Consider the following 72,089-nt stretch of genomic DNA (forward strand, 5'->3'; position numbering starts at 1 on the left):
TGGGTATATATATGTGAAGAAGGAGTGTTGAGAAAGAAGGAGATGTTGATATGGGTAAGGAAGAGAGGTGAAAGGAAAAGAAGAGGAAGTAGGGAGATTTCTTACGGGGGAAGCAGGGAAGAAAAAAATACCCGGTGGTCACACTGCCATTTTTAACGTCAACCTGGTTTTCCAAGCTTTTAAAAAAAATAATAAACAGAATGGCACATTTTTATCGATAAATTTTCATTTGTAAAAAGACCAAAACACCCTCCATCTCAACAGTCTTTAACGAAAATATTTAACGGTTGGGCACAGACTGACCCGCCGGAGAAACACAGTGGCAGAACATTCGTAAAATCTTTTTCAGTGGTTAACCCATACAGCGACGATATAAACCAGGGAGGCAAATTACAGATTTCTCTTAATAAAATATAGCAATAATATACTCACATTAAAGAGAATATATAAATTTTTTGTTTTTATGGTGTAATCTTAAAAATATATATATTGGCGTTTGAAAAAGTTAAGGTCGTCAAAAAGTCGTGGAGTACTTGGTTTTGAATAAGGGGGCAAATATATAACAATTCTATAAATTAGCAAAAGTTAATTCATGTTGAAATAACAAACTTGTAACTATTTTTTTAAGGAATTAAAGTTAACGTACATGATAGTGCATTAAAGGCGGTATCTTTCATCGTACTGTGCTCACCAAAGAGCAGCTCTTCTCAAAATCTCATTCAAAAGGTTCAAAAGGTGTTGGGTTGAAATCTGATTTTAATTCTAGCTCAGGAGAATCAATATCGAAGAGCTTTCCTCCCGTTTCCGTCTACTCTTTGGCCTTATGAACACTGGTTTAAAGAAACAGAGATTGTCATTCTCCCACCTTTACTATCCAACCTGAGAGCGAATAGCCAATGCGTTCCACTTATTGAACAAGATTCTATGGTCAGTTTGTGACCCCTGGATGCCGAAGGCATCCTTGGGGTAATCTCGTAGTTCCTACGGGATAGACATGATAGGGTTGATGTTGATGGATCGTTTTGTCGTCTCAGTCTTTGTTAACTTAATTGGGAATAGTTTAATGTATAGAGGGTATTTTGGTAATTTATGTAATGACTCATTCGTTAGTGTTATGATAACAAATGAGTCCATATTTTTTGTATCACATTCGTTGGGGATGCTAATGAATGGTGAATAACGTATGAAGGTCATTAATTATAGTATGTATAACGAATGACACACGAATAGCCCATCGTCTATATATACCTTGTAAACTATTCTAATTCTCTAACCGAGTTCTTGTTTTATCACGATTTGTCTTGTTACTCTACCGAAATTCTCCCTCAACACAAACACTACACACAGTTAATGTATTCAATCATAAACGTAATCATATCATAGACTAGATTTTCCTTCATTTTCCCGTATTTCGCTCAAAGGGATGAACGGAGATGGTGGAGAGTCGCCGACTCCAAATACCGTACATGTACAATCCATACTATATATGACCTAACTGACCATCCATTTTTGACAATCCATCTTTGTCTCAGTAAGGTCTTTCAGTGGCATGTTTCGGTCCTCTTCCCCACTACTTAGAAAAAATGAGCCACCAGTTCATGTACAAAATACTATTATTATCGTCTGGACAATTAGCCATCCAACCCGTAATCGCAATGACCCAATTGCAAGAACGGAGCTCTACTAACTGAGCTATATCCTCATGAGCCAACTGTAACATGCATTAATGAGTCAGATGCGTTTTCATAACTTTGTGCATTATCTTTTGCATGGTATCTTGTACCTCTTAAATTTTAAGTGTCACTTGAATTTGTATATATATAGTATAGATAAGTTATGTGATATATATAAAATCATAACTATAATCATATATAAATCCGTATTTACGTATATCAATAAATAAGTTATATAATTAATACAATAAATAATAAAAATCGAACTGAAGATTACAACTAGCTGAGTTTAAGCTTTGTTAAGCGAAAAAAGGTATGAACTCACAACTGCATTCGCAACTCTATTATTTGCATGGTTCTATAAATCCCAATTAAGCGTCGATTAATCATTATTAATTTTGATTAATCCCGTTTAATCGCTAGCTCACACCCCACCCACGACTAGCGACTAGCGATTGCTAAAAATAATTGGATAGACATTTAGGATAAGGAAAATTAGTAATCAATATATTAGATATATAAAATCACAATTGTAAGCATATAAGAAAAGTAACTATATATGAATATAAACAAAATATTTATGTGGTTTGAGGCCTTTTAACTTTATACATAAGAGCATTCCCAACTCATTCCCTACCATATATCCATATATATCATAGAACTACACTAAAAATCATTGTATTTTCTCTCTTCTGTTTAATTAAATAATATTTTTTTATACCTTTATCATTATCCTTTCTCTCCCTTACACTCACAACCACTTTTAGAAAATATTAAAATATTATACGGTATAAACAGTGAAACCCCAAATTTAACTTTCCCATATAACATTTTCTCTCTCCTCTACTCACAACCACTCATAACCATACCATATAATTTACAAAACTCCCTCACACAAATATAGGGAATGGGCTGAGAATGCTCTAAAGCTTGGTACTAGCCGAGATTGAGCTAGGTTTGTTAGCAACTGTAATACTCGACACATTCTGGATGATATCGAGGGACGCACGGGTCAATGCGTACTCCTCATAAATTAACCATCTTTCCAACAGTTTTCCTACTAGGTCCGAACCGGGTTTTTTCTTATGTTTCCATTTTGTGTTGCCCGGTCCAGTTTTTTAGATTGGAACGGGTGTCACTTGTGTTCCTGGGAACATCTGTTGCGTAAATTGTGTTTCGGCAACTACATCAGGTGGTGGATTCCCATGGCGTCATATTGATTTTGTTAAATAATTTAGGGTCAGAGGTAGAAAGATGACAATCGATATATGAGACTTGAAAGTGATGATGGATAGTAAACTCAAAAAATATCACACAGAACTAAGGATGTGTAAATTGTACCAGGTATCAAAACCGTTTTGATAGTAGGTACCGCCGGTATCCATTCGAGGACCAATTATTTAAGGTTGCAGAATCGGTATCTGTATTTACCAACGAACCAAACATTTTCGGTACAAGTACCGAGCTCCTCCATACATGGAACCATGCATTAAAAACCATAGCAATTGCCATTAAGTTTGGAATATGGATTTGAAATCATATATGTATGTTCATAACTTCATATCCTTACAAAATAAATCAATCAATCAATCAATCATGCCCAGTGAAATCCCACCGACAGCAAAGCTATAAGTAGGGTCTGGGGAGGGTGGGATGTAGGCACACCGTACCTCTATCCAAAGGAATAAAGAGGTGGCTTCCAGAGAGACCCTCGGCTCTAAGTACATGTGTATGAATCAAAATAAAGGAAATCAAAGTTTAACAGTTATATAAAAACTATTACTAATTATAATAATATTAATAATAAGTTCACAGTTTAACAGCTATATAAAAGCTAATAATAATTATAATAATAATAATAATATATGTAAGGGAAATACCATTATGGTATGTGACCTAAATAAGTAAAGTCAAAGCCCTAAGGTATTCAATTCTCTCTAAAAATCCTTAACTTTAATTCTATTTCTCCACGAATTCCTATCCTCAACCATGTCCTCGGAGAGGTTTAGGTCTATCAAATCATGCCTAATCCTCTCATCCCAAGTCAATTTCGGTCGTCCTCTACCCCTCCTCCCCTCTATAGTAATGTTTTCTACGGATCTAACAGGATTCGTCGTCTGTCTTCTCTTTACATGTCCAAACCATCTCAGTCTCCACTCTCTTATCTTGTCTGCTATGTTCGCCACCCCTAATCTCTCGCGAAACACAACGTTTCTTATTCGGTCTAGCCTTGTGTGCCCACACATCCAACGTAGCATTCTCATTTCTGCTACCTCCATCTTCCGCACTTGTGCCTTCTTGATGGCCCAACAATCTGTTCCATATAGCATTGCAGGTCTAACTGCCACCCTATAGAATTTTCCCTTTAGTTTAGTCGGGAAACTCTTGTCGCACAATATACCTGTGGCTGCTTTCCATCTACACCATCCTATCTGAACTCGGTGGGTCACATCACTAATTCCCCATCGCTCTGTACAAATGATCCTAAATACTTGAACTTCGTTACCTGCGGGACCACCTGCCCTTCAATTGTGATCTGTGCGTCTTCATTGTCGTTTATCCCACCAAAATCACAGTGGAGGTACTCCGTCTTAGATCGGCTAATCTTTAAACCTTTCGTCTCTAAGGCTGTTCGCCACTCCTCAAGCCTCATGTTTAGATCTTGTTTTTTCTCAGCAAGTAACACAATATCGTCTGCGAACATCATGCACCACGGGAGAGTCCCCTAAATCGACTTTGACAACTCATCCAAGACTACTGCAAAAAGAAACGGGCTCAACGCTGACCCCTGGTGAAGACCTACCTCTACAGGAAAGAAATCAGTATCCCCCACCGACGCACGGACACTTGTTTCACTCCTGGTATACATATCCATAATTATCTCTATGTATTTCCTTGGCACTCTTCTACCCTCCAAGCACTCCCAGAGCACCTGTCGTGGCACACTGTCGTAGGCCTTTTCTAGGTCAATAAACACCATATGTAGATCACGCTTCTTCTCCTTATACTTTTCCATTAATCTTCTTATAAGGTGTATTGCCTCTGTGGTGGAACACCCGGGCATGAAGCCAAATTGGTTGACCGTAACCTGAGTTTCTCGTCTAAGTCTAACCTCAATCACTCTTTCCCATAGCTTCATAGTATGACTTAGTAGTTTGATTCCTCGGTAGTTACCACAACATTGGGAGTCTCCTTTGTTCTTATAGATAGGAACTACAACGCTGCTCCTCCACTGGTCTGGCATCTTACCTGATTTGAGAATACTATTGAACAGAGTAGTTAACCACATGACTCCTTCCTCCCCTGACACTTCCACACCTCGATGGGTATGTTGTCTGGGCCAACCGCCTTAGACCTTCCCATCCTCCTAAGTGCATCCTCCACCTCCTCTCGTGTGATCCGTCGGCAGTAGCAGTTATTCGATTGTTGTCGTTGAAAGTAAAATAAAATAAAACACAACACATCACAACTATATTCCCCGACCCAAAATAAATAACAAAATAAAACACAACACATCACAACTATATTCCCCGACCCAAAATAGGGGCAAATTAAAACTCCCAACTCATCTCCTCCCACAGACAAAACTATACAAAATCCATCTAAATCCATCTTCTATGTACACTAGTTCATCATTTCATAAAACAAAAAACCACAACCCCATGTTCCCGCAAAGCCCATGTACCATGACTTCACTCTCCATCACGTTAAACGTCCCGTCCTTCTAAGGCCAGCCCGTTTCGTGTTAGGAGGACAAACACAAAACCCGTTAGGGCACAGACAATAACATTATCATAGTCACCCGACTCACCCCCGTCTAATAGAATTTCTCAATGTTTCATCGGGTAATGTCCATGATATCAAATGGCCATCCGAGTCACCGCTCAAAAGTTGTTTCAAGTCACTTGTGAGATGCAAGGCGGTGACCGGATGTTTATGACCCCGGAGCACCTTTCGTAGGACCAGCGTGTACTCGGGCACCTGCCCACCTAAACCTAACCCAAACGTCTGGGTTTGGGTTGGGGTGGTTTGGACACTTTCACTAGAGTTATGAACCATTTGCCAAACCTTAACCGCACCACTTTGATGACCGGACACATACCAATTGTTTTCCAAATAATCAGAAAACATACACGTGGTCACCGACACAATGAAATCAGACGGTAGTTGGGACGTGTTGACAACCGATAAACAGTCACCGTTTATACTCCAAACTGCGAGCATAATACCTGCAGCCGTCACGATCTCACCGGTTAACTCATTCATATAAATAGCCGAGACCGGGGATGAGAACACAGGAAGCTGTCTAATGAACCCCAACGAGCTAAGGTCCCATAAAACCACGGTGCAGTCATCCGAACCGCTTATTATAACCATGTACGGTTGGCATATATGAAGACACGTGACTTTAGCGGTGTGAGCCGAGAGAGATTTTTCCAAATGTAGGGTTCGTGGTGCACGGGGCCCACTTGAGCCACCGACCCGCCACACACTGACCAGACCATCATCTGCACCGGTCACCAGGACCTGCCCATCATGGCTAGCGCTGGCACACTGGATCTGGTTCCCACCATGAAGATTTTCGTGAGTCAAAACGAGCTTATCTTGATCATAACTCATGTATCTCAGACTACGGTCCGGGAAAGCCCATGCAACGTACGTCGAGTACGTTGGCGGTTTCAAAAGATTGTTGGGGCCAACTATGAGAATCTTGTCGTTTAAGGTAAGGATTTGTGCGATTGAAGATGCGCTTTTGCGAACCTCATGTGGGACGAGGTAATTGGAGTATTTGAGTGGGTTTACTGGCGGTTTTTTATTACTCTTTCGCTTCGGGTGGGCCCGTTGAAACAGTTGTTTTGGTGTTTGACCAAAGTGGTTAATTTGGGCTAAAATTGAAGCTTTCATTGCAGGATCTGTAACTGCATCGATGTCTACACTTCCCTCGTATGTGTAATGGTAGAAAACATTTACAGCTTCCTCAGCCGCCTGTTGAAACAAAAGTTAGTTAAACCAATTACTGCAATTTATTATTAAAAAAAAAATTAGCACGCACCTTGCCACGCTGTTTATAACCGAAAATGAGGTCGATCCAATGATGCAAATTCTCATAAACATAATCGGATTCAAGAGCTTCTCTATGTTTTCTGATGAACTCTCGTGCACTACCTTTGGCCCAAGGAGGCAACCCGACATCTCCAACCTGGAAAAAAAATAAACGAATGGTTCACAAACGTAAACAAAGAAACATAATTGAACATAGATGAACGACCATATCCAAACGAACACCAATTAAAAAGTAAACGTGAGCATCAATATGATACAAATTGAGCCTAAAAATTTATAAAACTGTACTAACTTGTAAAGATGATATTTTACTTTCATAAAACTAAACCAAATTTTAATGCTTCTAAATATATTAATAAAATATATAAACAAACGTAAACAAGCTAACATAAGGGAGCATAAATAAACGAACGCAAACGAATGTTCACAAACATATACGAACGAAAGAGGCGTGTTCATGTTCGTCCGTTTAACAAAAAGAAGAGATCGAGAGTAATATACAAGCGGACCTTTTCGCCTGATTGTTTTTCTCCAAGATCAAGGTCAAATCTGTTTTCCAAAAATTCTGGCATATAAAAGAATTCTGGGATCAATTCTTTTACATCTGATGTGTTGCCTCTTCCAGCAGCACTTGACCATGTGTCACGTGCACTATTGAAAAGACGGTCAGCATGGTCAAACTGACCACCCTGCAGCTTTTGGTTCTCTGTACTAAATGGTGGCAACCTTAAAAGATAGAAAAGAACAATCCCCGCGCTAGAATAGTGAGAACCGTAATGAAATTTGGGTATCTCGGGATCGTCCCAGCTTTCATACCTGCCGTAAAGCAGAAAAGATTAGTTAAAACAACAAACCCGATTTCCAAAGTTTCCAACTTTTCTATAAGAAAAAGGATAAATCATATTTGTTTAACTAAGTTTCTGAATAGTGATTTTGGAGGTTTCATAATTGGCCTGTAAACGAACTAAAGTGAACCATTCTGACAGTAAGTTCATTTAAGTTCGTCTATTAAATAACAAACAGACATAAACACATGCCTCATTTGTTCATTAATGTTCGTGAATATCTATTTGTGTTTGCTCAATTACATTTGTTAATACATAATAATACATCCACTAAATTTTTTAGGCCCATTTTAATGAAGTCTAGTTTATGAAATTAAGATGTCGTCATGTTACCCAATACAGTTTAGTTACGTTTAATTAATCTTTTGGGCTGGATAGATTGATGTTCAATTTACTTAAAGTTTTAATTGGTGTTCGCTCGGTTATGTCCGTTCGTTTACATTCGTGAACCGTGAGTTTATACTTTATAGTATTGATAAACGAGCATTAACAAACACGAACATGTTCTTTTTCTTAACAATCAAAAACAAACAAGAAAACCTCGTTTGTTTAGTTGTTCGTGTTCGAGCGTTGCTCGGTTATAGTTAAACGAACGAACACGAACATGTCGCATTCGTGTCCGTTCAGTACGCTTAAAAGCCTATTTTATAGAATTTTTACCCATTATTTGACCTGTTAGAGATAAGCATAACCCGGCTCATTTGTAAATAAACGGTTCTAGATAAATCAAAACCGACCTTTTCTTGAACTCATCTTCTCCCTCCTCGGTTTGACATCCCATTGGTTTGTCAAGCTTCCGGAAAGATCTTTCATCCGTTAAGTCAAGACTTTCACTTTCATAATCCGCCAAAATCCAAGGGAAAACTGGATATTGTGTAAGATCACTGTACCCACGACCCGCAAGTGTGTTGAGATGCATCAGATATTGGAAATTACTAATTTCACCATTTTGCCATCTCTTGGAGAAGGATTTGGCCATAATCTTAAAAGCGCTTTCTTGTTTCACTGAACCAGAAATTGTTGTATCCAACCTGTTTAAGAGAATATATTAAGATATTAATAGTTAATACATTAATGATTTTTTTTCAAATAAAAGGACAAAATATAGTGTTGGTAGGTCAACCCTAGTTGAACCATTTTGACAGGCCTTTAAACTTTGCATGCTGACATGTTACCAACACGTCCATTTTGCCACATTTTATTAAGATGTTAGGGTACCTAACAAATCCTACAAATAACATTTGCAATTAACTGGTGGTTCCACAAATAAGTAACCAACATGAACCTCAATTAATTATAGTGTAATATGTAAACCCAAAGTTTTAAGAGTGAAATGATGCTGCTTTAACTTCTTAATGAGTCAACTCAGAAAGAGAAAGAAATTGTAACTTTATTTCACAAAAACTCATCATTTTATTCAAAAAAATTAGATTTTTAATGACAAGTTAGTAGTTGTATAAAAATCAAGATTTTAAACAGAAAAGTGATTCAGGTCAACCCAACCCGATAAGGCCCATATCAAAGTCTAAAACATTTTGACCCCTTACCCAAACCGCATGTTTTTCCACCTCTAGACAAAGATATAAACTAACTATACGCGAGATAAACAACATACATGCTATTTCTAGGAAGATTCATGGCCAACAAATTCTTAAAAACTTCCTCACGCTCCTTTTTATGAAAAACCAGTAGATCATTGCATCCATCCATGCTAAATATCTCAACCGCAACAGGACGTAACTGATAATCCCGTTTCAAAATTTCATGAACACTATTAAGCTTCCACATTCGCCATAAATGAGGTATGTTACCACTGTTAGCCACTTTTTCCTTTCCCCATGCACCACCATTGTAGGCCCAAGCCCGCCCTCCACTATGAGATTTTACCGGCATACCCCATGCTGACGTCATCTTTGATTGTGAGTCTGTACTCAGAGAGAAATCTTTTGTTACACCAAGAGCTTGATCAATAACCGAAAGCTCATCTTCACATTCTTTCTCACAAATGCAACCTGATTCATCAATGTAGAAATTCTCTATCACATATAAACAAATCTCACCGATCAGGAATATTCCATCATGCTTATCGAGACCCACGACTCGTTCACAATTGTATTTGAACTTTATTTTTTCAAAAGGTATCAGATAAGGGCGGATTAAATACTCCACGTTGTTACTCGATTCCTTATCTTGTTTATCCTCATTGACCCTAATTTCATCAAATCTTGTTGAAGTTGACTTCTTTGGAGAACTTAAAACCGACTTTTCTTGAATACTTTCTGAGAACGGTGAGGTTGCTGAGCTAGACTTCATACTGAATTCAGCAGCCGAATGAAGACTTTCATCATTGATGCTACCGTCCAAGTCCCTATCGATATTTTTATTGTTATTATTATTCCAAACTTTCACACCATCTGCATCTTTAAATATCGATTCATCATACATTTCATCATCAAACGATTCCTGTTTCACGTCATTCAACAACAGATTAACAAAATCGGGACCAGAATCAGAATTGGCATCGGAACGGGTATCTTCGTTTTCTGTTTTCTCCTTTTCGGCTTCAAATTTCCCACTTAAAATGTGTTGAACCGGGTCGACTTTTAATTTGCAACGCTCTAACTTCTTACGCATTCTAAACGGGCCTTCAATCGGGCAAAGTTGCCATTCAGGCTCGTCGGGTGAACCCGATTTGGGCAGTGAGAATATACCTTGCTCGTGCATAAGTTGTTGAAGATGTGTTTGCCATTCACTCTCGGCGTGAAGAACCCACCCATATTTATCTTGACGAACAACTCGTAGTTCGGTTGACATTGCGTCACGAACCAGTTCTAATGCAATTCTCCTTTCATTAACCTGCTCCCAATGTCTTTGATCCAATCTCATTGAATCCCGAGATTTTCTACAGATCTCTCGTTTACGACGACCGTCCATACCTTTAATTCGAACTCCGGGAAACTTAACGGACCCCGCAACAAACTGGACCCACATGATGGCAGCACATTGTTCCAAAGTTCGATTAACAATTTGTTCAGGTATGCTAAACCAATCAAAAAATGTGGTCAATCGTCCAGTGAGAAGGTCAAACCCACCGTGTAAAACATCCAAAACCGGACCTTGGTTCGGTTTAGAAACAAGCAGGTCCTCAAGTGCAGCCCGCCGGTGCACCAGAAGTTGTTTGAGAATGTCCACAGCTAAGTTCCGCGCATTCGGTCTCGGATCATGTAAAAGCGAGATCATGTTTATACAAAGACAGCAAGTCAGTTCAGTATCGGGATTACTCGGGCAAAATATTATTCTACTATGCGCCACCAATAACTGTAAAACCGTGCATACGTCAATCACCCCATCTTCTTGTGACCCGTTGGTGAATAATCTCTTTTTTGGCTCGATTTGTAACCCTAATCGTGAAAGAAACTCATCTTCACCAACTGCTATCAAAAAGGAAGGAAGGAAACAGTACATTGTAACACGATTCATGTTTTTGAAAACCGAGTGCGCATAAGAATCGAGTTGTTTTGTTCCTCTTCCTATTGACAAAATCCCTTTGCCAGCTGGCAGTGCTTGTTCGATTCTACCGTCTTTATTCGCCAGCTGTAACATAGACAACAAAAACTCGAGTGTTTTCAGTACAGCAGCCGGTTGGGGAAACGCGCCCATATAAACACGATCTACTATCAAATAACACAACGCGTCTAAATTCACAGACCATCGGGTTTTGTCTAGTTTTTTCTCATCTTCTTCATCATCACGCAAGAGCCGTCTTTCTAGAAAGTTCATGAGTCGGGTAAGACACAAACCTTGGAAAACCAGAACAGATTCAGAGTCCACATACAAAGGGACGGTTTCCAAAATGGTTTCAATAATGGGTGTTGACTTCATATGCTCGGTTACAAAGTCAGCAAGAACTTCCACCATGAAGTCAAGAATCGCGTTTGCAGCTACGAAACAGGGACCGCCGCCATAACCAGAATCATCCACATCAAGAAGCAGTTTTGGGTTAACTGTAGAAACTGAATTAGTTGGCATTTGGGATGAAGGGTTCAGGTCGGGAGTTGACTCGAATTCAGTCAAAGATACAGAAGATTCCATGGAAGGAGATGCAGCTGATCCAAGCCAAGATGGAAAACCGAGAACCTGTGATGGAGACGGTACCGACGGAAACCGAGAATACACATTCGAATTTGATCTCTCAGATAAAACTGGTGAATCGTATATACTTAACGATGGAGAATCCAGTGATTGTGAACTCGTTTGGTGAACATTAACTGGAGCGATTTTGAGATCATGGAAATTAAACGGTTTGCTGTCAGATAGCTGGTCAACTTCTTCACTTGACTTTTTAGTCTCGGATTTGTTTGTGTCGATGTTGTCGGTTGCAATAGAGATGTCTTCAGAGCTTGCACTTCCTTGTACAGGAGGGAAGCTTGTGAGGCTTATGGAGGTTTTAACAGACTCTTCTTGCTCGTGTGGCAAGCTAGAAAACGTGTTCTGAGAACTACTAGTATCATCACCATCATTAATGTTTTTGTCTTCTGTCTTTATTGTCAGATCTTTCGCCATCATCACTGCATGTGAAGACCTAAAAACATAGGATGAACAAGCTAAAATTATTAGCAAATTAAAGAACAGCATAATCTATCGAGGATGAACCTATAACCTTTTTGTAGCTTATTAATAACAGATTAAATGGTTTACCTCTTAACAGATTAAAATATTATTATAGGTGAAAAGTTACCAGATTTGGGTTAATTTTAATCTCAAGTGGGTAGAATTAAAATAGCTTAAAAGGAGATGTGTCAAAACGGTTGAAAGTTGCCTAAGGTGTGTTCTTAACACATAGAACCCCTAATAATTTTATTTGAAGATTCAAAATATATTATCGCGGTAATAAAACTGTTTCGGCAATCATATTTAACCCATTAATTATCTGTTATAACTTTTTAAGAAGTAGATAGTTATTCAACTCACCTCTATTTCAAATGATTAGGGCCTCTTTTTAAAAATCAAGAAGATTAGATTAACATTTAAAAGATACAAATTTTGTAATCATATTTCACAAAAACTGACCGGATAAAAGTTGGTCAGTCAACCCAACCCGACCTGTTTTGACCTGCACTATAAAATAACTTGTTTGGACCAGAACGCATATTAACCGATTACCCAACCAGTCCAACCCGTGCATTGTGCACTTATAACCATACCAAGTTAAAATAAAAAAAAAAACAGAGAGAGAAAAAGAAATTGAAACCTGACACACGAGAAATAAAGATCCACACAACTCTCCATAAACTCAGCTCGTCTGCAAACAGCAAGGAAAGGCGGACACATTTTGGCTAGGTCAACCATGAACCTAAGAACCGATGCTGTAGCCGCCGGAGCCGAGGCCTCACCACCCATAAGACGAGCAGCATAAGTTTTGTGCATCAAAGCCTCACCCTGAAGATCCACACTCATTTCTGTATTCCCATCCACAAGCTCCGCCACAAGCCCGCCATCTACTTTAGAGAACCTATCAAATGTCGATTTCGCCATTGCAATTACCGAGTCCAAAAGTTCTAGAAACTTAAATTCCACATTATCTCCATCATTCGGCATTAGAGCATGAAAATCCAACATTCTGACTTCGGGTAATCTTGGATACACAGGCTTCCCGAATATTAAACAAAACAAAACATAATATATATCGGGAGAATCATAGAAACTCGGGAGCACCCTCATTAATCCTAGATACCCGCCACTTGTTTTAAATTTTAGAGCAAATGTTGGAGATGATGTAAGACAAACACCAAGAAGAGTCATGATCCATCTCATACTTGTGGGATGAACACCTTCATCAAGAAAATAAGTAATTAATTTTGATGAAACAATCTTATGCCACTGTTCAAGAAGATCTTCTGATGTAATCGTGACTAAAAGATCGATTAGCATCTCAAGCAGCATGTTTCTAACAATAATATGTTTCCCCATTGGCTCTCTCGTTATTTGACCACGTGAAGTCAGATCCGGAGGGTCAAAAGTCATAATCACAAACCGAACAACGTGTTCGAGTTCTGAAATGACAAAGCCGTCCTCCAAGATAACACCTAAAAGCACAACTAACTTTTCTAAAACAGGTACTTCAACATCACCTCTTTGAAGTGTTACAAGCAGATGTTGTACGAGGTTAATTCTTCTCAAAATTGTGAGATTATGATTCCGGTACCAATGCATTGAAACAAGATTTTCTAGAAACCCAAGAAGAGTGATTTGTATTGGAATTTCAGCTGTTACCCAAACGGTCCAGTCTAATAACACATGCTCAACCATATCAGCATTTGAAAGAACAATGCAATTTGATGTTTCGGTAGGTATGTCGTTATCAAGCTCTGAGATATGGCTAAAACTGTCTTTTTGCATAGAGAAATCATCCATGTCATCACGTGAACCATCTGAAGAAACTTCGTCACGCGATTTGGTTAAGTTAAGCTCATCAAAGGTGGTTTCATTAACAGTCACTGAAGGTGAGATACTGTTATGAACTTCTTCTAATCTTTTGGGTTCAGGAAACGAAGCCTCGCAAGCAGCAATTTGGAAAAATATCTCGAGTGAACGCATGTCAAACATCGACATTCTTGAATGAAGAAAGAGAGCTAATAAGTGATAGCCTCTAAATGCTTGCATGTCTCTAATGTTTTGTGGATTTTGATTAAGTGCACATGCAAGCAGTGTTAATGCCATGTGTAGCATTTCACGAGTTTCTGCTACTTCAATTAGGGCTAAAACAACAGCTATTCCACCAATCGGACGCACGGTTTCCCCAATTGTACAATGCTTACATACATACACATCACCATGAAGACGTCCAAAGCGCGGTATACCTGGAAAAGAAGTATCATTTAAAAACTTTAGAACGTCTACTGGTATTATTATTATTGTTATTGTTATTATTATTATATAATTCATAACAGACCTCCAATGGGGGAAGCAGCAGCTGACAATGGATCAACCAAATTAAGCATTGACAAAGTTCCAGAAGCCGGAAAAGCTTCTGTAGAGGTTCCATCAAATGCAAATATAAGTTTCCTTCCCGACAACTGTAATGAAAGATTCCCTAATCTTTCAAAATCCCAAACCATTCCGCTACGATCTGTCCTAGGGTTTCCTTGCTTATAACCACTCTCACCCCTTTGACTATTAGAAGTCAAAGCCAAATCCGTTTCAAAAGAATCTAAAATGGCCATACTACTCCCACGACAAGCTTGGTTTGGAACAAACTGCAAAAGATTCATGTCTTGGAAAAGACCTCTATACCCTCGGCCAAGAATATACATAAAAAATATAGAACCTGGAGTCAACACTTCTTCAAACAGATAACATGACCGTAGGGTCCACGACATGTCACTGGCCCGTGCATAAGTTACCGGTGTCCCAATGGTTACTTGAAGAGACTTGCCAGCTGGCGAGGGAGGATATCCTAACCGTCCCGTGTGTCTAAGCTTCCCGTTAAGATAAACATATGCGACGCTCGCTTGGAATAATCCTGCTAAAGCATTCGGTTTGCTATGAACCACTGCAAGATGATGCCATTGGTCTTCATTCAAGTCTAACCCTGAAAAAGTCAAAGATGATGAATTGCTGGTTGCGAGTGTCAAAGTTCCATCATCTTGAAGACGAAGCTCTGCATAGAATGTATCACCGCCATCTGTCGAACCAACCGAGAAAATCCGCAAAACTTGTGGGCGCCTGGTTGTTGTATTTCTTCTAGAAAACACGGATTTGGAAGATTCTGTGTCTTTCACGGTGGATTTTAAGAAATTTCGATATTGACACCAGCAAACGAATGAATATCCTGCAGCAGGAGGCCATGATCTCTCTCCTAATGACACGTGTATCGACGCATGACCGATTTTTCTCATATCCATTTCTACAAAGGGTGCTAAAGATAGTTTTTCTAAAGCCGTGTCTTGCATGATAACTATTTTTTCTAACATGTTAACAAGAATATGACCAGTGTTCCTCTGTCTCACTTGTAGAAGACATCTTATAATCATTCTAAGTTCAGCCGGTGATAACCTGAAACCAGAAACATAGTATTATTTCATGGAAAGATGGAACAGTTGAGAATTGAGATATAATTTCACAACATGAAAAGGTTTTAACCTGTAAGCCCCAAGTACTTCAACAATCTTTAACGCATGGGAAAGTAGAGAAGATGAGCCCGAAAGAAAGGGATATATTGTCTCCAAAAGAAGTTCTACACAACCTGAACAAATTAACAAATGTCAGATTCAACCTAATAACTTATGAATGAGTCAACTCAACAGGACAAACAAGTAAAGAAAGTTAGTTACCAGCAGATGTTAGGTTTTCTTGATTAAAAGGGCCCGCACAAGCAAGCTCTTCAATAAATTTCAGCAACTCGAGCTGCAGTTTTGGAGTAAAAAGTAACAATGAACGGATCAAAACCCTAAGTGCACCAGCATTATATATTCTCTCCTTATCAGGAACAAAGGGGCCTGATTGAGTAATTATTGGAAAGCTAGAAGACGAGTTTCCAACATCATTAGCATCAGGGGTCGAAAAGGGCGGAATTACTATCTCTAGTGCAAGTTCAAGGAACAACTGCATTAACTGCCTTTCACACTCCACACAAATCAAACCAGACTCTGATAAAAGATCATAAAATGTGTGTGAAGATAAAATTGTGTTAAGTTTTTCCCTATTGACAGCATTATTGCACACTCCGGCTGTTGTTACACGCAGTAAGTATGTGAAAACTTTCATGCAAATGGGTAGAAAAGACGGCTCAATCTGTGATCTATCGTTCTGGAAACTATGTAGTGTTGTTAACAGAAGAGAAAACCCTGTGGCTTCTCCAAATACTCTTTGAGCAGAAGTATTAGATCCAAGAGCACGCCATATTGCTCCAAAAACATCACATTTGGCATCGTTTTGTAGGTCGTATTGAGAACCTAAAGCACTTGTAACCATTCCACTCTTTGAAATATCAACCAGTATGCTCAGTTCCTCAGAATGAACCTTTAAGGAATATAAAATTGTGGGTCAATTTGGGTACTTGAATTAAATATAAAAACAAAATTACAGAATGCATACATAAGCATGTTTTAAATAATATAAAGCATGTGAAGCGAAGACGTTTGAATTTCATATAAGCTATACTTCATTCATGTTTGTGAACGTTCATTTGTTTTTGTTCACGTTCATTTATGTTCGCTAGCTTATGCTTGTTTAAGCTTGTCCAATGATGTTTTCATTTAAATTGTTCGGCCCGTTACAATTTAATCTAGTTATGTTGGTTTATATGATTATATCCATTCATCTTTGTTCAGTTATATATGTTTGTTTATGTTCGTTTACGTTTATGAACCGTTTGTTTATACTACTAACGAACGAACATAAACGAAAATGAACACGTTCATTTTCTTAACAAACAAACACAAACAAGAAAATCCCCTTCGTTTAACTGTTCGTGTTCGCTCATTTGTCCAAAAAGTTAACTGTAATGATAAGAACTTTGTGATTAAAAGTAGTCAACCGGATAAAAAGGTAAAACAACTTTCACCAAATTTCTTCCATGCAACCAACAATGCTTTTTTAAAGGTTAAGGGTATTAATCAAAAAACGAATAAAAGTTGTAAGGGTTTGTTTCCACACAAAACAAAAAAACGAATATTACACTGAGCCAATTTTGGTTATCTTTTACGTCCTTAATATTAATAGTGTGGACATTGAAGCACAGTACGTTTAGTTATAAACACGATTTCATGAAAGATTAAAATATTATCTTGATCATAGAAGCTTAAAAGTCAAAACATAAAACTTAGCAAACCTGTGAAGAATCTTCGATTATTAAACACGATAGCACGCGAAGAACACCAGGACGATGAAGATCAGACACCAAAAAAGGAAGAGCAGTGTTTACACCATTAGCAGAACGAAACGTTACTTGATTCTGGTCTGCTTTCTTCAACAAATAAAACAAACAATCCCAAGCAACTGATACCGTGCCTTCGGTTTCAAAAAGGGAAAACTTTCCCGAACTCGAATCCAATAACTTTGGAGATGAAATAATAGTATCTTTATTGTCAAGATGTTTCTTAAAGCTGCTGGAGTTTGGCTGTTTGTCTAACTCATCACCATAATTACTATCATCCTGTTCTTGGCCCGATAGAAACTTGTGCTGCTTAAGATCATCTAATAAAACTTCCAGCACACCAACTTCCCGTAACACCTTTTTGTATTGTTGATCGAATGATAACAACTTTATAAAGAACGATAAAATCGTGTGCTTCAATTCAGATGTTATTTGTTGTTGTAATAAGCAGCAAAGTGCAAGTAATTCTTGTTCGGGTATGCAGTTAACAACTGTCACTGCATATTCAAGAATCTTGAGAATGATCTCTTGCAAAGAGGATGGGAAACCACCCATATTCAATATCAATAAGGGCACGGTTCTTAACTGCTGACACAGCATGTAATTCTCTAAATGGCTCGAGAAAATCTTGAACATTCTATTTAACAACTCTGCTTGCAGATCCCGGCTGTCGGCTTTCAAAAAAATGTCTTGTAAAACTTGGATGGCGTCAATATCTTTGACTTTGTAACTATCTTTTCCCCAGTTGTCATCCAGGAAGCGGTCAGAAGATGAAGTTCGGGTTTTGCGATTACCCTTTGACCCGGTCAGCCTGAAATCAGTTGGACCTGTTTGAGATAAGTTGACTAGAATATCAAGCAATCTGGATAACGTGGGTGACAGATCTTGTGATGAGGTGCCATCCATTGCTGACTCAGTAGTTTCAAAGTTGTGACCTTTTGAAAGTACTAATGCAAATTGCACAAGATACTGGTACCCATGAGCATTACGAACGTCCTCCCTCAGCCTGATGTCACCAGCCTCTACAGATCATATTGTTTTCAATAGGAATTGTGAGAAAACTTTACACATTAAAAACAAACAAATCTGATTCCTAAACTAGTTGTGATAATCAAGAACCATAAAACCAATAAATAATATGAAATGCAGTAATCTGAAAGCAAACATTTAAGATCGGCAGGTTGAGTAAGCAGTTATATTTAATAATTTTTTGGTACAGATCAAAACAGGTAGAGTCAGGTATGGGTGTACAGTACATGGGTCGCTTTTGGGCTTAATCTGAACACACGGTTTTTTGAAGTATTTAAAAACCGCTCATTTGTTTCGATTTTTGGTTATCACAATGGGTTTGGTTTCGGTTTTGGCTTTACCATTTGAGTCTGAAATTTTTGGGCCTTGAAGATGAAACTGGGGCTAAAATATTTGGAAACAACATTTTATAAATTTGTATTAATTACTTAACACTCCAAAATAAAATTGTAATCTATAAGTTCAATAAAAAAAAGTCGATATTTCCGGTTCTTACAAGATCGGTTCCATTATAAAGCTGGTTCGGCTTTTATGGCTTGGTTTGGTTTTTAGGTTTTCAGTACATGCAAAACCAAAACTGAACCAGAAATTCAAGTTCTTAAAAAGCATAAAACCAAACCGTTGGTTTTGGGTTGGTTTTGGTTATGTCGGTAATTTCAGCATGGGTTTGTTAAGTCGGTTTCATGCACACCCCTACACTGCATTCTTGAGTTTTTTATTCAAAGGTTTGGAAAAGAAAAGATAAGAAAACTTTTCTTTTTTCATTCTTGAGTGTTTTCATTAAAAGAAAAGAAAGAGAATTGAAAGAAAAGTTAGAGCTTTTTTCCTTCAAAACTTTCCTGCCAAATATGGTCTGATTGTGAAGGAAAGTTTATAGCCCGTTACCATATTACTAATTTACCCCATGTTGCTATGAGGACATAATTGTAAAGTTACAATTTTTTTCTATCTTTTCCTTTCAATTTAACTCAAGAATGTAATTAACACTTTCTTTTCTTTTCTTTTAACTCGAGAATGCATTTTAAGTATATAATTTCTTTTCATTTCTTCCTCTATCTAGTCTTATCATTTCTTTTCCTTATATTTTAAACCCGAGAATGCAGGGCTAGAGTCAAGGTGGGTTTAGCCAAAACACTTCTGTCCAAATTTATTTATATTTAACTCGTGTGCCAAGTAAGACTACATAGTTATACTTTTCCAGTAATAATATGATTTAATTAGCATGTCACGCTTGACCCATTCAACGGATTTGACCCCTTTCCTTTAAGCAATATTTGTTATATTTTATAGAACATAACCCAAATCTGCCCATTAATTTAAGTAGGTTGACAATTTCCACCTCCACAAGTTAAAAAAAAAGGGCTTATCATTGCATAAGTTGAAATGCAGTTTGTTTTAGCAGAAGCCAATAAGTTGAAAATTACAAGAAAAAAGTTATATTCAGCATTGATAGTTCTTAAATAATAATCAGTGTTTTAAACCAGAAGAGAATAAAGGAAGCAGCTGACCAGGTCTATATGACAATTCTATGCATTCAAGCAACAAGTCCACAATGCTTATTGTATATGCAGGGTCTCCAGTTTCTAGTTTAAAGTCCTTCACAGCAGTTAGCAGCACTTTCATCTGCATGTAATAATGATTGTATCACATTAGTCATCTTGGTGTAACAGAAAAGGAGTGTATACTCTCAAAAGGTTCTTTATAAGGAAATGTTGAAAAACAAATATACTTCAGCAGGATAAAATGTGACAATTACCAGCTGATGTTTCCTTATGTACTTGGCCGTGCTTCCATTGTCATTAGCCATCAAAAGACCAAGTATCTACACAATAAGATGGCAAACAAAAATAAAACTAAAAATTAACTTAAAAAGGGTGAAAAAATCACAAAACAACCATGTTTCCTCTTAAATGTCTCAAGATATAATTCAATGATCACCTGCATTGCATGTCTATGAAGCTGAATACTGTGCAAGGGTATTAGACCTTCTTTATATCTTGAAAATAAAATTAAAGATCCATTGGCAACCATTTCAAACAGTAACTGAAGTGATTTGTCTTCAATTAAACTCTGAGCAGCTGCAGGATGATTTGCCAATGCCTTCATAATATGCACAACACTGCCCTCTACCTTCAAACATAAAAACATTTGTAAGACATACTTATTCAATTATATGATAAAATAAAGTGAAATATAAATGAATGGATAACAGTATAAAGACATAAAAACATAGAATACCTCAAGCCGTCGATCCGGACCTGTGCTGTCCATAACTTCCGGCTCGTCTTCAGTGGAAGCAATTTTTTGATTTGTAAATATTCCATCAGAGCCCAAAAGTGCATTCAGAATATGAACGAGACAACATAAGATCCCAGAATCAAGGAGAGATGGTTTATCAATAGGCTGCAAACAACATTGTATAAAATCATATTAATAAGATATTACATTTGACAAGTTAAATATTATTTAGCCTAGAAATAGGGGGAAAACGTACCCCGGATACAAGATATTCAACTGCCTGCAAGAGATTTGAACCAGGCTGAATTCCATCCTGCAAAAATGCAGATAAAATAATCTTATAGATTGAAAAGATTGAAACTTTCAAAAATATAAAGAGAGCTTTGAAGGCAAACCTCTGTTATCTCAGAAAAATAACCTATTAAACTTTGGATCTCCAATGATCGTAATTTGTTGCTTAATCTTAACTTATCTATATCGGTAACAAATGCTCTACCCACGACAAAAGAAAATACGTGCGTCTCTACTAACCTGTAAATCAACAATACTTGTAAGATCAGAATAATAACTATGTTTATACTTCCAGACAAATAGTCTATGGTGTAGTATAATTAAAGGTTTTAATCGAAGCAATAAGAATAGCATTTCAAAAAGTTTAATTCATTAGAAATCAACAAAACAAAAATGTTTTTCAAGAACTAAAGTAACTTTCAAATCTCTGAGATTTTTCATTCATAACTTCATTGAGATATCATATTGACGTTATTAAGCTATATAAACACTAAAAGGTGAAGTAACATGAGCTGAAATGCTGAATAATAATGTTAAAAAAGGTCTACTTCGGGATAACAACAAATGTGTGTGTGAACAAAAAACAGTTTATAAATACTATAGATAAAGTAAGGTGAAGTTGTTTTCATACATGGTAATCAATTGTGATACATTAGAATGTTGCTTTACAAATCTACAAAAGATGTCGACGGTCATATTCAAGGCCTTCTCTTTCTCCTGCATCGTAAAATACCATCATCAAGCATGTCTACATTTGCCAACAATTTTTAACTGACTATAAGGTAAATTGTGTGCACAAACCTCCTCTGAAGATGACGATCGGAACTCTTCCCAATGCCTCTTGAAGTCCAATTCCAATTCATATCTGTCTCTGAGATGTGTAGTGACAAAAGTGAATCATGGCCTTTTTAACATATACATTGAACATCAAATGAAGGTAACAGTAATTGTGAGAACTGGTAAGCTGTTTGATAGAGAAGTTCATCATTTCTGTGTGTGTATGTTTGTTACTCCAGGAAGGTTAAGGGCTTCAATTTAGTATAGTTTCTTCAAATAAATAGTTAAATACTATGATAACCATCGCCAAAAAGAAATGCTTATGATTATGGTAGCTCAACCAAATAATTTTCCATTTAAACGTCGACACAAAGATTCTTTTCAGTTTCTTATTTAAATAGTTAATCTAGTTATCGGAAATCTTGTGCTCTGACTAAAACGCGTTTAGAACTTCTAACACTAAAATTAAGTCATTTAACTGACAAATTAGAACTAAAATTATGACAATTTCAGCTAAACAAAAACCTTACCAAATAATAATTATTTACGATCTAACATTTAGATCTCAAGAACCAAACACATCGAGAGAATAAAAAAAACATTAAAATTCACTTTATACGTTTCATCTTATTATATAAAAGACCACATTTATCGTAAGTAACCACTTATTATACAAAAGAGTAACTAAGACATCTAAAACAAGAAGCATAGTAACTATAATTGAGTCGCGTAAACTATCCAAAAACGGCAAAACTAAATAAACAACGGATCTTATCAACTTATAGTTTATCCCCCTCTGTCCCATATTTTATCCAACAAACATACAATGATAATCAAAATATTGTAGTAACAGAGTAGGACCGGCTGTTCAATTTACTCATAATTTCATATCAATTGAGTTAAATCAGATACTTATAAACTAATTTCTTCTCAGATCTCAATAACTTAAACCCTAAAACCAGTAAAACAGTCCAAATTGAATCGGTAAACTTAATTAAGATGAGGAAGCATGAATAAACCCTAACCTTGGAGTAGAAGAGGAGAAGTAATTATGCGATGACGATCCTGCACTGTTGATATCATTATTATTATTATTATTATTATTATTATTATTTAAGGGTGATGGAGCGGCGGATGACGATGGAGATGCAGCAGTGAATCCAACCTTCTCCTTGATGTCCTTAAGCAATGATACCCATTTCATTGTTTTATGATTATTATTATTAACCTCTCATCCAACCACTGCCGCAAAATCAGATCCGTCAACCGATTTTCAATAGGAAGTCAGCTGCTGATCAGACGGAGTCAATGAGTTAGGGTTTCGATTTGAACAAAGAAGAAGAAGAAGAAGAAGAAGAAGAAGAATGCTGGTGGTGACGTGTGCAGTGAGATTTAAGTATTGTATTCTGAGCCCTAGGTCTTGATTGTGATTGTTGTTGCTAGACGGCAACTCGTGATTTGGTCTGTGAGTTAATTGTTTGTTTGTTTGTTTGTTTGTTTTCTCTCTCTGAAACTTAATAAGTTTGACAAAGGAAGGAACTGTCTGGTAAACTAATAAAACCTTTTTGCTTTTTTTGTTGTTCATCTTCTTGGTTCTTTGCTTTGCTTGATATTTTTCAAAAGGAGGTGGTATGTTTCAGTCCTTGTATTATGTCGCATTCACAATTTTACACCCTTTCTTTGCATTTCATATAAACTTTTAAGTGGTATTTTGACTGAGACCCATGAACTGGTATTCTCCCTCTCTATTGTAAATAACCAGGTTTGATTGGTTAGGATTTCGTTGGATCTTATATGGTTTATGTAAGGAGCAAATGGGTCAGACCAGCGAGACCCGACCCATACCCGTTTATTGGTATTTTTAGGACACGGGAACCGAGCCTATTGTAAATTACTATGTTAGATCTGATTTGGGTTTCATGGATCTTACCCCGTTCATGTTGACCCATGTTAAAAGGTTAATAATGTTTAACAAATGTTTTCGAATCAATCAAAATAAAATGAATATTGATGTAGGTTAGATAATACGGATTTTGTTCGCTTGTAGTTGGTTATGTTCGTCATGATACTATTCTGGAGCAAGCACTCGTGTGGTAATCGATTTTATAGCTATGCGCGTATAGACATGATGAAATTTAAAAAATAAAATAAGCAATAAGGTAATTGTAATAAAATAAAGAAATTATAAACAAATAGATAAATAAAAAATAATAAAAAGAGGGGATGGTACTTTGATTTTCTTCTACCTCACAATTACTTCGATACTAAAGTGCAGTTTTTATTAATCTAAAATTGGGTGTAATAGAAGGCCACGGGTGGCGCCCCAAAACAATGTAGCTTGTTTTTATTGGCTAACACATCTCCTTCCCTCTAACGTTTGCCAATGTGCTAGTGCATTCGCCCGTAGCACCCTAAACCCTTTGGTGACCTGGAAATTGAAGCCTATTATGTTTCATTATACCTGGTCTAATATAATAAAATGAAAAGTATACTCAAGCTGTATATTGTTAAAAAGTTGTACTGTTGTACTATATTGTATTTATATTACAAATAATGAAGAGTATAATATTTCATAAACTTATGTAGTTTCCTTTATATTTTATGAAAATAACTCTCGGATTAATTTGGAATATAAAAGTTTCTGAAACTTGTTTATAGTACTTTTATACGTGAAACTAATTATAAGCGTTAGATATTAGTGCAACATTTAATTTAACATAGTAAAGTGATTTGTTAGTTGACGTGCATGTCATGTAGACTCTTTTGTTAATGTGAAACAATGTCTCCACAATTATATGACAGACCAATTTAATATGTATAAATAACTAGGTTAAATGATTTTTTTCCTAGCAAAACAATGAATTATCTGTGTTTTTCTATGGTATTGAATTACATATCGTTTTGTAAATTAAACTTATATGGCCGCAATATAAACGAGAATGAAGGCAAAATACGAGTCATCCATTCAGTTATTTTAACACGTCGGTGTCTATGGAAGGCGATAAATGAAACAGCCTTCAATAGCACAAGGGCGTCGATCACTAGCATAAAAGAAGGCACGAAAAAGCTAGCGTTCCTTTGGGTTAAAAACATGGACAAAATGGTCAGATTATATTCAAAGGAGTGGTTTACTTTTTCATTTTAAATAAATGTTGTATAATTTTGGTGTTACACAGGTGTTTTGTAGTGACCAGTCACTTGCTGGTCTCTTGTTATTAATAAAATGTTGATGTTTAATTCTATTTGCTAAGCATGAGACAGCGTGTTTGGAGAATCAATACGTGTTCATTCCATTTGCCTTCGACACTTTTGGATCCCTAGCTCCCGAGGCGGTTCGTTTCTTGGAGCGGGTGCAGAAAGTGGTCCACAGTGACTCGCAGAGCCCGAGGAACCAAGGATTTATATTTAGTAGAATAGGCTTTGCGATTCAAAAGGGAATAGCGGCGCAGCTTGTTGCTCGCTTACCTATTATCCAGATGTAGCTTGGTTTGTGTTATATATAAAAGTTTTAATAATGTTCAATAAAAAGAAAAAAAACAGGAAAATAAGGGCCGCATGCACACAACACACCTTTTGGGCGGTGAAGCTTTGAGTTTACTTGTAAGCTAAGACTTATTTGGTTTTAAAAGGAACAAACCAAAAAAAAGTTATGAAACCTTCATAAAAGGTGTTTTAATAAAGGTTATAAGTCTTAAGAGTATGTTTATTTAATATAAGTCAGTAAAAAAATATTCTAGGTATTGTAATTACGTAACTGATTAAAATATATCATTTTTCATTTACTGATTAGTATTAATTTAAAATATATCATTTTTCATTTATCAGTTAGTATTATATATATATGTACTTTTTAGTGTGGTGTAGTGGTAAGAAGTTTGGGTTTCTCAATGAAGACCCAAGTTCAAACCCCACTAAGGGGGGACGGGGCACCGCGTAATGGAGCTCCCATCACGCGTGATGGGTTTTTGAACACCGCCGCCACTCCCTTATCAAGCTTGATGGAGGTGTTTTGCGTGATGGCCATCACGCTTTAAGTGGGTTTGAGTGATGGAACTCTCTCTCTATATGTACTTATATATACATCCCAAATACAATCCTCTCACTCACACAAAAACCTATATGTATATATATGTATGTATATATACCAAAACCTATCACACCACGCCACCCCTACCAAATTCCATCAAAATGTGATGCATTTGGGGTTGGTGACTTGGCATAATTTGATCGGGTGGGGGTGTGTGATGAGTGATGCCATCACCTCCCCCCCCCCCCCCCTAACAACACTTTGGAGGGGACATGAGTGGCTCAATGAAGAAAGATTGAGATCTTTGTGATATCCAGTTCGATCCTGAAGGTGTCTGGGTTTAACCACCAGCGGGTATTCAGACGGGCGGGTTTTCCCTAAAATTGGAGATAACTTGGAGACGCTTAAGGGCTCCGTGTGGTTGGTTTGGGCCTGTTGTTAGTGACTTTTTGTCATTAATTCACCCCGTACGAAGTACCTAGACATTTCCATTTGTCGGCGTTCAAATATATATATATACTTAATTTTGAGTGAGAAAGAAAATCATGATGAAGATGATATTAGTTGTGCTACTTTTATTCAATAAACTAAAGTTTGAAATGTGATAAAATTTATATGAAAATAATATAACCAACAAGATTACAACCCAAATAAATATGTGAATATTAATATGAAGTCAATATAAAAAATGCACATTACTACAAATGTTATAAAAACTATATAGAAAAATATAAAAAACTATAAATATATCTTTAATACAACATACTTGGAATAAATATGCAATTATGCTTGATGTTTTTCATTTATAGTCTTACTTTAAAATTCGAATTTTAAAGCATAGAGTTTGTAACAGATCTCGTTAGTAGTCTTCGATGCAATGGGTTTGTCAATTGTCATCCCGTTAAATAGTTAAGTTAGTATCCCAGTATTTTAAGACAAACTGTGTATACAAATAATAGTTAAGTGTCAAAACTGTAAATTAAAAACTGCAGGGTGTAATATGATAGTATTCGATAGTGTAGTAGCCATAAATAACCTTTTTAAAAAAATTCAAATTGTGTAATGACCAAGTCAGAGAATCCACGCCTCTAGAAGTGCCACGTGTTATGTTGTGATCTACTGCAAAAGACGTGACGCCCACACATGATTATTTTCTTTTCCTTTTTTTATCCTTTTATTAAACAAATAAAGACCAATTACTCGAGATAACCAAAAACAAAAATTGACCATATACATTTGTGGTCGTAGATATTGCTTGGTAATCTAAACTTACGGTACCCATCATCTCTGTTCCGGAAAAAGAAACCCATCGCCGATTCGAACATGAAACCATACAATTTCTAATTCTCTATTATAAATTTTTATTTTTCTTCCAATACCAGTTAAGCTAAAGTTTTTTGGATTTTCTTTTTCCATTTTTAAACAATCAACTAGATAATAAATTAGATGTAGCTCAATGGTAGAGCACTCACTTTACAAGTGAGAGGTACGGGGTTCAAACCTCACTATCACCAATTTATATGGGAGATATGAGGGATGACCCTGGTTTGCCAGGGTTTGAGTCCTGATCTCACCCGGTTTTACCGGCTCCTCGCTGTTGTGCCATTTGGCGGGCGAAGGGATCGGGTTTTTTCCGGTGAATCCCTTAATAGGTGGACCGCTAGGGGCTCCGTCCGTCCGGACTAGTGGCCGGCTTGGGCTACCTTTAGCCAATAGGGGCCGCGTACGGAGTACTCGGCGTTACTTAGTTGGTCGTTTGAAAAAAATAAGATATATTTATTTTTAGTAAGTTATAAACACCATTTAAAATTTTCTTTATACAACATGTCTAATATACAAATTTAAATATTCAACGAGATTAAATAAACTTTGTAACAAGTTTTTTAAATAAACATTTTTACAGTTATTTTCAACCGAAAAAAAACTTGTAACAATTATTCTATAGTATCAAATAAAAAATGTTGATAAAAAATATATACATCATCGGAGAAAATAGAAGATTGGTTATATAAAATAAGAAAATTGGATTTAAATAATCTTAGATCATCGATAAATAACAACTTTAACTAATAGGTTGTTGTTGGAAGTTTCATCTTTTAACATATTTTAATCTAATGAGTGGCAACTAACGGAAGCTTAACTACGTTAGTCTCTGATCGTTGAAAAAACGTTTTTGTCAGATTACTCCACCTTTTCCATCGGAAAAATCAACCTGACCACCACAAACCAATGAACTTTCGTCTGTCCCCGTCGTTGGAGCTCTAGTTTGTCGTTTAAGTGGTTGGATACTTGTCGGATTTGCCTCAAACTATCGCATCACCATCACAGAGTTGTTGTGTTCCTCTTCTTTTACCACCGATGTCCGCTGACTCCGACAATGGTTTTAGGGTACCGACAACCACAATAATTGGGTTTTTACTAGAAAAATGTTCCTAAATGTCCGATTTAAGGTTACAAAGAGGTTTGGGACAAAAATGTGAGTTTTATGACCAAAAATGTTTTTCATGCGACCGAAGATTAAGCTTTGTTAGTCACAGCTCGTGGAAAAACATGTTAAAAGATTGGACCGTCATCAGCCAACTCGTTAGTCGGGACTGTTATTTGCCAGTAGTCCATAATTGGCAACACTTATAGGAGGGATAACATTTTTTTGCGTACACATAAAATTAGATGTTGGATTGTTGTGTCTAACTTGTTTTATAAATTGTTCATATTTGAGCTGACTTGGTTAACTCGTTCAATTAAACAAGTTGAACTGACAATCTGTTTAATTTAACTTATTTAACCACTAATCTGTTATACTGATTTTACAATCCACAAATCTAATTAACATGTTTACAATTTAATTATAACATATCAACCCATCAACCTGTTTGACACTTAAAGTATGAAATTAAAGAATAGAGAAACATGAAGCAAACATCTTTATCATCAAGTAAATAAAAGCGAAAAAATTAAATGAGGATTTACATAATAGTGACAAGTGTACCTCATTTATCATGTGAATACATATGTAAGAAAAGGTTCAAAAACATACCAAATCATGAACATCAACCACAGAAATAGAGATGAGAATAGTAACACGTAGTCGTACTGAAAATAAGTTAAAACAAAAACATAATACTTTTCCAATAATAGCGATAGCATGGTGTTATGAATTTCGTAGCGAAAAATATTGAAACAGACTCATACTTAAACCAAAAACCATAAAAATGAAAATTGATATTGATACGATCTTGTTCGGCTGGTTATCAGCTTAATTGTCACAGACCCCGACCCCTATGCCCTGGGAGGGAAGTCGTGAACATTGATTGGTGGTATCGGTGTTTATTAAATTATTTTGCAGCGGAATATTTCATCAGAATCGTAGTTAGGAAAAATGATCAGAGTTATAAAAACACCATGTTTATTATTATGATAAACCGGGAATTTAATCCCTTTTGATACAAACATAAGTTTTATAGGGTTAAACCCTAATTTACAAACACGTTTATTTTATTCTGGTGACAAACCACTTATTTAAGCTAGAAGCCCGCAGGCATCGTTCCTTTGTCTCTAACAAGTCACCTGAAACATGTTTAAAAATATTTGATCAGCAAGAAATACTGGTGAGTACATTCATTTGTAAATGACACATTTTACAGTTACAGCATTAAGATGTTTTTACACCTGCCTGCTTACAAATTACCGAAAGGTACTTGTCACTCGACCGTATCTATGACTGTGGTCATATTACTTATTGGCTAACACTTGTCCAATAAGTAATGTGTAATAGCCCAGTAGGCAAGCCTTGTATACAAAACCCCACAATACCAGTAGTAACCATCCCGTAAGTCTACATAGACTTAATCATTGTAATGTATTTAAAATACTTTAAAAATATATTTGAAACCATTTAGACCATCTATCATGAGTTTTATAGGTTTTGAAATCATCATGATAGTGTTAGAAAACAGTTGTCTCACACAAATGTGAGTGGTATAAAAACTCGAATGTCTCACATTGCAAGTTTACAATTATTAACGCCTCTTGATATTAAGCACCTAGGATAAACACAATGTAGTATATTTAGATTGGTATAAAACCAATAATCATAACGATAATCACGAGAGTAGAAACTTTACACGATGGCACAATGTCTTACCTTAATAGGCAGAGCTTTCGGATTCGTGTATATCTCTTTCGATCGGATAGGGTATCGTTACGACAACTCGGGTATTATACTAAATACTTAATATGTATGTGTGTATTGAGAATTAGATAGAGATCATAATTTTTGGTGCAAAGAATGAACGTCCCGTTTGCTTCCTATTTATAGTTGATTTTGGACCTCATCGCGATACGTGATGGCCATAAATAGAAAGGCGTTGCGTATCGCGAAGAATCTTATAGCTAAGCCGAGTCAGCCCTAGGCCTGCTACGTGTCCTCCGTGTAACCTCCACGTCGCGGTACGAAATGGGTAGCTATATCAGCTCATCGCGTATCGCTACCCCGCCATATATTTGGATAAGGTATACTTCATCGCGCTATGCGATAAGACTAATCTAAACCCGTCGCGTATCGCGATGGAAGGATTTTTAAAAATCTTAATTCCCAACAAAAACACTTTGCGAGCGTGTGCGAAGTGCAAAGTGTGCCATCAAAGCGCCACATTGCGTCAATCGCACTTCGCCCCAGCCCGTGCGCGTTCTCCGCTAGGACCACTGGGTGTGATATGTCTTATAAGAACATTAACATATGAGTTTTCTTTCTTGTAAAGAGCTCACTAGTTTTGTAATTTAGCGATGTGGGACAAGAACTTACAAACCTATTTATACTATGGTGGTACCTTCTCCATTTCTTTCCTCCACCAATATAGAATGGAATTTCCTTAACTTATCTCTTTACTCTTTATTTGTGTTTTGTTATATTAATACTGTACAATACTGGTTTGAAACTTGTAGTGACAACATCTTGAAAAAAATCAAAACCCACTCATACCAAAACCGAAAATGATAAATAAAATACGGGCACGCTATGGTTACATTATCGGTATGATGTAGATTTTTGATAAAAAATGTTTGTCATCTTTTTGTGAAATTACCCATCACTCACACTCATTTATCAGTTAACCATTTCGTTTAGTTGTTTAAATATAATTAATATTATCAATTTTAAAAGCAATCACCTATTGTCACGGGGTAGTCGAAGTTACCAACCCAAGCACGTGTAAATTCCGTTTACGATGCTAAAAGTTTTTATTTTATGTTGAATACAATAAAATTGATATCGGAATGACGACGAAATAAAATAAAACATAGCTTTGTATTTAAAACTTTTAGCAAACAAAAGTTATTTGAGAAAAATCAAGTAAAATTATAAGTTATATTCTTTAAATATAAAATATTGATAAACTTAACACTTATCAAAGATAGATGATTGGCTAAGTTACCATATATTTTAGACCCAATTACAAATTTTGTCCTTTAAAAAAAGCCAAATTACGGTTCGTGTCCTTTCCTTGCAGGCGGTGTCCTTTAAACTTTTTTTTTCTACACGTTATGTCCTTTACGCTAACTGGGTTAGAAAAACTCAGTTAAATGCCCTCACGTGAGACGCATGTGAGGGCATTTTTGTCTTTTTGCCTACCCTTCTTCTTCTTCTTCTTCTTCTGTATCTATTAACACACAGATCCGGTAACAATTACGGTATTCCCATGACCTCCACTCTTTATCCCCATCTCTTTCTCTCATCTCTCTCTCTCCTAGCCACCATGACCTCCACCTGCCACCGTTACTAACACCACCACCATCAGGGCAGCCACAAAACCGGTGTATACTAACATGGTTTGGGCATCACGAGGTTGCTTGTTTGCGACGGCAGTAGAGGGTACAAGCCTTCTCGTTTCCGGCGACCAAAAGAAGCTCCCTTTGTAGCGATTGGTGGTGATTGAAGCATTAGACGATGATTAGAAGTCCAATCGGACTAGTGACCAAATGAATAAAGGGACGGTAAGTGTACCAAGACCTCGATTAGTGTTCCGCCGGAAACCCTTATTTTAGATCTTAACGGCGATGTGGTTGTTGTCCGTCGGAAACCCTAATTTCATACCTAATAAGCTATTTAGAACACTAATTTTAGATATTAAGTGCGATGGTGTTATTATGGTTGTTTGGTGGTATGGTGTGCAAGTGGCTGCTTCGATTATGTTGAATTGTTGTTGTAGGTTAATTAGGTTTTGTGGTTTTGTGGCTGCCCTGATGTTGGATCTGGAAGAGATGGGGATGAGAGAAAGAGAGATGAGAGAAAGAGATGGGGATAAAGAGTGGAATCTGGGTTTGTGTCTTCTCCGGAGATGGGTTTGTGTCTTCTCCGGCGAGTTTGACCGGAATCTGGGTTTATGGGTTCTCCGGCGGTGGCTGGTGGCGGAGCTATGGTGGCGGTGGTGATCCCTTGGCGAGTTTGACCGGAATCTGGGTTTATTTAGAGGTGTTCATATCTGAAGAAGAAGAAGAAGAAGGGTAGGCAAAAAGACAAAAATGCCCTCACATGCGTCTCACGTGAGGGCATTTAACTGAGTTTTTCTAACCCAGTTAGCGTAAAGGACATAACGTGTAGAAAAAAAAAGTTTAAAGGACACCGCCTGCAAGGAAACTTAGAAAAGGACACGAACCGGTTTTTGGCTTTTTTTAAAGGACAAAATTTGTAATTCTGTCTATATTTATTTTAAGTTCTGAAATGTTAGTTATCAAATGCATTGTAAGTAATTTTTATCACACGCTTTATAGATAACTAGTTTTTATCCCCCGTATTACGGGGGTTGTGCTTATTTTTCATGTCTAATATTCATATTCTTTTGCATTTTAATTTTATTTATTATAAAAAAAGTTAATAATATACTTAGGGTTTGATGATGAAATAATTTCACAAACAACTAACATGTTATATCCCGTTTAAAAACTATGGGTTTGGTGAGACCCATGACTCGCTTATTTTTTTTACTATAAAATTGTTTGTTATTATAAATAATATATTTTTCTTAAAAAATTGAATATTAATATTTATTATATCCCTGTTTTATATGATTTGCATATCAAATACTTGGTGAGATTTATTTTTAGATTAGTGAGATGTTATAACCCGTTTAAGGTTATCTGGGTATGGTGAGACCCATACCTTGAATTCGGATAAAATGCATAGAAGTCTTCATTTACAAATAAAACAATATGGTGGCTTAAGTAAATGTAAGAAACAACCATAGAGCTTTTAAATGTTTTGTTTATTTACAGGGGTTGTTTTATATTATTTGTTCCTAATATTCATTTATTTTTTAAATTTTTATTTTTTTTATTGTATGAAAATTAATAATATATATATGATTTGATGATAAATTGTTTCACAAATAAATGAGATGTTATAACCCAATTTAAAAGCTACATGAGTTTGATGAGACCTAAGACCCGTTTATTTTTTTACTATAAAATTGGTTTTTTAATTATAAATAATATATATCTTTTTTAAATAAATCATATATTAATTTTTGTATATCCCTACTTTTTAGGATTTTTATATTAAATATTTGGTGATATTAGTTTTTAATTTAATGAGATGTTATAACCCGTTTAAGAAATATATGGGTTTGATTAGACCCATATCCATGAATTCGGGTCAAATGCATGAGAAGCTTCCATTTAAAAATCAAGGAAATCTGGTGACTCCAAAAAAAGGGGGAGCGACCACATCACGACACGTAGGATTTTTATGTTTTTGTTTATATATATTATAGATTCAACATTGCTATAGGTGTTGCTAGTTCAAAATTTTTAAAAGTGTAGTATACTTAAAATAGTAAAAGATCAAATTGTACAAACCGGTCCAACCAAATTGTAATTTTGTTGATATGGATATTGAGCCATTAAAGACGTCTGTGGCCAATATTTTCTAAAACTAAAATCCAATCGAATTTCTCAAAGTAGGTTAGGTTAAGCAATTACACCCAAATAAACTCTATTTATACATGACATGTGAAGATTTTGACACATGGTGATGATAAAAATGTTTAGTACACATAATGACATTAATATCAACACACATCTAGTTATTTATTATTATTTAGTTTTGAACGACTAACAATACTAATAACAAAAGAGGTCCCTAAGCATCTACGATCGCAGACTGTGCTGGATAGTCCAAACCCATCAACTTCTATTCTAGAAAAATGCACCACCCGTGAAAAACACACGACTAGTTATACCGATAAAAAACTATAAATATGCATCTACTTGTGTATATTATTATCGATTAAGGTTAATTTTTTATTATTAACCAAGAACTCTTAGGCTAAGGGTAATGGTGCTTGGTTGAGCCCCAATTGATCCAATTAAAACCCGACACGTATGCGATGACATGACACTGGATCAAGCCCCTCAACCAAGCCCCGGAGGGTGTAATGGTCCAGGTGATCCGGGGCTTGATCCAGTTTTTTTATTAAACTTAAATCCTTCTCTTTTATACTTGCATATATACCACACACACAAAACATAACACCGTCACCACTTTCCGCCACCATAGCCTCACCGTAGCCATCACCGCCTTCCGCCACCATCCTCCTCTTACAAGCCCACCACCGTACTCCCCCGTGGTTCCTCCTTCGACGACCAACCACCGATCACACCACTACTACCTATCACCGGACCACCGCCTCCGTGGTTCCTCCGACGACGACCAATCATCTCCCAAACTCACACTTTATTTGGCCTTTCAACGGCTATTTTTTTGATTTTCCCCACACGCCAACGACTATAAGCCCCGTGGTCCCACCCACGGATGCCAACCACGCCCCGGCTCACCTGAGGGGTGTAGCGGTGTTCGTGAGCCACATCAGCGGCCGCGCCCCGGTTCACCCCATTAAACTCAGCCTTATGTTATTACTTTATTAGTAAAAGAAGTATACATATTTTTAATATTTATCAATAATAAAATATTATTTGGATCACGAAGACCAAAAAGGAAAGTTGCTGTTGCTATCCCACTAGCGTGGATTGGGCAGGCGGGAGTTGATGTTAACATTGTCCTTTTTCGTTTGTCAAACGTGATTTACGCTAATGGAACCGTTGATTTTTTAAATTCATATTAATAAAAACAAAATATTTAATTAAGAGTTAAGTGTCATTTTAGTACCTATGGTTTGTTCGATTACGTAACTTTGATACCATTTTTTAATTTATTGCAAATGGCTACCCGACTTTTCTAAAACTTACAAACTTAGTACATTTTTATAACCCCGTTTATATTAATCCGCTAAGTCAAGGGCTCTTTTGTAATTTCGTTTTTTAAATTTATTTTTCCTTTTCTTTTAAACAACTCAATATAGCTTTATAAAACACACCAATCAGCCGGTGTCCCTGATGATTGAGTGCTATGTGCCTTATGTCCAAGGCTTGATGCAAAACTACTATCGAGCCGGGGGTCTCACCGGAAGCAGAGGTAAGACTGTCTACATCTTACCCTCCTCAGACCCTACCATAGCATTGCTATTGGTGGGATATACTGAGTACGATGATGATGAAAACTATTAGTTGCAGCCAATATATCACTAACTTAATCTTAACAATCGGTTTCTGAAACGACACCTGAACAAACCGATACGCTCGTAACTTATCGACCCAGTTACTCCGGTCATCACCGCCTGTTCCACTCTCACCGCCGTAACTTTTACCGTTTTTACCCGATCGGAGAAAAAACCACCACCAGATCGCAAACCCTAACATCAACAACACCGCAGCACCGACAACGCCCGCGGCGATAATAACGGCTAGATTTTTTTTTATTCAGACGATTACATTTTGATGTAACCGGTGGACCGCATAAATTACCGTTTCCGCTAAACAAATCCGCTTCGAATCGCGATAAATCGTCCGGGACCGAACCGGAGAGTTCGTTGTTGACAGATCGAGCTTCTTAAGCCGGTCTAGTTGTCCGATCTGGTACGGAACCACACGACAAACCACCATGATCAACGGATTTAGGGAGAAATGGCTTGATTTGTGGATTAGGGTGTGAATTGGTTTTATGATTTGGGGATATAGGTTTTATGGATATAGGGGGGGTGTCGTTTAAAAGAAAAGGAAAAATATATTAATAAAATGAAATTACAAAAGAGCCCCTGACTTAACAGACTAATATAAACGGGGTTATAAAAAAGTACTAAATTTGCAAGTTTTAGAAAAGTCGGGTAGCCATTTGCAATAAATTAAAAATGGTACTAAAGTTGCGTAATTGAACAAACCACATGTACTAAAATTGCACTTAACTCTTTAATTAATATTTCTTTTAAACTTAAGAGCGTGTTTAGTATTGAGTTTTGAAACACCTTATTGGCTTATTGGCTTTTTTAAAAAGCCAATAAATTAAAAGGTGTTTGACAACCACAAAAATATTTTTTATTTTAGGTTTTTGAAAGGTTTAAAAAACATTTTTTAAAAGCCTAAAATCTTGGTTTTTTAAAATGACTTTTTGAAAAACCAATAACGCAATAAACGTTTTTCAAACTCAATCTCAAACATGCTCTAAGTAAGTTAATTAAAAAGTTTAAAATTGTATAATATTATTTAACACGTTCTCAAAATATTGGTAACTTTTTTTTTCCGGAAATATATAAAGACTGAACATTGGAACATTTTTATTGATTTTATAAATGAATAATAAGAATGTACATTTTTGAAAAATTGCAAACCAAATAAGCTTAACTTCAAAACATTAAAAGATTCGTTTAATGCATAGCCAATTTTTAATATAGAATTATAAGAACAATATAAATATCCGTGTATAATGCTTTAAGTTTGATACATAACTAGTTGACGCAAATTTCATTAGCATCTATTAAGTTCATTAAGTTCATTAAGGGTACAAGAAACAAACCTAAAGAATACTTTTATTAGATTATCATATATGTTTAAGCAAAAAAAAAAAAAAAAAAACTTCCATGAAAAAAACTAATAATAAAACCTATTACAATACATGAGAGAGAACTAAAAAAATTAAGTTGTTACCAAAGAGACTTGATCTTGGGCAAACATGATCAAGAGAGTTAGGTAAGGTAACCAAAGCCATTGAACCAAATTGAGTGATGATTGAAAGTAATTATATAAAATGCCAAAATAATAGCCTTGAAAACTTTTTTGTGACACAAAGCTTTGTTTTTTATCTATATATATATAACCTGTTACAATACACATTGGGGATAACTAAAAAATATGTAAGTTGTTACCGAAAAGACTTGAACTTGAGCAAGCATGATCAAGAGAGTTAGGTAAGTTAACCAAAGCCATTGAACCAAATAGGTAGAATGAGTGATGATTAAAAGTAATTATGGTTGTGTTTGGGGTTCTTTATTTAGCAATCCTTTTGGCTTTATTAACTTTTAGAAGAAGTTAATTGTTTAAAAGATGTTTGGTAATCCAAAAGTTCTTTTGGGTTTTAACTTCTCAGCAAGTGTAAAAATGAAGTTTTTTTAAAGTTAAGGAATCCCAACTTTTTGAACCTTTGGGTTTGATGAGAAGGCGCCTTGCAGCTCTCAATCATCCCTACCACCACCAAGCTCTCAACTACACCTTGCCACCATCACTTTAACACCCACATCTCTCAACTACGTCCCTACCATCATCAATTTAACACCAATTTAAAATCTACGGCTCTCAACTACATCCCTACCATCATCAATTTAACCTTTGCAACTATCCCTATCACCATCAATTAAACCCTACCACCATCAATTTATCACCTATTGACTTATTATTTATAAGTTAATCCAGACACTTTTCTTGAAAACTCCTTCTTAAAAAGTTATATTTGATAAGTCCTTTTACAAGAAGTCCTTTTGGACTTGAATAAGGAATCCCAAACACACCCTATATCCTTATATAAAAGGCCAAAATAATAGCATTGAAAACCTTTTGTGGCACCAAACTTTGCTTTTTTTTATCTCTATACTAGGTTTAATCCCACCGCGTTGCGGCGGTGGCTTGACCCAAATTCGGTCGGTATTGGTTAAGTTCGTCACGACACCTGCACTAAATCAAAAAATTATGTGAACGCCCAAAATAGTGTCAGCACGTGTACAGCATATAATGAAAGCGACACACATACGGTTGGTATCTGATAGAAAAATAAATTAGTAAACGTATAGCTTAGACACACAAAATAATATAAGTAAAACGATGTTTATTCGGTTGGCAAATTATAGGAGTTGTGACGAAAATTCGGTCGACATCTATAGGTTCGCCACAACACTGGAACTAAACCCAAAAAACGGTTTCGAAAAATTGACATATTTAAAAAACAAACACGGGCGTTGCAGCGGCGAGTCAACATACATTGGGTTGGTAACGATTAGGTTCGTTATCGTACTAGAAGTAAACATAAAAAATAATTTCGTTATTGGCTAGGTTTGTTACGGTATCGAAACTAAATAAACAATAACACGGGTGTTGCGGCGACGAAGCGTTGCATTTTTGGTTGGCATCGCTTAAATTCGTTGCGATACCGAAACTAAATCTAAAACTCAATTTTTCTTCGTATTATCATACTTAAAAAAACATTGAAGCTCCTCGTATTATTATACTTAAAAAAAACATTGAAGAAAATCTATATTGAAAGGCCTTTCGAAATTGTGATGTGATAAAATAACAAATAGATAAAAAACAAATGATGCATATAAACAGCCAAGAGGATTCGAACCCTGGCAGGCAACATATCCACCAAGAACTTAGCCAAACACACTTGAGCCAACTCACCATGACCAATAAACTTGTTTAAAGGATGAAACTAAATTCCTAAATACTAAAACAATGGGTTTCTTAAAAGAAGTTGTGGCACCAAAACTTGATCTTTATCTATATACTAGTTTTTGTCCACCGTATTACGGAGGTTGTTTAAAATTTCATTTTTAATATTGTGAATGTATTTTGTTAGATTTTAGTTTATTTATTGTAAGAAAGTAATAATATACTTGAACATATTTTGATTAATTTTGGTGAGTTTGTTCATTTTTTAATGAAACGTTGAATGATTTATCTACTTAATTTTTATATTTATTCGTTTATGTTCATTTGTTATAACTTGGATATTATTTTGTGAAACTTTTCATTTAAGTTAAACTTAAAAGAAAAAATAATCGTGTAACTAAATCCATATTGAGAAATTAAATAGGGTTTGATTACGGGGTTTGTTTTACATTTTACGTGTTTCTAATATTAATATATGTTTATTGGAATTTACTTTTATTTATTGTAAGGAAATTAATAATATACTTAGGTTTTGATGATGAAAGTGTTTTACAAATAAATGAGATGTTATAACCCGTTTAAAAGCTATATGGGTTTGATAAAACCCATGACCCGCTTATTTTTTTTACTATAAAATTGTTTCATAATTATAAATAATACATTTTTTTATATGATTTTTATATCATATATTTGGTGAGATTAATTTTTAATATATTGAGATGTTATAACCCGTTTAATGACTATCTGGGTTTGGTGAGACCCATACCCGTGAATTCGGGTCAAATGAATGAGAAATCACCATTTACAAATAAAGCAATCTGGTGACTTGAGAAAATAGGAAGTTTTCGTTTATATATATTTAAGATTTAAGATATAATGTAGTTATGTTAAATATCTCTCTTTTAGTGCATACAACATTACATGCACATGATAATATGATTTTCGCATTTATTTATCTTAAGAATAAAGCCATCAATCTGCTAAGTTAGTTAAATCTTATAAAAAAAACTATTTTAAATTAGTTAAAACATGCTATCAGTTATAAAATAGTTAGATACGACTAACAGTTTGTCGTCTAATATTAATTTAAAACAATTACATAACAACCTAAAAAAGAACCATTATTTATCGCATAACACTAATACCTTCTAATAAGCTAAACACATCCATAGATGAGTAAATCGAGTAAATAGTTAAATTATATCAGTCGATCAAACACCAAGAAAAACCCTAAACACCAAGAAAAACCCTAAACAAGTGGTGTATTTAAGTAACACTTGATTAGAAACCTAATAATGGATTAATCCAAAGCCCGTCATAAAAGACGTGTAACATTCACTCAAGTTGGAAATATACAACATTGAAACATGAAGCATTTAAGTTCAAATAAATAAGAGTTGAAGGAGCAACATTGAAAATACTTTAAACCTCAAATCGTGCATGTTTGATTCCTTCGACATGTTCATGATCGACCGTATCTGTTCATACATCAAATTAAACTGAACATATAAATAATATTTTTGCATTTATTATTTCAACACTTTGATCCATTCACCATTTTAATATTAGACATTTTAAATTTTTAAACAACCATTATTATAACGAGTCAATATATATATTTTTTTTTCTTATTTGGCTTAAAAAACTCAAGATAGATTTAGTTAAGCCTTTCTCAGTTAGTATCCCTTTTGAAATATTAAAAAATAACTTTTCAGTATAATTTTATACAAACTCACAGATTAATTTGTTTAATTAAACGGGTTCAACATATTAACACGACCACGACATATGTATTAAACATAACTTGTTTAATTAGATGGGTTCAACATATTAAATCAGACACGATCGTATTAGACAAATTAGATGTGACAACTCAAAATTTAATAAATTTTATATCATGTTTCCGCAACTATTTTTGTTATCTCGTCTAAAAGTTGGTTTCTAAAAAAATATACTTTACTAAACATTTACGCACATACTAAAAGCATAACCCTCATATCATATCATTTGTTAGCACCTATACCGGACGACGTTGTTTATATTTATTTAACTTCTATTTATTTATATCAACATTGATCACCTGTTAATCGAGTAACTAAACGTGCACATAAAAAGAATAATAAATGGTATTTAACTATCATAGTTCGATGTTTATTAGTGCATTGACGAATTCATAATTTTTTATCAGGAGCCAAAATGAATTTGAGTTATAAACGGATCGTGTTAATCTTTTGTAATTATGGTACTATTTATGTCAATATGTTTTAGAACTATCTTATGAGCAATGGTGTGCTTGTAAAAAAATAATAAATAAAATTGGAATTCACATGTTTAAAAATCCTACATACAACCTTCTAAATATTTTTACCCACTTATTTTGAATAGTTGATTTCGTTTTTACTCAATACTTAACCCGCTCATAGTTTGTATGTGTATGTGTGTTTAGTTCTCCCGAGTTCAAATTCTACTCCCCTTGCTCTTGGGCATTTTCCGGTTTTCCCTTTCTTTTTTAGTTTTTTGTTTTTGTTTTTTAGTTTAGTTTAGTTTTTTTCCTTTTCCTTTTCCTTTATTTTTATTTTTTTTTATAATTCTGTTGTTTTATATATAAAAAAAAAAACTATTCTTGAAATGTTATAGATCCCAGTTTTTAATTCGTTTGCGTTATTTTACACTCATTTTGCTTAAATTTATTTTAAAGTTACTTCTAAACATATTTGCTGGATCTTATCTTTCGTTTGCTACAACGAGTGCATCAAAACCCACCAAATTCTTGCACGCATCAACAGCTAGTTAGTATATCAAACTTAATATTCCATCAACAATTAATGATTTCAAGGTTATAGTAGAAGCTATAACTTTGTTTTCATTTTAAAAGTTTTATAAGAAATATATATATGTTTGTATATTAATTTTTTTTTTTAATTTTTCAGCCAGATGACAAATCTTCATCCATCCAGTAATCCTTTCATATCCATATATGTTATATTCCATCATATCATCCAGTTTATCCAAATCCACAAAATGATGGATCAGATTGGGTGGATATTCACTGGATCACATGATAATATTCATTCATATTCTTAACACCATTATTCTCCGGCGCTCAAGGCCATATATATCCTTACAATTATTCTCTACGGGTTTTCACTTTTTCAAAACGATCTATTACATTTTCTAGACGTATATTCGTAAGCAACCTCTTTTTTTCCGATGTAATGAATAAACTATAGCTCAAATATTCATCACCAATCCAATTATGCAAACTGGACTTCATGTACTTTGTTACAAGAAAAATCTCTTAGCACTTGTCGTTGTGATCGATAAAACTAACAATAACTTCGATAAACAAATAAACGATACCAACATAAATGCAAGTGTTTATTTATTTCCACAATCAATCTTACAAAAATAGATAAACTTTGTTTTAGTCATTTTCTCTCGAATCGTATTCAATCAATTTATAAATTATAATTGAATTTGTAGGTTTTATAAAAGAAACGAGCTAAAACGTTATAATAATATATATAAGCTTTTGAAGTCTTGGACATGAATAATGTTGGGCTGTTACTTGGGCTTTGACCCATAGCAAATAAAAAGTAGAACAAAGCACACACATGTTAAGAATATTAAGTTATCAACGGCTGAAATGGAGAATTAAAAAGTAGCATAGAGCACACAAATGAATTAATTTTAGCTGCTACATGGCTGTTATTAATATAAGCTAGAATGTTACTAGCTGCATTATTTTCTTATTTTCTATTTAGTTGAATGAATCATAACGTTGATGTTATTAGTTTTGTTAATACTATGATGAGTTAAACCCTTGGACTTACTTAGGTTTAGATGAATCTTCAACGGCTTTGATTATTCGTATGACGTTTACGGTGATGTTTTTGCTGGTGTTATGATACTATTTTTTTGATCATATTTATGAATCTTTCAAGAGAAATGCGATATGTAATGAACTCATTCATACCATTGTATGCGATTGATAGACAAAACAAGCATTAGCCTCCTGCTTGTTTGCCAATATACATATGTATCCATGTATGTTGATGCATGTTGAATAATTTATCAGGAATTTGCATAGTAGCACATGTCTATTGTCTAATGGACTGGCTGGGTGACTATCGGACCCATGCAGTTTGTGTTGAAAGGAAATAACTAATAATACGCCGTTGACTAACCTTCGGGTGCCTGACCCACTCTCCCAAGTAGGGGTGTGCATGGGTTGGGTTTGGGCTCAAACTGAATAAAAATTCAGTTTTTGATAATCATTTGGTTTAGGTTTTTGGTTGTTACAATGGGTTCGTTTTTTCGGCTTTACCGTTTGGGCTTGAAATTTTGGGCCCAAAAAAAAAATGACCCGGAATAATGAATTTGGGCCTAACTTTTTTGTTAATTAATAATTAATTGATTGTTGAATATCTGGACCTAAAATTTCTGTGCTACACCATTTATTAATTTCTTATAAATGAATTAAAATCAAGTTTTTGGATTTTATTTGATAGCAAAAGCTGCAAAACTGAATATTTTTTTCGGTTACTTCAGTTCAGTTATGCTGGTTATTCAGGTTAAGGTTCGATTATTTCGGTTTTGTAACGTTGTCGGTTTCATGCACACCCCTACATACCTAAGAACATAAAAACTAGTAATAATCTTACCAATTAAATTTTAATTTGAGAAAGTGGAGGCCAAGAATATAGTGAACTTGGACTGGTATGCATCACATGGAATAGGATCCAGTACTAATATTATCTGGCCCATTGATCCACTTATCTTCCTTTCCATACTCATGAATTCTGCTCTTATCTGTCAGTACTTGTTGGTTTGTATTTTTTAGTCATTCTAACTTAATAATGAATAATAATAATATACCCTTCAATATTATGCTTTGTTTTTTAATATTAGTAACACATAAGTTAAATTACTTAAATAAATGATTCTGTAGATATAGTAACAAAGAAGTTTGTCTTCATTCCACCTTTTTGAATTTTGTTTTCTTGTTTTGTTTTAGATAAGGTCCGGTCCGGAAGTGCTTTTGTTCTGATTCTTATGCTTACCAAGCAAACATTTTGTGATATATTTAGTGAACAAATCGATTTCGTGAATGTACTTCTCAGAAAGAAAGTATTTTGCATGCTGTGCATGGCAAAATCTTTCATGTGCATCGTATGTTATCAATTCGTATGTAACATTTTGTTCTGTTTGGTTTTTACTTTTGGTAGATGGTATTCGTTTCATCAGGTAACTTTCTTCTGTTTACTTTAAATATACGTTTAACAGAACTTAACTGTGTATTGTTATTCTTGCCTTTTCTTGAATATGTTACTCGATCAAAACAGTTTGTGCATTGATTTCTTAATAAGAACACATGAAGGTTATGATATATCTCAAACGGGTCAAAACGAACAAAATTAGATGAAAAAGGAACGGGTCAAAGTTGCCAAAGTGTATTTTTTTGTTATTATAACCTCTGGTAAATTTTACTCAAAAACTTATATTATTAGTGTAATGATATAATGGTTATAATCATATTTACTGCACAGATTGTTTTCCATTTTTTTAAAAAAGCGGACAAAAGGGTGTTTACTGTTTACAGCTCAACCAACCTAATCCGACCCGTTTGACCCACACTCTAAAATAACAAGTTTCAACCCCAACAGGTCAAAATAACCGTTTGACCCTGTATTGTCCCATCGGCTTAAAAGAGTTTGATTTTCTTATAGTTCAATCTTTCTTCATAATGAGACTTGTGATCTATATATCAATGCCTAACACATATTTTCTAATGTTTATATTTTAATATTCTATTCAACTTCAGGCGCAATCTACACTACAATTCACGCACTTTAACAAAATATATGTCCGAGTTCACAAAAAGCAAATAATCATTGAATTCAAAATCAATCTTGATCAAGACAGGCTTTATTCTACATGTTCAGTACACATGCTAACGTGCTTTATATCTTATTGCAGACATTCAAGATTCAATGGAGCGAGTTTTGGGAGTTAAAGTTTAATGGCCCAAAATTCATAAGTGGAACGTGACATCTATTGATACCGACTTGTTTAAAGAAATTGGTCCCAATATGCAAATCGATTCGATTCTCACACACACAGGTGTAACACTTTTGTTTTCTCTCAGTTTAGATTTAGTTTCATATCATCTTCACACATGTTTTGTACTTTTGACTGCTTATATTCTTCTCTTTTTCCACAACTCATGATTGATCACACATGGCAACTTTGCATTGCATTCGATTTCGGGCCAGCATTTTGTTTTTTTACACATCAATGCATATTGTGGTATATTGTTCCTAATTTGTTTTTTTTTAGGTTGGGGGGGGGGGGGGGTTGGGGGGGTTTAATGTGTGTTTTCCAAGTGATTATAAGGCAATGATATTTTTATATAATTTAACATTTATATTAATAATTAGTTTCTTTTAGAAACATGCTTACTCAAACACTTAAAACTGATTAATGCAACTTCAAATTTCAGTAAGCAGTTAAATTTTATTTGATCTAGTTTATGAAAACTGGAATATATGAATACCTAATAATAAAACAGTACACATTTACACTCACTGCACTCGGCCAGTTGTCGTTTTCTAGTCTTTTTTGGTGGGTCGTCTCGTGTTATATTCCTCTTTAACTTTTCTTTTAACATCCATATGATATCGCGATTCAAGTACTTAAAGTTGTGCAATTTGCAAAAGCAGTCGGTAATTATTGGGATTGGAAGGTAGAAAAAAAGAAAGTAGAAATTGTGAGATGAGAAATCATCTTGAAAAATGAGATCAAGTGCAAGTTTTGTAAGATAAAGAAAGAAAGAGTACATAAAACTTTTGGTTTGTCTGGTTGATATACAGTCTTTTATTGTAGGCAAATAGTATGTAATGTACCTTAACATATGTTTCTTTACTTTCTAAAAGCTTTGCATGTCCCATGAAACCCACATCCTACTTTGTCATAGGACCACTATCCCACCCTCTATATGCTCATCCTTTACACCATTTCTCTAAACGAGCCGGGTTGACCCAAAATGCAAAGTTTATGAAATCATTTTATTCATCCGTGACGTGTGAGATTTGACCAAGAAAGCTGTATTCTACCCTCAGTATGCTCATCCTTTACACTGTTTTTTTGAAACGGGCCGGATCAAGTTCGGTTGACCAAAAACACTGTTTGTACAAATTCTTGGATTATTAATTGTAAATTTGTGTTATGTGTTATACGATAATGTATGTTATATTCCACCCTTAATATGCTCACCTTTACACCGTTTTCTGAAAACGGGCCGGGCAAAAACACTACCTGTACAAATTCTTTATTTTTATTTTTATTAATTTGTATTAGCTGAAAACAGTTATATGCCATCCTCAATATGCTCACAATTTACACCATTTTCTGAAAACGGGTCAGGCTGAGTTTGGTTGACCCAAAACGCTTGTTGTACAAATTTTTCGACTAATATTTATAAATTTGTGTTGTGTGAGATGTGATCAAGAAAGTTATGTTATTCCACCCTCAATATGCTATCTTTTACACCGTTCTTTGAACATGGGCCGGGTCAGGTTCAGTTGACCCAAAACACTATTTGTACCAGGTTTTCGAATTTTATATATAAGTTTGTATTGTGTGAGATATGATCAAGATATTTATATTTATCCTGATTATGCTGATCCTTTACACGTTTTCTGAAAAAAACGGGCCGAGTCGAGGTTGGTTAAACCAAAAACCATTTGTACAAATTCTTAGATTTTTATATATAAACTGTGTTATGTGAGATATGATCACAATTCACAAATGATATATTCCACCCTCAATATGCTCATATTTTACACGGTTTTCTAAAAACGGGCCGGATTGGGCTTGATTGACCCAAAACACTGTTTGTACAAAATATTCAATTTTTATTTATAAATTTGTATTGTGTGAGATATGATCAAGAAAGTTACATTCCGCTCCCAAGACGCTCGTTGTTTACACCATTTTCTGAAGATGGGCCGGGTCGGGATGTACAAATTTTGCGACATTTATATATAAATTTATATTGGGTAAGATTTGATCAGGAAAGTTAAAATCACACCCTCAATATACTTTGAACATGGGCCGGGTTCGGCTGACCCAAAACATTGTTTGTACAACAATGTCAAGTCATATTACAACATGTTGATGCACATGGAGAACCGAAAACGATAATCTGACACGCTTAGACCATCGGTGTTTGATTTGTGGGCCCACTCGGAGTGCACGGAATTTAAGAAAGAATTATCTAGCTAGCTAGGAAGAATGTTGTGTTGGGCGTTGACATTGTTGGATGGAGTCTTTTAATTAATTCCTTTGTATGATTTTCGTGTGTTGGCACTCATCATAATCATTCTTACAACCGGACGGACCACCACTTACTAGCTACTTTCTTTATATACATGCTCATGCTCACGCTTACCTTAGTCTTCCTTTATAAAAGGAAAGGAGGCTAGGCTATCTTACTTTGACATTGATTCCATTTCTTTATTCTATTTTCAACTTCTAACTCCTTAATTATTCAACCTAGGGGTAATCATAAACTTGGTAAGACTCGCGAGACCTGAATTGAATCAGACATGATTATTTACAATAGGGTCGGTTCTTGGGTCCTTATAATACCATGACATGGGCCCGGGCCTGACCTTTTATCTCTTTACATAAACTAGGTAAGACATGAACTAATCAGACACGATTATTTACAACATGTCCTTAGAATACCATCATACGGGTCCGGTTGGGTCTAACACACCACTAATTCAAACCGTCTTATTTTATTATTTACATTCACTTGTGGGACCCTATGATTGTTGGCTACAAGATTTAGTATTAACTATAGTTTTGAAGAAAACCAAACATGCCAGTTTACTGATTTTGGCGGTGTAACAATTCTTTATAAAATTGTGATACATATGTGATTATAAAATTTAAACTTTGAAGTTTAAAGCGGGACCGACCCTGAAGTGTAAAACGGGACCGACCCATTAAAAAGACGAACCATCAAAACCGAACCGTGAAACGAATCGCTTGGATCTTAAATCAGTTGACATGCTTTGGTTTGGATGGTTCATTTCAAGTTGTATCAGTTTAATTGTTTTTGTTTACTCTTATTCACATTATTCGATATAATTTGAGTAAATTGTATACTGTTATCAGGAATGAGACTATATCGAACTAGTACCTTACCGGAAAATACCGGTACAGAAATATTGAAACCATATAATGAATAGGCGAATACTTCACCTAGGGCCGGTCCAATATTTTTGGGGCACAAAGCGAATCCCTATATTGGGGCCCTTTGTAGGATTCTTTTTAATTTGCTTACAATTCTAACATGCTAGAATATTCTAATGAGTATCGGTACTTATTGTGTTCGATCAGTATCGGTATTCAGTAAAAAATTCTCATTGTTATGACTTTTTTCTAGAGTTTTTTATATGATTTGAAAAACAACTGTTTGACTGTAAAATATGAACTTTAGTCAAAATGATTTTATGAATGATATTACTCACCACATTCTATAGTGGGTTGTGTGTGGGGTGGGGGGTTGTTTCCAAAACCATCACTCACCACATCTTATAGTGGTGTGCCACCTCATCACATCATATTTCATCAGTAGTGATGGAATTTAGTTGAGGTGGTGGTATGGTGTGATGGTTTAATTATTATTTTTTTTTGTTTTTTTATAACCTAAAAAAATAAAAACAATATTTTAAATAGAACAATTACAACTTAAAAATTATAATTAAAAAAAATTATAATAAACAATCTACACCTCGTTTTAATCCGAAAATTTCAAACCTAAAGAACCTATAACTTCAACTAGATCATGTCTCAACCGATGATTATCACGCTGGACCCCATCACACGTGATAGGGGTACCGGCGACGGTGTTCTAGGGGATATCACGAGTGATGGATGATCCATCACGGACCACCCCCACCCCTCTAAATTCAAGAAAATTCACAAAAACAAAAAAAGAAAAAGATGGAAATTATGATACGATTGGGAACTCAATTGCAAACTCGGTGGCTCAAAAGGGGCTTTTCTTGGTCTACAGGGGTACTTTCGGTATTACCAATGCTACTCATGAAAAACTTTTAACTAAAGTAGGCCGTTTTGTATTTACTTTTTTATGGTCTATCTAAATATTACATAGCATAATATCGTGAAAATTTCTTTTGTTTTTTACTTTGGGTCCATAAGAAACTTAATATTTTTAATTTGTTGATATTTCTTTATATTTTTTCAAACATACACTTTTAACAGTTTGATGCATAGAGAAATTCAAATACAAAAATCACTTTTGACTGGAATAGTGATATATTATTAAAATTTTTAAGGTTAAAGTTTTTACATGCTATAATCTTCACCTGAATGCGTTAATTTTTTTTTGAATGACGACTCACACACCCATTTACTCTTATTCATAAATTACATCAATAATATATCTCATTTCAGGATTTGTATCTGGGTCTTCTCTTAACGACTCAATAGCTTAACCACACAGACAAGGACGTGAATCTGTTTATCGGTAATACAATAATATGCCATCATCACATTTAGAGCGTTCTCAACCGATTCCCTATATTTGTGTGAGAGAGTTTTGTATAACTGAATATAATAATTTAAGTAGTTTGAGAAACAATTCACGATATAAAGCACAAATTAAAATGATGTTTAAATTCAAGAAAATTCCCAACAAAAGAGAAAAATAATGAACATGAAAATTATATGAGAAAATTTGAAATAAGAGTTTGCACTTATAACTTGTAAAGGTCTTTCTTGGTCTCCAGGGGTAATTTTGTCATTTCCGCTTTTGGTAAATTACCATTTTACCCTTTACGACTAAAACCATGTTGCGAACGCTTGTACTTTGAGCTTTAACAGTTGCCCCATGCATCCGACGCGCTTGTACCGAACCCTCCATCGGCTGGGATCTCTATACCCCCGGTGTACGCTAGCATACCCCTAACGTTCACGTTAGCCTCGACCCCACCACCATGATGGTCAACCTCTTGATCCCCAGTCAACCCAAGAAAATCCCGGGTCAAACGGTCAGTCTTTTGCCACGTGGCAATATTCCCTGATGTCATGCCCACGTGCTGGTGGTACGCCGGCACGACAGCAGTTGTCACGTGGGCCAACTCACCCATATCCAACCCGCCCATCGTGGACCCCACGTGATCCGCCACCGCACCCACCGTTGCAGCCTTCTGCAGCAGCGCGGTGGCGGAAAGATGGCCGCCGCCGTGAAATACCGGCGGCGGCGGCCTGGAAATGATCATCATTTCCTTATCGTGTTCGTGGTAATACGGTAAGGAAATGGTGGGAATTAATTGGTGGATGGTTTCGGGTTTGATTCGGGTTGGGTTGGGGTCCACCCAAGTAGGGTTTAGGTTGTGATTGAAATGAAAAAGGGAAGAAGGGGGGTTTTGTGAAGGTAGTTGAATGTTGAAGGGGGTTTGTGTAAGATTGGGGATGATAGAAGGGTGGTGATTGTTAGGTAGTGAAATTGCAGCTGCTGCAGCTGCAGCTGAGAGTCTGGCAGTTTCTTCAGCCAAGGCATCACAGAAGGCTCTGTGAGTAATGAAGCTATCCTTCCTATAAACCATAAATGTAGTAAATAAACAAGTTAGTAAAAAACTAAAATTTTAAGTAATACGTTATATATATAATGAAAACTAAAGTAAGTTACATTTTGATGATGTGATATATATTAATTATAAAATAGAAATAAGTTATTATGAAAGTTCAATGAATAGGATTTAAGCTTAAAAGCAAAAGAAGGAAATATCATCATTGTAATGCAACTCATTTCCATAAATATCATGTAAATGTTTGTCCATTTCTATGATATTTAGGGACAATAATTCCATTTCCATGAGCAGAAACAGTAACACACTATTGGCTTGGTTTTTTTATTTATTTTATTTTATTATTCCTTTTAAATATTTTATAGGGTTTTTTTATTTGTTATAATTAAAATACTTGTTAAAATATGAGAAAAACCATCAAATTCTCGTGCTAAAATAAATTATGTTAGATAATTTTTTATGGTGTGCAACAAATAAAGTATGAGTTGAGGATTAATATTGTAATTGCTCATGTTAACATACTTATGTAAGTTTATAATACAATTATCATAAACCTAATATACTCGTTTTTAAACTATGAGACTTTTAGAGTTTACCAGTAACGATATACAATATACTCGACCCTCAATTAACAAGAACACATTAAATACTTAAAAAAATGCTAGAACATGACACGTTAAATAGCTAAAAGTTGCTATTTTACTTGAGAGTTGATGTGTACCTTATACGGTTATACCTCAACTCTCAAATAAACAGACTTGTCATGTCCTACCAATTTTTAACTTTGTAACTTATCAAAGCATGACCATGCAATTGAGAAACATATAATGTTGTACATAACCTATAAACGTCTAGTCGAAGCCGCTTAACACATGTTACTTTCTTAGGGTTACATTCACAAGTATAGTATCCTGTTTTTTAAAAGAGAATTCATACAAATTATGTAAAAAAAATGAGTTACAAAGATCTTAAGAATTTTGATACTATATTACATATATTATTTGTATTTCTTTGTAAGTATAGGTTTTAAAGATGGCTTGTGATTATGTAATCTGCATGCATACAAGGAGTAAATGATGAAATTTGCAGGCAATGAATAATAATTGAAACATACGGAGTATAGTAGTAGGACTGGCTATATATATAGCTTTCAGTATCAATATTATGCCATTAAAAGCAACAGAATAAACAGTGGGAGTAATAATCAACTCTGCAAATCTGTCTTTAATGCCCCTTTTGACACTTCTGTCCATCAATTATATTCCATGCAAAACGTACACCATTTTGAGCCACATGAGCCACCCAAAATTGACTAGTATCACTACCATTTTTTACAACTTCGTGCACCTCATTCAATTTGAGTTGCAAAAGATAAAAAAAATGAGTCAAATTACCACCAAATTTAGATACATTGGTCAATCTTTAGGAAAAGATTTTTTTTTTTTTTTAAAATAAAAAATTAATCACTATTTTTTTAAAGTTGTTTTATAAATGATTTTATAAAAGAGATGGTTACACTAAATACGAGATCCGACGGTATATACCCTCTTCAAACATTATATACTGTCTTCCGATGGTATATTTGAGAGGTCTGACGGTAAAAAAAACACACGTGACATGTAGTTATTGGTTTAAAATAATTAAATAAGTTTGAGGGAACCGACGCTATTGTAGTGGATATTTGTGGAATTAATGATGGTCATAGACAAAACCGTGACCACCCTGGTCAAAATGGACGTTATGAGAATTTTCCCGATTTAAGTACACTGGTCTATCTTTTAGACAAGATTTTTAAAAAGCTTATAGAGACATTGGTCAATCTTTTAGACAAGATTTTTGAAATATATATGAACAGTTTTTATAGAATAGGAATGATTTTGAACAAATTATGGAAATTTACAAGTTAAAAACCTACATAATTTATAATTAAAAAACTGCTAATTTTTGCAAGATGTAGCTTCACAATTGTTAGTTTGAGAAAAGAACAAGTATAAGACATCACTATACGTTTAGGGCGGTTTTTGGACCATGTTGTTTCTTTGGGCGTTTTAAGGCTCTTCATCCGTGTACAAGGATGGGTTCAAACGGATTACGTGACAACGGAGGACAGGGGAAGGTGGTGACGTGACGGAACGTTTTTTTACTGTGAGAGAGGCAACATACATAGGAAGGTGGTGACGTGATAGAACGTTTTCACACTTCCAACTATGTATGCTGTATTGCTTTTTAAAAAAAAGACAAGAAAGTAGATTAAATATTGCATGGTGACAAAACAGGTGACAACCATAACAACTTATCAGAGAAAAGACTATGTACACTTCAAAAGACTTGTTTTTGGAAGTTTTATAGACATGTATACCTACGCATATTAAATTCAGCAGCTATACACTTCATGAAAACTTCCAAAAAGATATAAAATATTTAAATAAGATGTTAATAATTAGATATGAAAATTACATGATAATCATAACTAGTGAGTTAACCTTAACAATGAATGTTTAACTGAGTTAACCATGTTTAGTTTAATAAATAAATGTTAATGAGAGGATATGAACATTTACCTGGAGAATAGGGTTCCACAATCACATCTATACTCTCTAGTGCCACAAGTTTTAGAATGTGCTTTCCAATCAGATTGAACTGCATAGATCTTAGAACACTTGTCACACTTCCATTTCTTTTCACCATGTTTTCTGCAAAAGTGTTTCTTGATCCCAGTCAGATCCCCAAGAGCCCTAGAAGGGTGGTGGTGCACACAACTAGGTTCAGGGCACACATAAGCTCTTTTCTTGATCTCATCTTTGTTGTTTCTTTGCTTCAGTTTCCATGGCAGGTTATGACCTCTTCTGTGGAGTTGAAGGTTTTGATCTCTTTGAAACCCTTTGTTGCAAATCTCACAAACAAATCTGTTGGTTGCCATCAGTGTTTTTGGTGATAATGCTATCACTTCTGCATCTGGATCTTTTTGGTTTCCAAAGAAAAAAAAAGTTCATTAATAAAGATAAGATAAAAGTTAATCAACATCATAAATTTTGGTTGGAAACTGATTATAAATTTTCTATTGAAGACAAAGATTTTATATTTTATAAACTATTTGCTTACAAAAAGTTGATTGAGCACTTAAAATCACTAGGGGATGGTAGGTGAAGTCTTCAACTTTTGTAATAAGAATTTATTATGAAATCATTAATAACTTATGCAAATATTGAAACAAGTTTGCAAATTTAGTCTTTAATTTTCTTGTTGACCCATGAAGCTAGCACAGTGTTCCGATAACAGGTTCTCATGGTTAACAAATTAAAATTATATATAGATAGATATATGTAGATCATCAAGATTTAGCAAAATATACACCTGGATTTCCTGGGAGGTTTCTCTTTTTCTTGATCTTTTGAGGACTAGGGTAGAGGTGATCATGTTGATATTGAGTATGATTTGAAATTGAAGAAAGTGTGATTGATGGAGTGAATTGATCATGATGAATCTTGCTTGTGATCACAGTGCTGGTAGCAGCATCTTGATCAGATAAAGAAGTTGAGGTTTTATTGCTTGTGGAGTAAACTGATGATGAAAACATCATTTTTCAGGGTTTTCTTGAGATTTCAAGAAAGGGAAAGAAGAAGAAGAAGCCAAGGGATGAAGAATCAAACAGGAGAAAATAAAACAAAGTAAAGAAACAACTTCTGCTCTTTTAAATAAGTAGCTTTCTATTTACTCTCTCTTGCTACAAGAGACTAAATTTTGTAAATTTTTTGTTGGAAAAAGCCAAAGGATAATGAGGAAATTATTCTTAGGTGAAGGGAGTCACTATCTAGCTATGCTCTTATACTCCTTTTATTAGCTACCTCATGTTTCTTGCTTATTCTCTTTATGTCTGTCTTTATATATATATGCATGCAAATCTAAAGCGTACATACTTCAAAACCCTAAAACTAAGATATTTGCTTGTACGTGTGTACACTACACATGTACATATATGTATGTTTATAGGTAGGCTTGTGTGTAATTGTATTGTCATCAATGTACTCATGTGGGTTCATAACTTTCTATATATCTTACAATTATAACCCTCATTTTGCAGAGCCATGAGTGTATCTACATGAGTTAAGTTATTTCTTTTTGAACATATACAAAAGTTATTGACCATATATTCTGGTGACCAACCTATACCCACGATATATTGTCAGGATAGGCCGTCGGGTAAGAAAAAATTGTTGTAGTGAATGTTAAAATACCTTTATAAAATTTACATTAATTATACACAGGGAGGATAATTGTACAATAATCTCTTATCGCCGTTCATTACGTACGCGAATTACGCTTAAGCTTCTATACAACTTACGCTCAAAGTTAAATTTAATGGCACTCAAAACTAGATTTGTTTTTTCATAATTATGCTCAAATTCATAGTTACGCTCAAAAAGAATTTTCATGAAGAACAAGTAAAAAATTGATCGATTGACGATCCAGATATGTTTGTTTGGATGCACTGATGATTAATTAGATATAGATTAGCGATTTCTAGATCATGTGAAATTATCAGTTTCATGGATACAAGTTGTCTTATACGAATGTATGATAAAAAATTATTGTATTGAATGTGCATCAATTTTTTTGATTGACTTTGCATTCTTTTTATAATTGCATATTTGATAAATGATGCAAATTTGTCCAAAAAGCTTGTTCGGAGACGCTCTTTCTTTTCTATTCGATCTATAATTTTTTTAATTACCATGCACTACAGAAAAATTCTGCATCAAAATTATTTTTACTCTTTTTTTAGTAAAATCATTTTTGTATACCCTATTTACATACACATAGATACAATTAATGTAACTTCAAAAATTTAAGAACTAATTACTTGTCGATCGTTTTATCTTTAGATACATTTAACTTGTTTTCCTCTATACTTTCCTGACCATATATGATTAGCTCTTTATAATGTGTTATCTTTTTACGAGTTCTCATTTTTTTTATTATATATATAAATAATGAGAGAGAGAGAGAGAGAGAGAGAGAGATATGTTGCGAGAAGGTGAGAGAGAGAGAGAGAGAGAGATGTGGGCAGAGAAGGTGATGATTGCATTACAGACTAAACATGTGAGGTTAGCAAAATTGTGTAGACAAACTCAGGAGTAGGGATGAGTACCAGTTGGTACCGGTACCGAAATCGGTACCAAATTTTTGAGTTTCGGTACCGGTACGGGACAAGACCGGTATTTCGCGAACTTTTACCTTCAGTCCCGGTACCGTCCCGGTCCCGTACCGGTACCGGTACCGGTATCGAACCGAACATTTCGGTACCGGTACCAAGAATTCCCAAATTTCAGGACCGGGATTTTCGAGACCGTGACCGGTCGGTACCGATACGGTCCCGATCTCATTCCTACTCAAGAGAGAGAGAAAGAGAAGGAGGGGGTGGGGGGGGGGGGGGATGAAGAGAGTGTGTTTTTTTAACTACTAATGTATAAAGTCTGGCTATCTATGGTAATACAATGGTAAAACACGACCTCATACGCCCATGTTATATCGTAGACAACACTGGGGAGTCCAAGACTCCAAGCCTACTATCTTGCCTTGGGCCTACTATCTTTTGTTCAGGGAAAAGCCCAATGCCTTATCAATGCCCACTACAGTAAAAGTGAAGAGGTAGGTCCCAGCAGAGCCCAGTTGGTCCCGCAAGACTCACCTTGAACAGGGACGTCTGCGCAAATGTCATCTGCTTCCGCAGGACCCACCATGCTCAGAGAACCTTACGCGCAGTACGCAAGCTGTACACGCAGGGAAAGCCTCCCAATGGTGAAGTACCCCGCCTGTTCCCGCAGTTGCGGATACAAGCCATCAGGGAAGGCTACCCGCAGACAGCAGGGCTACACGCACAAGACAATAGATACTTCAGTAGTCACATGAAGGAATGAGCAAGACGGGAACAATCCCGCCAAAATGAGCCAGTCCGTATGATTCTGAAAGATCTTCTGTACTATACCTACCAAGGTATGGATAGGACAGACAATCTGACCAGAACAGCCCATGAGCCAATCACAGGGTGACAGCTCACCGACAACAGTACGAGGAGGAGCACCCTCTAGTACTGTTTGTCACTATTAGCCGCTGCCTACTCACCAACCCTTACTGCAGGGCATGCGCAGCCTACAGTTGGTGAAATAGTGTTACTGTGGGCCGTAACCTATTCACCAACCAGCATGGCCTGCGTATAATCCACAGTAGGTAGGACGTACATAATCTACAGTTGGAGGAATAGTGCAGCCGACATAGTTACTGTTGGCCGTAACCTATCCACCAACCAGTATGGCCTGTGCATAGTCCACTGTTGGTAGAACAGGAATACTATTCAGCCGGCTATACCTTCTAACCTACCTTCGGCTATAAATACTCCAACATCTTGGAATGGTAAGATCATCTGCTACCCAGTTATCTAGCAATCTCTTAATATACACTTATATTCAGAGCAATCTAGTCTGATTCTCACGCCGGAGGGTGGTCACAAGGAGGAACCCCCCCCTTCTCAGTGACGAGCTTACGGTGTTTGTTTTGCAGGTCTCCTGAAGAACAGCCTTCTCAGTTAGACCTCATCCGTGGGAAACATTACTTAACCCCCAGATTATCTATAATCTGTCCAGATTATCTATAATCTGTCCAAGGTTCACTTAGTGTTTCTTCATTGGCGCCATCCGTGCATAAAAGCTAGAACTATTTTAGTTTTTTCACAATTTCTGAAGAAATGGTTAACGTTACTCCGGTCCAAAGGCCAGTAACCGACCAAGAAACCCCGGTAACAACCCCAGCAACTGGGGGGAACACCGGCGGTTATACAATCCTTACGAACACTACTCCGACCACCAAGGCCGGAGCAAGTGCAGTAAATATTCCACTGGGGTTCACCGACACCCAGTTGGAAAAACGAACAAGGGCCCCTCGCCAAACACTAGATCAAGTGAAGGCGTGGGCCGAAGCACGGCAAAGAGAATTCCAAGCCGAATTGGATGAACGCTTGCGTTCAGCTCAACAGGCTGACGAATTCGGCAGTACTCGCCAACACCTCAATATGAGCAGTGACTGCGAGTACTCAGACGAGTTGGAGTCCGATACCGACGCGAACCCTCGCCATAAGGCGAAAGGGAAGCGTAAGGAAACGGACGTCCAACCAAAAAGGAATTTTGGGGAAGCTTTTAAACCAATCGCGGAGAGAAACCCGCGTGACTTCTCCAAAACCTTTAGACCAACTGCTACAAATGCAGGAAAGTCGAAATTCGCAAGGGACATTGCGGAAGCAATCGCCCCGAGAAGTGCCAAACAGATGTCCAACATTGGCACTTATGATGGTCTATCCGACCCAGATGACCATTTGAACAGGTTCATTGCGGGGGCTACCGTCAGCAACTGGACGGAACCCACGTGGTGCTACATGTTCCAGATGACTCTGGTCGGAGCGGCCAGGGCATGGTTCGATCGTTTACCGATCCACCACATATATGACTGGGCGGACTTTCAGAACAAGTTCAGCCAGCACTTTAGCCAACAGAGGAAGTACACTGAAGAGCAGTGGACGTTCCTCAACTGCGTGAGAGAGGAGGATGAATCTTTACTAGACTTCATCACCCGCTTCAACTCCAAAAAGCTAATTCTCGGCAACATAAGTGAGGATCTGGTTCGCGCCGCCTTCATCCAAGGCGCCGAATACCCAGAACTTATCCGCACATTGACGGGTAAGGATGGCATGCAATCAACTTGGGATGCCATCATGACAGCGGCAAAGCGCTTTGCCGAGACGGAAAAGCAACTGGGAAGGGATCTTCCCCAGAGTACACACCTCTACACGCAGAGGACAAGGGAGAACAACGTTAGGATCGCCCGGCAGAACAAAAAGAGGCGGCTAGGTATTTGGCAGTCAAGGGTAAACTTTGACACCTCATCCAGCTCTCGCCCTCTTGTTGGCGGAAGGGACAACACACACCCTTCTAACCGAAAAAACCGGTGGACGCCACTCACCAAGAGCGTCACGGAGATATTTGCCACGGAAAAATTGCCATGGCCAAAAGCCCCATTGATCCGGCAGAAACCTAATGCGGATCAAAGCAAGTCCTGTGATTTCCACGGGACAAAGGGTCATGGTACTGAAGAGTGCACATCCTTGAAAGACATTGTTGAAGCATTTGTCAAAGATGGAAGACTTGCACATCTCGTGGCATCAATCAGGAAGGGAGGAAGGAGTGACAACCGGTACAGAGGTAACGGACGAAAGCCCGTCGACATCAGCATCAACATGGTTCATGGCAAGGTCGGAGGAAGAAAAAGACGAGCGACAGAACCATGCGCGTGGAAGGAAGCTGAGGTGCGCTTCCCGCGAGTGCCAGGAGGCCCCAGCAAAGAAGGCCCCATCGTCATCAAAAGCCAGCTGGGGCATTACATCACTTCCCGCACTCTTGTTGACAACGGCGCTTCGTCGACGGTGATGTACAGGCAGTTCTTTGACAAGCTGGATGATGAAGACAAAGAACGCCTGGAAACGGTCTACGCTTCAATGGAAGGGTTTGACGGCAGTACAGAAACCCCCCTGGGTATCCTATCTTTCCCCGTCACTCTTACAGATGGAAAACACTCCCGCACAGAGGTTGTGGACTTTGTCGTGATGAGGAAGCCACACCACACGTACGACATCCTCTTCGGAAGAGACGGGATGGCAAGATTCAACGCCGTGGTATCTTCAGTCCACGGCATGATGGGATGGCCAACAGCTGAGGGTGTGGCGATGATCACTGGCATTCCCCAGGTATGCATCGCATCTGTCTCATCTAAACCCCAATCAAAGATGGCTAAACCAACCATCACCGAACCGGAAAAATGGGCCTTCAATGGCAAATACCCCGACCAGGCCGTTACCATTGGACCAACAATCGTTGATCCCACCCGCACCTTACTCAAACGCCTACTGCAGAAAAACGCTGACATCTTTGCGTGGACACCAGCTGACATGACTGGTGTACCCCGAAGTAAGGCGGAGCATAAGCTCAAGTGCGATCCGGCAGTTACGCCAGTCGTACAAAAGCGCAGAGTAATGGGGCCTGAACAAACTAACGCGTGTAGAACCCAAGTCAAGGAACTCCTTGACGCAGGCATCATACGCGTTAGTAGATATCAAACATGGGTTGCAAATCCCGTAATGGTACCGAAGAATGACAAACAATGGCGCATGTGCATAGATTTCAAAGATTTGAACAAAGCATGCCCCAAAGATTGTTATCCGTTACCAGAAATTGATCTTAAGGTGGATTCGTTGGCACCATTTCGCCTTAAATGCTTCTTGGATGCGTATAAGGGGTACCATCAAATCCACATGGCCGTAGATGACCAGGACAAAACCGCGTTTCTGACGCCCGATGGTACATTTTGTTATAAAATGATGCCCTTCGGACTTAAGAATGCAGGGTCCACGTACCAACGCCTGATGGACAAAGAGTTTCATGCCCAAATCGGGAGAAACTTGGAAGTCTATATGGATGATTTGGTCATCAAAAGCCCCGAGCCAGAAGCGATGTTGAAAGACATTGAAGAAACTTTCAACACGCTCAGAAAGATAAACATGAAGCTCAACCCGAGCAAGTGTTCATTTGGGATGGAAGAAGGGAAGTTCTTGGGAGTCATTGTTACTAAAGATGGCTTCAGAGCGAACCCTGAAAAGGTCGAAGCCATTGTTAAAATGGAATCACCTACCACCATCAAACAGGCTCAGACACTGAATGGACGACTAGTCGCACTTAATCGCTTTTTGGCAAACCATGCAGATAAGTCGTTTCCTTTCGTGTCAACATTAAGAAACTGCTTAAAGAAAACGCACTTCCGCTGGACACCAGAAGCGGAAGCAGCTTTTCAGGAGATTCGGTCACGCCTGATCGAACTCCCAACACTTACAGCACCACAAGCGGGAGAGGAGTTAATCCTATACCTTTCCGCAACAGATAGAGCAACCGGGGCAGTACTGCTAACAGAACGAAAAGGCATCCAGATGCCAATCTATTATGTTAGCCGTGTACTAACAGACGTAGAAACCCGGTACTCTACCCTCGAAAATTTAGTCTTAGCACTTATACACGCTTCACGCAGGTTAAGACGATATTTCCAGGGCCACCCAATCACCATTCTCACCAACTTCAAACTCTCAAACGTTCTAGGCAAACCCGAATTATCGGGACGTCTAGCCAAATGGGCAATTGAATTGGGAGAATATGCAATTAAGTACAAGCCAAGACCAGCCATAAAAGGCCAGGTCCTGGCCGATTTTATTGCAGAAGTCCCCGCTACGCGGGAGAAAGAGTGCCAGGAGGAGGCTCAACCCTCCCCAGCACAGGACATCAACGATATCTGGCGACTCTATACTGATGGAGCAGCCAACAACGAGGGTTCAGGCGCAGGGTTAAAATTAACCAACCCAGCGGGCCAAGAATATACTTACGCTATTCGGTTGGATTTCCCAAGTACGAATAACGAAGCCGAATACGAAGCATTCTTGGCCGGATTGAGAATTGCGCGTAAAATGGGAGTGAAAAACTTGGAAGCCCACGTGGATTCCATGCTGGTGGCCAACCAAATAAATGGGACGTACACGGCTGTGAACGACATAATGGCCCTGTACCTCGCCCAGGCAAAAACCCTTATGAGTGATTTTAATGATTGTAAAGTCATACACGTTAAGCGTAGCGAAAACAAATCTGCGGATGCGTTAAGCAAGCTTGCATCACTGGCCTTCACCCACTAAGAAAGGACATCCGCATTGAACTCCTCGAAGCACCATCAGTCCCGCACAAGGAAATTTGTGTCATCCAAACCGGTACAGAAACATGGATGACACCAATAATAAATTACCTTGCAGCAGGAACACTACCAGAATCAAAAACACAGGCAAGAAAACTACGCTGTAAAGCACTAAATTATCAACTCATCAATGACAACCTTTACAGACGTAACTTTCTTGGCCCACTTTTAAGATGCGTGGACAACCAAGATGCTGACTACCTCTTAAGGGAAGTACACGAGGGCATCTGTGGAGTTCACGCAGGTCCCCGCGCTGTTGTGGCTAAGCTGAACAATGCGGGATACTTTTGGCCGGGGATGCATATGGATGCACTGGCATACACTAGAAAATGCAGGTCTTGCCAGCTTTACGCACCCAACACGCATCGCCCGAAGAACGAACTTGTTCCAGTCACTTCTTCGTGGCCATTTCAGAAGTGGGCCATCGATGTGACAGGCCCATTTACCACAGCAGCAGGAAATGTTCAGTTCCTAGTGGTAGCCATCGATTACTTCACCAAGTGGATAGAAGCAAAACCTTTAGCCCAAACAACCGCAAAACATATTAAAAAATTTATTTGGGAATTTATTATCTGTCGTTTTGGACTTCCACAGAATCTGGTGAGCGATAACGGCACCAACTTTGCTGACAAGAAGCTACAGCAGTGGCTGAAAGAACTTCAAATCACCCACACCTTTACCTCAGTGGCACACCCGCAAGGTAATGGTGAGGTGGAAAGAGCAAACAAGAGCATCGTCGATGGCATAAAGAAAAGACTCTTGAAACACAGATCCGGCTGGGTGGACGAGCTCCCGCACGTCCTTTGGGCAAACAGAACGCTGAAAAAGGCCAGTACGGGGGAAACCCCGTTCAGTCTCACTTATGGCACTGAAGCCATGATCCCAGTCGAAATTGGTTTACCCTCACCAAGGGTATTGATCCAGCCAGAGGACAATGATGCGGAAAGACGGTTAGACCTTATGCTAACCGAGGAACGCAGAGACTTAGCCGCAGTGCGTGAAGAAAATTACAAACGACAAATGCAAAAGTACTACAACACGCGGGTAAAACTCTGCAACTTCAATGAAGGAGACTACATACTGCGTAACAACGAGGCTTCAAACCAAGAGCGCCCAGGAAAGCTGGCCCCAGTCTGGGAAGGGCCATACATTATCAAAGAAGTCCTGGGAAAAGGCGCATACCGGCTTGAAAGGCTCGATGGCACTCCTATCCCAAGAACATGGAATGGAGCTCAATTACGCAAATGTTATATGTAGATCAATTCCAAACTTGTAAAGAAAAGGCCTAGAGCCACTTCTAATGGAAATGATTCTCCTTACACAATGTATTGATAGCCTAACCTTTAACTTATGAACTTCCCATGTGCCGGTATTCACCGCACCAATGCGTGAAGAAGTAAGTAATTGCGTGTGGAAGGCGGCAAAACCCGCATAAACACAACGCTAAAAATGTTAAAAAGTTCTAAGGAAAACCTACACGCAGGTCAGATGTAAGTAAAGTTTAGCCATCCTTGTAAGTGCAAGTGACGGTCTTACCCGCACAATCACAAACAAGGAAGCAAAACTTCAACCTATCATCTACCACGTTCAAAGGTTAACTTATTCTGAACACTTAGAAAATTTCAAGGAAAAGATAAGGAAAACCTACACGCAGGTCAGATGTAAGTAAAGTTTAGCCATCCTTGTAAGTGCAAGTGACGGTCTTACCCGCACAATCACAAACAAGGAAGCAAAACTTCAACCTATCATCTACCACGTTCAAAGGTTAACTTATTCTGAACACTTAGAAAATTTCAAGGAAAAGATAAGGAAAACTTCCACGCAGGATAAATGTAAGTTTAGCCATCCTACTATGTGCAAGTGACGGTCCCACCCGCACAATCATGAAAGAGGAAGCAAAAATAAACTTATAATTTACCATGTCAAAAAGTTAACTTATCTAAGTACTAAAGAAATTGCTAAGTGTAAACATGCGTAAAATAAACAAAGAAAAGGACATTCTTTATTTCATCAACTTGAATATTACAAACATTGCTGGGTATATACCCGCATACAAAAGAAGTACAAGAGCAAATATCTACGCTAGTGGCGGAAAGGGATCTTTTGGATCATGCTTCAGGACCACTCCCACTTGGACCCGCACCATCAGCAGAGGGTGACGGTTCAAGGAAAGCTCTAAGGACAGCAAGCCCATCATCATCAGCAGCAATTTCATTTACCATCTCCACCACCGGATGCGGGAAGGCAGCATACTGGTTCACTGCTTGGTCATAAATAGTTTCGGTATCCGCGCTATACAAAGGGAAGTTGGAAGGCGGGACGCCTTTCTCAGCAAACCCTAGACCAAGCAGGAAGCCGGTCCGTTCCCCATCCTCATGAGAAGCGTTGAGGGCTGCGCTCATAGCATCGTCGTAAGATGTCTCTGAAAAGACCCGATGCACAACCTACAAAAAATGTACAAGTATAAGAACTTCTATTATACAAAGGAAAGCGTGACGACATAAAGCTAAAATACCTGAGGCAACGCTTCTCGAAGAAGCCATTCCTTGGCAACCAGAGCTTGGGTGCAGGCGCGTTCAGCTTCGTTCTTATTAAGGTTGGCGAGAAGCACATCCTTTGCAGCGGCCTCTTCAACGCCCTTAAGCTTCCGCTCGGTGTGCGCAAGCACACCCCTCTGGTCCAGGATCTCTTGAAGCTTCTTCGCATCCTCCATAGCCAAGGCATCATGAGCCTGTTGAAGAGCCTCTAACTTAGCTTTAAGTTCTTCATTCTCCAGGCGGAGAGGCTCAGCAACAGCTTCAGCCTTGGTGGCCCTCTCGGTCGCGTTCCTCGCAGTCTCTTTAGCTAGCCGAAGCTGTTCGTTAACAGCTTGGACAGCCTTGGAGCGGGCCTCGAGTCGCGCTTGAACCTCAACCTCGAGGGCCTTGAAGGCCTTCTCCTTCTCCGCAGATACTGCGGTCAGTTTTTGGTTCTCCTCCCGGAGAGCACGCGCCTGAGATACTTCTTTAACGCGAGCTGCTTTCAACTTGTCGTTTTCACGACAAAGCAGCTCGACGCGTGGCTGCATCCGGGCCAGGAGAACCCGAAGCTCGTTGGTTAGCCTACCCTCCTGGTAGCTAACCATGGCTTCCCCCAACGCACCATGGGGAGCAGCGTGGCGAGCCCAGTCCACGCACTCCACAGGTGTGCGAAGGGTTGTTCCTCGGCGTATGTTCCATCTTGGAACATACACTTTATTGGAATCCGACACTGCAAAAGAAACAAAGCAGTTAGGAAAAGATGATAAAAATTACATAAAAGGACAAAAGAACCCTACGCACCTGTAGGGTCGATCACAGGCCGATAGCCACCGAACCCATCACCTGAACCTAAGGGAAATCCATCCAAAAGGTCAGGCAGATGGGAAGGTAACAAATATCGGCGAGAAGCCCCGCGCGTACCTGAAGGTCTAGCCGTCGAGGCCGATGGCGGAGGCGGCATGGTTTCCGCCGCAGTCGATGGCGGAGGCATGGTGTCCGCCGCGGACGCCGCCGAAGAGTCAGCAGCAACAGTAACCGCCGGCTCGGTGAACGATGCTGTAAAAATTGCACTCACCGCCGGCGGTGACGTCATCTCGGCTGGAACAGTTGGCTCAAAGGATTGAGCAACTGGACCAGCGGAAGCAGGCGAAGGTGCCTGGGTCGACGCCTCAGGTAGGCTGACCGAGCCTACCGTCATTGGCGGAGAGGTACTCCCCTGCGCTCCACCCTGGAATGCGTCAACATCCACGCCTGCACAAGAAGATAAGTGTTAATAAATTTATGAAGTGATAAATCTACAAAAAGAATGTTTGTACTTACGGGTTTTCTTGAGCCTGAACGTACGGAGGGGCGGGGACAAGCCCGATGGGGCCGGTCTCTTGCTGCCTGTCACCGTCGTCGTCGGTTCTCCGGAGGTAACAGTCGTAGCCTCCGGAGCAGTGGTCTTCTCACCACCGGGGTTCCCCGCCACCTCTTCATTATCTGACTCGGTGTCAGATAGAAGCACCGGATCAGCTGTGGAGGCCACCTTCTCCTTCCCTTTCCCGCCGGCAGCCTTCCTCTTCCGCACTAGCGGAGGACCATCTGCGGATTCCTCAGAAGAAGAAAGGACGTAAGGAATTCCAGCAGCGGGTACAGCATTGAGGGGTTGAGGATAGAATATCGCCTTACCTGGCCGCCGGTGGCTCAGGATCTCTTGGCCCGGCGGATAGACCTCCACAAACCGATCCGCCATTTGTTCCAGGATGGGCAACTCGTTCTCGTCTAGAGCACGAGTACCCATCCGCGCGGGACCGTCAGCTTCCCGCGGGTACAGGAGCGACTCCAAGTTGTTCCCCTCTGAAAGAAAATAAACAGTTAGAAGATAAACTCGTATAAGCAAAGAGAAACGGAGCATACCGTAAGGGATAGAGTTCGAACCGTATTCGAGGACGATGGGAACCTTTTGCGCGTCAGCCTCTTTCCACACTCGGCTCATCCCCAACATCACCATCCCGGACTCCGGAAACCGGAAAACCGGAGATTGGACCAGGGATATCTTTGCAAACCATTCCGCCTCCTGGTAGTTTGTGGCATGGTGGTTCGGAATGGCTTGGCCATTTTTAAACTTCATGGCAATGGGGACGGCGCGAGCAGAAATGTAGAAGAACTCCCACTTCCACGATCGGAGACTGCGCTCTGTCGCGCAAATCTTCAAACCCTTGATTCGGGTTGTCAGGGTGTACCACCCCTGGATGCACCTCCAAGTATAGAAGGTCATCAGGCGGTCCACGTAGGGCTCAACACCCAATATCCGGCACACCCACTCGAAGTGGCGAATCTTCGCGATCGCCATTGGGTGCAGCTCGGTCAGATGAACACCGTGCCTTTCGAGGACACGGTAAACAAACTTTGTCAATGGGAACCTAAGGTTCCCATAAACAAAGAATGCAGCATATACCCCGATCTTGCCACTGGGGGCATCGTACACGGTCTGGTGGGGTTCAGGAAACTCAGGCTCGAGAGGATCGAGCATGAACTTCCTAACAACATACCGGTACTGATCGCCGGGCAGAGCACACTGGCACTCACCAGCAGTACTCTTGTCATCGGCCGAAGACTCAAGATCACGAGAAGACATTGTGCAGAAAAAAGAAAGCGATTTCGGGAAAATGCTAGCCTGAAAAGGGGAGTATTTGCCGGAAATCGCTAAAGAAGAAGAAGAGAAGGGTGAAAGTGTGGATTGCAAACAACCCTCTCCCCCTTTATATACTAATCGCAATTAATGCGATGAATTTAATGCGGAGGAGAGAGAAATCGAAGGTGCAATGAAACTATGACACGTGGCATAAAGCAGGCTGGCAACAGCTGTTGACAGGACGTGTGCCAGCAATTTCGCGGCCACGCGCCCGAAAAATCGCGCCCACGCGCCTGAAAAAGAGACTGGAATGACCATATAATGTCACGTCACCATAACTTCCTGCACGTCCTGACACAGTCAGAAGAAACCGTCGCACGACGTTTCAGACGTTTGGACTGTTCCTATCTTTCTACCAACTCTTCGAATTTTGAAATTCAAAATTCAAAAAAGATTCAAAAGTAAGCGGGAAAACACCCCTTACCTTGGCAAACAAGTAACCATAAGCCGGGTGCGGGTACAGTGTTAAGGCAAAACCCTTCACATACCTAGCACCCGCAGGGAATTGAAGCCAAGAATACCTTGGCAACCAAGTAACTATAAGACAGGTGCGGGTACAGTGTTAAGGCAAAACCCTTCACATACCTAGCACCCGCAGAGAATTGAAACCAAGAAGGATCTTCTAGGCAATGCTTGCGGATAGAGGAATAACATCCCCGCATAACGGGAACGTCGAGAATTATATTGTTTGAAACTCCGTAATGGAATTGGTGGTCTTAGCATAATTGATCACTATGTTGAAAACCACCAGAACCTCATGGAGACTATATACAAGTGAGACTCAACGCTCCTGCCTTGCGAGAAGGTTACATACCTACCCGCATCATACCCAAAGATCAAGCAAAAAAATCGGGAATTTTTGCAAGTGACACTAGGAAACCCGCGGGAAGAATAGAATCCCCACGGAGAACCTTAAAACTAAAAAGCCTTTTCAAAACCCCTTGCTCAAAGTCCAAAAGTTCACCTCACTTTATTAAACATTCATGAGAAGAACATTGGACTGGGGGGACTTGAAGAGGTAGGTCCCAGCAGAGCCCAGTTGGTCCCGCAAGACTCACCTTGAACAGGGACGTCTGCGCAAATGCCATCTGCTTCCGCAGGACCCACCATGCTCAGAGAACCTTACGCGCAGTACGCAAGCTGTACACGCAGGGAAAGCCTCCCAATGGTGAAGTACCCCGCCTGTTCCCGCAGTTGCGGATACAAGCCATCAGGGAAGGCTACCCGCAGACAGCAGGGCTACACGCACAAGACAATAGATACTTCAGTAGTCACATGAAGGAATGAGCAAGACGGGAACAATCCCGCCAAAATGAGCCAGTCCGTATGATTCTGAAAGATCTTCTGTACTATACCTACCAAGGTATGGATAGGACAGACAATCTGACCAGAACAGCCCATGAGCCAATCACAGGGTGACAGCTCACCGACAACAGTACGAGGAGGAGCACCCTCTAGTACTGTTTGTCACTATTAGCCGCTGCCTACTCACCAACCCTTACTGCAGGGCATGCGCAGCCTACAGTTGGTGAAATAGTGTTACTGTGGGCCGTAACCTATTCACCAACCAGCATGGCCTGCGTATAATCCACAGTAGGTAGGACGTGCATAATCTACAGTTGGAGGAATAGTGCAGCCGACATAGTTACTGTTGGCCGTAACCTATCCACCAACCAGTATGGCCTGTGCATAGTCCACTGTTGGTAGAACAGGAATACTATTCAGCCGGCTATACCTTCTAACCTACCTTCGGCTATAAATACTCCAACATCTTGGAATTGTAAGATCATCTGCTACCCAGTTATCTAGCAATCTCTTAATATACACTTATATTCAGAGCAATCTAGTCTGATTCTCACGCCGGAGGGTGGTCACAAGGAGGAACCCCCTCCTTCTCAGTGACGAGCTTACGGTGTTTGTTTTGCAGGTCTCCTGAAGAACAGCCTTCTCAGTTAGACCTCATCCGTGGGAAACATTACTTAACCCCCAGATTATCTATAATCTGTCCAGATTATCTATAATCTGTCCAAGGTTCACTTAGTGTTTCTTCAAAAAGTTAGGATCAGATTCGAATTTGAGACTTTGCAATCTCTGGTTCAAATCTTCACGTCCCCTTCAATGCTAGTTAAACTAAAGCTTATTGGCAAAAGCGGGTCTTTCTAGGTTGCGTGCTAAATATGACAAATGCTTTGTTGGTCTACTAAATTTTTACGGATTTTTTTAAGAGCACATGTACTAGAGTAAATGTTAAAATCTGACTACCACACATGGGCTTCATAAATAACTATTACAATAACTTCAAAAAACATAAAAAAAAGACCTGTCATATAACACTGTTCTTTTGTTGGTCTTTTAACCACATTGTGTTGTGTAGGTTTAAAGAATATTATGACTCAAGATTGAGACAAAATGAAGTCATAATATATTGGGAAGACTTTGGACACTTTTAGATAAACCCCTTTTAATTGTTCCTCAATAAAACACCCAAATTTCTAAAAGTAGTGGATATTATATTTAACAAAGCATGTAAGAATCAATGGAATGGTAGCTGAATGATGTGGTAGAAAGCGTAAAAGCTAAAGCGCCTATTCAGTAGGCCCCATTCAAACCTTCCCTTTTACCCCACAAATCCAACTAAAATTTTCTTTCTCTTCATGTTAATTATAATTAAGCATTAGGGTTTTGTTTGATTACTATATTTGGAAAACTCATATAAGATATACTCTTTTCATTTTTTAGATTAAACAATAAATAGTTTATTTTCTTAATAGTAATTACATATCATATCATATGATTTAATTACCGTATCGTGTGAGAAGGAAAAGTTTTAATGGGGGTTCTAAGTTCGTTTCTAAACATTTTGGTTTAGTAGTAACAAACTAGTACCAATGAAGATCATTGAAGTGTGAATTTGATGTTTTAAAAGTCATCGGTAGCAACCAAGTTGATGTTGCCACCAATGGTTTGAACATGTCACCATGAAATGTTTGTGATGGAATATTTGAATCGTTGTTGTAAAGGATAAGTTAAAATGTATCAACAATTGTGCCAATATAGTTAAATCTATCATATCAGTTGGACCAACAAGTTACAAACAATCTAATATTAATGCAAGACCAGTGGGAACAAATTCATGATATGTAATACGATAACTACCAACCTAATTCTCTGCTGATGAAATACACTCACATCACAAGAAATATTACTCACAACTAATCATGCCTATTTATGAAACCACATAGTTAAACTTCAAATGTCAAAGACCTTTGGGGAAAGTAATTAATTTACTGTCGCGGTCCACCAATTAATTTGTTTGTCGATGATTTTAATGCCGCTTATTAGTTAGTTTCTAGTAGTGCTAGTATATACATCTCTAAGCTGTAATCTACTTTACGCCAATGACCTCTTGGTCTATATAATGTAAATTGTAGGTTTTGATTTCATATTCTTCGGATAACTGCTGAATCGTGTAATGAGTCCATTTTCAGACTAAATATTTCGCGTATAAACGAATATAGTAATTGAATAAGACCGAACGAAAATATTAATTAATTGGTTAAAGAATTTGATGTTCTTCAATATGAGAATTCAAACCAATTAATTAATTGTTTAAAATAGACCAGATATTTCTTCTTTTTTTAGGATTCAAACTATCACAACGATTCTATTGACACGTGCAACCCTTCGTGATTGGGTATGACATGTGGGTATTATAGATCGATGGTTACAACTGCTTTGCAATTATCATTTGTTAGAAATATCGATGAGAATACCATAGGTAAGTAGCTCTATTGTTATTGATGGCTTGTCCATTAATAGCAACTTAACCGGTCACACTTGTTATCGAGTACTTGCCATATTCGCTAGTTTGCTACAATCTTAATTGGCTACCTCATAAGATCATTTAACTTTTAGCCATCACAGTCATAAAGGACCAATCTTCGGACCTCGTCAAGGGACCTTGGAAAAACCCCATGGTCTAGGGGTTTCGCCCCTCAAACTTTAATGGTTTCTTAGTACTAAAAGATTTTATGATTTTGAACGAGTAAATCTCGATTAAACAAAATAGTTTGAAGACACTAAAATCATCTACGTATAATATCAATACGTGTAACAAAAAATAAGTGGATCAGTCACAAAGGAAGGCATGTAGTCATAGTCAGGTGAGTAATATAATATGTATGTGTGAACAATAATCATTATTTGAAACAGAGAAAAACATTGATTGATAGGTTATAATAAGGAATCTGAACTGCTTTCTTGTTTACAATTATTTTCATCAAGATTTGTTTCATCTCTCTTGTTATTCTTTTGCAATAATTCATTCCCATGCATGATATCCCCATTAAACAGTATAAAGTTGATCTTATACTCATACATATCTCCCATTCCCCACCACACCAGAATTATATTTTGGAAGCTGTCTTCCTTGCCTCACCTTTTCCTTATATTCCAAACCAAACCAAAAGCCAAATGGCAACCAAAAAGCCTTAATTAATTGCCTTTTCATATCCAAACTCAACACATTATGTGACATGATACCATTTAAAATTTTCTAACCTATAGAATGATACACATTTGTAACATGAATATAGATGTGGAGAAATGGATTTAAATTGTTAGCATCAATAAAAGCATTCAAAATAGCTTCTCTAAAATGTTATGAGAGAAATCTCTAACTTTGTTTTAGAGGATTGCAAGTAGTTCTGAGTGAAGGTAAAAGAAAATTTTTAAAAGATGAGTAAATTTGGAGAAACATTGTTCATACTTTATTTATTTTTTAATATATTTGAAAGTGGTTGTGAGAGAGGAAAGATAAAAGATAATGATAAAGATGTAAACAAATAGGTTTATTGGATTTTAATAACCCCTATTGCATAATATTGACCGATAATAATCCATATTCATTTTATCGCCACTGGTGGTCTCAAATTTAATAAAGTTGGCCCCCAATGGTCCCCGTATAAAAATGACTTAATGAGGCTATATTTTTTCCTGATTTTCAAACTAATGTTTTAGGACTTTTGATCGGAATGAGAATACAAACCAATTTATGTAAACTTAGTTTGAAACGGTGCTCCAAAACGATGAAATAATGCTTCAATTCGAGTGTTGAACTTACAATTAACAAAATCAAGCCGTTTTATGGAGTTAACCGGTTCCTGGGTCTGGTCCACTCTAGCTAGCAGCGGGTTTGAAGGAAGATATGTGAATCCATTTGTACTACGACTCAGTTGTACTACCTAGTTGATTTATTGTTTCATTTTGTTACATTCTTTATGACTTGATTTATTTTAATAGTTGGCTGTGAGACTGGGCGGTAAGGGACGCTCAATAATGGTGTACACCATTTTTTTCAGTTAAAAATAGTAACACACACTAATATTTACTCGCAATTACGCTCATTTCTAACTTTAGATGTGTTTTTTTTCGAATGGTGACTTTCACAGTTAAGTTATCTCACTGTGCAAACACGTCGCGCCCCGCCACCCTTTTTCGAATGGTGACTTTCACAGTTAAGTTATCTCACTGCGCGAACACGTCTCGCCCCGCCACCCCACTCAGACCAACTATGTTGACATGATCGGGATTCACACTTGCATCCGAGTTTGGCTTGGCTTTCCCGGTAAAACCCAGTTGGCTCACATCGCCCGAAGGCATGACATGTTTTAATGCTCTGGTAAAATCCGATCGAAATCAGGATTCGAACCCGAGACATCTGGTTTATCCATCATGTTCTAACCATTGAGGTAAGCCCCGCTGGTTAACTTTAGATGTGTTAAAAGCCTTTTTTTTGTTAGTTTTATTTTAAATTAAAATGAAATGGATTTTTTGACGGCGGAAATTGAT

The 72,089-nt window shown here is 37.4% G+C and overlaps 2 protein-coding genes across 2 annotated transcripts; both read right to left on the minus strand.

Annotated features, from left to right (window-relative positions):
• Window positions 1-5,164: 5,164 nt before the first annotated feature.
• On the minus strand, window positions 5,165-23,138 carry LOC143636245 (protein SPIRRIG-like). The gene is made up of 19 exons (XM_077103889.1): window positions 22,820-23,138; window positions 21,819-21,888; window positions 21,649-21,734; window positions 21,122-21,257; window positions 20,983-21,039; window positions 20,727-20,891; window positions 20,427-20,618; window positions 20,245-20,310; window positions 19,997-20,111; window positions 17,415-18,481; window positions 15,916-16,603; window positions 15,725-15,827; window positions 14,535-15,637; window positions 12,834-14,442; window positions 9,198-12,164; window positions 8,320-8,613; window positions 7,247-7,553; window positions 6,727-6,873; window positions 5,165-6,659 (listed from the first exon to the last, which is right to left on the minus strand). Exons 1-19 carry the CDS (start codon window positions 22,996-22,998, stop codon window positions 5,481-5,483), a joined length of 10,530 nt encoding a protein of 3,509 aa, XP_076960004.1. The 5' UTR covers window positions 22,999-23,138; the 3' UTR covers window positions 5,165-5,480.
• A 26,188-nt stretch (window positions 23,139-49,326) lies between these two features.
• On the minus strand, window positions 49,327-54,156 carry LOC143636222 (protein indeterminate-domain 12-like). The gene is made up of 3 exons (XM_077103873.1): window positions 53,568-54,156; window positions 52,775-53,174; window positions 49,327-50,220 (listed from the first exon to the last, which is right to left on the minus strand). The coding sequence occupies exons 1-3, from the start codon at window positions 53,791-53,793 to the stop codon at window positions 49,500-49,502; spliced, it is 1,347 nt and encodes a 448-aa protein (XP_076959988.1). The 5' UTR covers window positions 53,794-54,156; the 3' UTR covers window positions 49,327-49,499.
• Between the last annotated feature and the right edge of the window lie 17,933 nt (window positions 54,157-72,089).

Source organism: Bidens hawaiensis, unplaced genomic scaffold, assembly GCF_021521415.1.
Source record: "Bidens hawaiensis isolate Kalapana, Puna unplaced genomic scaffold, B.hawaiensis_p1.1 tig00007840_1, whole genome shotgun sequence".
Lineage (NCBI taxonomy): Eukaryota > Viridiplantae > Streptophyta > Magnoliopsida > Asterales > Asteraceae > Bidens > Bidens hawaiensis.

Bases quoted from the DNA above. Each gene is read 5' to 3' on its own strand.
- LOC143636222 (XM_077103873.1), bottom strand. From the start codon at position 53,793: ATGATGTTTTCATCATCAGTTTACTCCACAAGCAATAAAACCTCAACT. The intron at 53,175-53,567 runs GTGTATATTTTG...GAAACCAAAAAG, and splicing joins AAACCTCCCAGGAAATCCAG to ATCCAGATGCAGAAGTGATA. The intron at 50,221-52,774 runs GTAAATGTTCAT...TATGGTTTATAG, and splicing joins TGTGGAACCCTATTCTCCAG to GAAGGATAGCTTCATTACTC.
- LOC143636245 (XM_077103889.1), bottom strand. From the start codon at position 22,998: ATGAAATGGGTATCATTGCTTAAGGACATCAAGGAGAAGGTTGGATTC. The intron at 21,735-21,818 runs GTTTGTGCACAC...TTTACGATGCAG, and splicing joins GATCGTCATCTTCAGAGGAG to GAGAAAGAGAAGGCCTTGAA. The intron at 7,554-8,319 runs GTCGGTTTTGAT...GCTTTACGGCAG, and splicing joins GAAGATGAGTTCAAGAAAAG to GTATGAAAGCTGGGACGATC.